This window comes from Pectinophora gossypiella, chromosome 21 (assembly GCF_024362695.1).
Source record: "Pectinophora gossypiella chromosome 21, ilPecGoss1.1, whole genome shotgun sequence".
Lineage (NCBI taxonomy): Eukaryota > Metazoa > Arthropoda > Insecta > Lepidoptera > Gelechiidae > Pectinophora > Pectinophora gossypiella.
This window is the reverse complement of record NC_065424.1, coordinates 10,647,162-10,719,250: the sequence shown is the minus strand read 5'-3', so window position 1 is coordinate 10,719,250 and position 72,089 is coordinate 10,647,162. Positions and strand designations below refer to the sequence as shown.

The 72,089-nt window shown below is 40.0% G+C and overlaps 2 protein-coding genes across 2 annotated transcripts; both read left to right on the top strand.

The window, feature by feature from the left end:
- The first annotated feature begins 13,434 nt into the window (after positions 1-13,434).
- Positions 13,435-19,155, top strand: LOC126376856 (uncharacterized). The gene has a single exon (XM_050024408.1). It carries the CDS (start codon positions 13,435-13,437, stop codon positions 19,153-19,155), a length of 5,721 nt encoding a protein of 1,906 aa, XP_049880365.1.
- A 16,820-nt stretch (positions 19,156-35,975) lies between these two features.
- On the top strand, positions 35,976-71,580 carry LOC126376855 (orexin receptor type 2-like). Its single transcript, XM_050024407.1, has 7 exons — positions 35,976-36,002; positions 36,855-37,002; positions 39,022-39,163; positions 39,901-40,025; positions 41,925-42,081; positions 45,857-45,969; positions 70,689-71,580. The coding sequence occupies exons 1-7, from the start codon at positions 35,976-35,978 to the stop codon at positions 71,024-71,026; spliced, it is 1,050 nt and encodes a 349-aa protein (XP_049880364.1). The 3' UTR covers positions 71,027-71,580.
- Positions 71,581-72,089: the final 509 nt, after the last annotated feature.

The window sequence follows — 72,089 nt, the reverse complement described above, 5'->3', positions numbered from 1 at the left end:
AAATTTTACATCCGTCAACAACCCGACACAGTTAAGTAGACAGCACGTCAAACGGATTGCATACCAGCGACATACCTTTTGATTCGCCCGGGTTATTCATTCATTTACTCATTCTTCCTAAAATTAAGAGCTGTGAATCATCCGTCCCTTTCCTTTTCGACGGATATGAAAATGACGGATATAACTTAAAATTAGGCGGTGTCTGCAGGAATCGGGGCCACTGTTTGAATAGGCTTTCTAAAAATAGGGTTGCCTCATCTAATCCTGGAGCTTTTGTGTAGGAAGAAATTATAGTGAAATTCGTCATCGGATACCACCTTGAGACCTGGCCAATACGATAACGGTCATCAAGAAATGCAAAAAAACTGGGTTGCCTTGTCCTACCCTGGAGCGTTCCACAGTCGACCAAATATAACAGTGGCAAAAAAAAATAACAAGAGAAAAAGCGGCGTTTGAATCTCTTTAGCCTGTGACGCCTTAGAAATGTTGACAATAAATTGTTAAAAAACAGTGTTAGGTGTATGTGTTTCATATATAATTAGTATTATGATTGTGTATGTACTTATATAGAAAATGTGTCTATTGTTTTATTTTACGTATCTGCGCGCTACACTGCAGCTGTACAAATGTACCATATCCTTTGCCGAAGGTTGTCTGGAATAGATCACTCTTAGCGATAAGGCCGCCTTTGCCCACCTTAGAATAAGTTTATCCTGTAAATGTATTGTGAATTTGTGTGCAATAATTTTTATTATTAATATTAATATCCTTCTAACCTTAACTTCCCTTCCCTTATCACCTTCCTTTCTTTTTTTTCTTCTTTTTTTCTTTATTTACCTTCTGTTATCAGAAACCCTCATCATAATTACTAATATTACACCACCTGCCGTCATAAATCAACGTGCACGATCTTTGATAAAAATATTTTTAATTGTACGTTTGTTCGTAAGTAATTATAAGTTACGTTAAGGAAATTTGCTTTTCACTTTTATCGGCTAGTTTTCGGTAAATACGTTATTATTATGAACATATTATTATGACTATAAAAATTCGTTGAAACAAGAAAATATACTATTGAAAAAACACGTGGAGCGGACGAAGGTTATCAGGATTATAAATGCGGTATATAAGCGCAGTAGTATGGTGAAATGCTACACCGACAAGAGCGTGGCTCTTAAATTGATGATGATGATATAAGCGCTTGCAGAGGAAGATCTAGAAGGACGTACATTAACCAAATTGGAGATGTCCTTAGAAAAGTTTCAGTACAGTCTACTCTGAACCGACGTGCGTGTACAGTCATGAGCAATATAATGTACCCACTTTAGGACTTGCACTAACATATTTGACATTTAGTGAGACTTACAGTTCAATTTGTCAAAAAAGTTGATGTGACATGGTACCAAAGTATATATACATATTAATGCTCGTGACTGTATGAAAATTGATGAATGTGGAGCATGAGATACGTCAGGATTGTAGTAAATGGATTTAGTGGTCTTTGCCTACCCTATGGGAAATAGGCTTCATCGTCATCACTAATTTAAGAGCCACGCTCTTGTCGTGTAGTATTCTGCATGTTACTTTTTTAAGGAAAAATAGGGCAGTGGTTACCCTCTTGCCATCCGCCCCGCAGTCCTCTGTCTGACGCGGGTGGGATGGCTCCCAGAGATTTCAGAGTTCACCCGTATTCCTGGACAAAGAGTCTACAGGAACTATACTCCCCGGAAGGAATAATATACCCCGTATGTCTGGGTCGCTATCCAACGCAGCCACCATCTCTCTCCGGCCTACTGAAGTAAGAGGCGCCCACCCCCGCGGTAAGGACTCGTCGAACAGGAATTGTCCCAGTGGAGGGCAGAGAAGATGACTCTGTCCCCCCTGGGGCCGAGTAAATGGTCTTGTATGAAACGAAAACCAAAGGCAATCTTATGAATTTGTTATTCATCATCACTAATTTAAGAGCCACGCTCTTGTCGGTGGCGCCTTCTCCATTCTTGTCTATCAATTCCTTCACTTCCTTATAAGACACACGTTCACCTTCTCTTTGATCTGTTCCATGTAAGCTCTTCTTGGTCTTCCCCTTCTTTTTTGCCTTCCTTCTATAATGTTTTTACTAAATTCATCGTGTCTTATTAAGTGTCCAACCATCTTGCCTCTTATGTCCTCAATAAAGGCTTTTTCAAGGTCTATAAAAGCCAGGATGGTATCCATGCTTAAATCCAATCTTCTGTCAATTATTTGTAAGGCTAATATGGCTTATCTTGTGCCTTTTTTCTCCCTGAACCCATATTGATCATATCTCAGACATTCCTCACTATTTCATAAAACTATCCTGGCGTAATGTTAAAACGCTTTATGCTATAAAAGTCTAACATTAGTGAAAACATGTTTTATTTACATTTTGTGCCCACTATGAATCCTAAATAGCTACGGGTCGCCTGACTTGCATTCATTAGTTAGCACGCAATGAATGTTACTTTCTAACTGACAGACAGTTCTTTTACAGAACCCAATATTTTACGAAGTTTCTAGAAAATTCTAGAAAGAACGAAATGTTTTTCCGCCTGAATAACTAAACTTGGATCTCGTAATCGTACTGACTCAAAGGAAGAAAAAGAAACAAGAAGAAGAAAGAAATAACAAATTCTTCCCGTAAAAGTTGTTGGAAACATCCTTATGTAGATTGCAACGAGTTCATAATTGGACCTGTTCATAACACCCCAGATACTCCCTCCATTCGAAAGTCTAATTCTTATCGTGTCACCTAAACACACCCCGGACACTTCATACAAACAACCTCGTTTTACACAGACACTACACATTGACGTTATCGCACACGCGCATCTGTGTGTGCGACGTCTGACACCATACGATCCAAGTCAAAACTATGTTCGAGAGGGGTGAGGTAAACCTAGCTTAAACACTGGTTAGAGTTACCGTTCTGTAGTATTATTCCTATTCTATGACCTAAGCTGAACCGAGACACAGTCAGTGCGCACTTCTCCTTACTCTTAAAGAACACCCCGGACACTTCATACAAAACACTTCGTTTTACACAGACACTACACATTGACTTTATCGTAAACGCACATCTGTGTGTGTGACGTCTGACGCGCATAGGATTGAAGACTAAAGTATGACTGAGGGGTGAGGTAAACCTAGTTCAGCCTCTGCCTCTTGTGGGGGGCGGAGAACTGCCGTTCTATACGTAGTATTATTCTTGATCGTGTAACGTCTCAATTTCTATCGGAATTGTGGTCACCATTCGCGTTGGAAATGGCGTCCTGAGAAGGATAAACTTAGATTAGACTTTAACAATAATACAAATAACAACCTACGTACTTATTCCAACTTTATAAATTCTTTAAAAAGTAGATTCGAATTTCTATTTTAATGTAGATGAAATTGCTTTTTGCGTAATTTATGTAATTGTATCTTTAGTGCAATAGTGTATGCATTATGTTGGTAAGATAAAACTCCTTACAAAAAATAATAAAAAAGTATTTTGACAATGCTTTCCAATTAAGTTCAACATTTCAACAACAACAACACAAATAACATCAACAGTACCATCATCGTATCAACAGTGGCTGCAAGTTGTCTTTGATTACTTGTGGCTCTGCCCACCCCATTAGGGATTACGGGCGTGAGTTTATGTATGTATGTATGTAAGTTCAACATTTGAATATATTTTTTTTGGTGCACGTCGATTTGTATTTGTACCGGGGCTTTTCTAGAAAAAAACCATGGTCACCCTACTAGTGACGTCACAAACACAGCATAAAACTTTTGTCCGTTTATAATCAACCTTCAAGGCTCAAAGGGCCTCATTAAGTACTTGTCTTGCATAAAATTTGTACACACGCAACATTATTTGAATGACGGACAGTTATTTTTTGTGCATTATTCATTCGCGACGACAAAACCCTAAGGAGAAGGCCAAACAAAGCAAGTACGAGGCGATTTTATCTGCAAAGGTTCCGGCTACTCATATTTTTTTCGGTTCAAACTACCGGCATATGAAAATATCGCCGGTTGAAGGGTTATTTTGGTTTCAATCGATATTTTTACCGCAGATTTTTTTTGAAGTGACTTATAGTTTGTACATTATTTGGGGTTTTACGCGATTATTATCATAATTAAAACACATAATACCGAGTTCTTACCGCGTTTGATGCCAGTTCAGATAGTTTCGAACATTCCGATATCAAATGTAGAAACAAGCGGCAAAGAAAATGTTTGCCACTCCAATTTCATCAGTCGTCCCGTGATCATGGCACTTGCAACAGTGTTGAAATATCGGGAGACTCATATCCCTGATTAACGCGGTAAGAACCCCGTATTATGTGTTTTAATTATGACTTATTGTTAAATAGATACCTACATCTACAAGCTCAAGATGGCGTATTCTACCTTAATTATATGACACCAACCTCACATACACTTTCTCTCTCACACATACACACTCCCTCCCATACATAAATACGCACATACATTCTCTTCACTAACTTAAAATATGGGTACAAGCATTTCTAGATTAAAATGTTTAAAGTTATTAAACCTATTATTAAAATTACACTCCCATCTGAGTCATTATCTAAGAGCTGTCTCCGAGTGGTGGATACCAGGGGGTTAAAAACACTACGTCATAGTAATTCAGCTAATTGAGATCGTAATCATTATTTATATTTAATATGAAATTTAATTTAAGTTGAATGGAATATGAAAGGGTGAATATCAAAATTTCGAGTGTGGTGGCGAACTTTCATATTATTTTTCGTGAACAATTGGGTTCCGACATAAAAACGGATAGTTCTAGCTACGAGGTAACTTGTTCGCCACCAAACTTGGCACATTTTGATATTCACCCATAAACGTGATATTCTCTATAAATGTAATAAGTACACACACATAATTGTAAGAAACGTAATCATGTTAATTTATAAGAAAAATATAGTATCATCATTAATTTAAGAGCCACGCTCTTGTCGGTGTAGCATCCTTCATGCTACTTTTTAGAGAAAAATAGAGCAGTGGTTTCCCTCTAGCATTCTGGGTAGAAGGCAAGAAAATATATAAGAATAAGAATAAAATATTTTTTTTGCCAGTAACAATTTACATTTGCTATAAGAACTAGGTAATTATGAATATTACGAATACGGGCAAAAGGAAATGGCTCAGCTTGTGCTGTGATGGAGCCATACTATGGCGATAAATATATATTTCAAGTTCAAAGCGGATCCCTAAAAAACAACGGGAAAACATAGGGAGGACTTAGAAAGCGCTTTGCATATTTTGTCGCCCGAGTCGACGTGGGCGCGAGAAATTCATACAAAATGAGTTATTTTCAACGCAGTGATCCAACTCTTTGTTTATATTTCTGACCGCTTTAGGTCTTTTTATGTAACTTTTCTAACTTTCATTTAAGTACCTTTCTTTATTTTTTGAAATGAATGTCTTAGTTTGGGTATCACGTGACCTGTGTGCTCCCCGATGACCTCTTTTGCGACGAATGTATAACCCGGGCGAATGAAATAGGTATCTCATTATGCAATCCCCTTGACGTGTGCTGTCAACTTATTGCTGTCAGGTCACTGGCCAATGTAACATTTCGGAAGAGATTTTTAAATTTCTGCCTAATATTAACGTGTGTTTTATCAATTTTATGTCTGTCGATTACCCGTCCCTTTCTTTTTCAGCGGATAAGAAAATGACAGGTATAACTTAAAATACAATTAGATGGTGTCTACAGGAATCAGCACCATTGCTTCCCTATTAGTGCCGCTTAGTGCTATCACCAGACATTTGCTTCCAACGTATTTCAGAAATTAAATAACATTGAATGTTATCCTATATGCGATTAATTTTTATATTATGCCGGTACCAGCGCCATCTATCGGAAAAATTGTGTAGTAATATTTCTTAGACACTAATATTTGGCGATATCTTTTTTACAGGAACACCGTTCTACAGTCATAAGCAATATTATGTCCCCACTTTAGAACCCTGTTGCACTATTATATTTGACATTTAATGAGACTTACGGTTTAATTTGTCAAAAAACGTCTGTAACGAAGCGAAGCGTTTGTAACGTCTTAAACCTAAATAAAGATTGTATCTATCTATCTATCTATCTATCGATCTATCTATCTAAAAGTGAATATGACATAGTTTCAAAGTGTATACATATTAGTACTCGTGCCCGTACGTGTAATAAGTTTTAGGGCAGTAATGGAGAAACAATTTTTGCGTTGAATACGTATTTTTTGCTCACAAACATTTTCGTTACTACTTGTATCTTCAGCTCCAGCACCTTGATTGATTTTCTGACGCTTACCTGAAAATAGTTGGAAAAAACTAGTTATTTCAGTTGAAGTAGCTCTATTCCCGACAAAAGTAGCAATTCTCTTTAATCCGTTAAACCAGTAGCTTTGAAGGCGTTTCGATATAGGTACTTATTTGTAACGTGGTTTCAAACAGAACATTTCTGTTCCAAATTTACGAAGACCATCTAACCTTAATCTCACCTAATCTTAATCTTCTTATTACATACATAAACTCAAAACCGTAATACCTAATAGGGTGGGCAGAGCCACAAATATATCATGTGGGTTATGAGCTGGATTATCAACTTCATCAACCCTGGTCTTCTTTTTCTATCGTGTGGGTTGTGAGGTGGATCACCAACCCTGGTGTCAGGGTTACTATTAAGCTGCCAAAAGCCATTAACATGCCTCATGAAACGACTACGTATTTACATCAGTAAGTAGTAATCGGGACCAACGGCTTAACGTGCCTTCCGTAGCACTGATCGTCTTACTTCCGGACAATCAGGTGATCAGCCTGTAATGTCCTAACCAAAGTAGGGATCACAAAGTGATTTTTGAGATATGTCCCCACCGGGATTCGAACCCAGGACCTCCGGATCGTAAGCCCAACACTCAACCACTGGACTATGGAGGCCGCCATCAACCCTGCCACCACAAGACACAAGTAATCAAGCTCAGCTTTCCGTCACTGTTGATACGGAGTCCCAAGATGGATATGATGAACCTTATTTGGGACAAAGGATCAATTGTTCAAAAAAGTGGTCCATCATGATAAGGACATTATCCCTCTGTCTTATTTTGCGATATACCCTGGAAGACAAGCAGCAGCTTGCTGCACATTCAGCTGAACGTGATTACAGATCTTTTTTTGAGGTTTAAGTGGTTACTATCATAAATAAAACACATAATACCGCGTTAATCAGGGATATGAGACTCCCGACATTTCAACACTTACAAGTGCCATGATCACGGGACGACTGATGGAATTGGAGTGGAGTAGGTAGATCCATAATTTTCTAAAAGCAAACATATCTGTCTACCGACAGCAAAGAAAGAGGTAAGAACCCGGTATTATGTGTTTTAAGAACGTGTTCTATGTTTTTTTATTTGCTCCCAGCATAGAAGTTACTTTTGAGTCTGAATATAGCTTTATATATGTGCCCAGTTGAGCGGTAAATTCAAATATACGACGATTTATGGGAGCGTTCACGCAGAAGCGGTAGTCAAGCGCGTCTCTTGATATCACGCAACGCGGTCTCATTTTTTGTGACTCAGGACCGTAATTTGCTGGAGCGAGGGAAAGCAACCGCACGCGGCAGAATCTACGACGCGATAGCGTGCGTCGTGTGGTAGCCTTTTCTCGCTTAGATAAAATGTGATGAGGTGCTGACAGATCAACCCAAATGCGTCGCGAGTCACTACCTTTCCGATGGCCTCCGTGTTCCAGAGGTTAAGCGTTAGGCAGAATCTACGACGCGATAGCGTGGCTCGTGGGGTCGCCCTTTTTCGCTTAGGTAAACGTGATGAGGTGTTGACGAATCAACCCAAACGCGTCGCGAGTCACCACCTTTCTTATTGCATCCGTGGTCCAGTGGTTGAGCGTTAGGCTCACAATCCGGAGGTCCAGGGTTCGATTTCGGAGATGCGTCGTGACTGACATCGTTATGTTACTGGGTTGAAACTCAGCTCGGCCGCTAAAGCACTGAATGTGACTTTATGAGTTTTAATTCATGTTGTGTTGTATGATCCGATAAGTATTATTATTATACAGTGTAACGGCCTCTGTGGTTGATCGTTGGGCCCACAATCCGGAGGTCCCGGGTTCGAATCCCGGTGGGGACATATCTCAAAATCACATTGTGATACCTAATTTGATTAGGACACAGGCTGATCACCTGATTATCCAAATGTAAGATAATCCGTGCTTCGGAAGGCACGTTAACCCGTTCGTCCCGGTTACTACTTACTGATGTAAGTAAAGTAGTCGTTACATGAGTCATGTCAGAGGCCTTTGGCGAATCAATAATAACCCTGACACAGGGGTTGACGAGGTTGGTATTCCACCTCACAGCTCACACGATAAGAAGAAGACCTTTCTGACATGAAATGCAATTTTATGGTTTTAATGGAATCTATTTTTTATTTTTCCTCAGCAAAATTCTTTATAACTACTATGTGTATATTATCTTAAACTAAGCCGGCGAGAAACCATGTTTAAGACCTATGTAATAGGGATGGAAACCGAATGGTATACTTAAACAAATCTTTGATCCAAACTAGAATTTTACTTAACGAGAACTTATCTTTAATAAAAAGAAATATAAATATGTCAGCGCTATAAATGTCAAAGCACTCACCTAAATCCGATTTACAACGGACATCTGATCCGATTAATTTCCTTCCAAGTCTTAACTCAGCGTCTGAGGGTTCCTTTGAATCTCTTTGTTCAAGAATTGATTTGCATTACAAGAGCATTTTTCATTTTCTCTTGTCTTAGCGAAATCATTCCAATTCTTATTTTGTTAAGAGTCAATTGTGGTCACTGCAGTTCTCTGTCACTGGCTTGCGTCTCAAACTTTGTAAGTAAGTAAGTAAAATCTTTATTTCCTCTACAAATAATAAAACACATGGATACATAAATACATACAAAAATACAATATTTGTAGAGGCTGGAGCCTAAACTAGGATACCCTGTGTTTTAGGACTCCAGGCCTCCACCCCCAAAAAGTCATGGTCAAGAAAAAATAACAAAATATAAAAAATATTTTTTTTTTTTTAATTGTTAGACTAAATCATAAAATATTTCTTAAAAAGAAAATATCAAATCTATAAATGCTTGTATGTGTGTGTGTGCGTGTGTGTGTGTGTGTGCGTGTGTGTGTGTGTGTGTGTGTGTGTGTGTGTGTGTGTGTGTGTGTGTGTGTGTGTGTGTGTGTGTGTGTGTGCTTGTATGCGTGCGTGTGTGCGTGTGTGCGTCTCACTTCTATTTAATTATGTCTAATAGATTCTCTGTTTCGTCATAATTAAAATTCTGTAACCATACAGCTACTGATTTTTTTACATTGGTAAATGTTTAATGGGTAAATATTATTATCTTTGTTACATTTGTTATAAAGGTAAGATCCTAGAAAGTCATAGAATCTTTTTGAAAAAGCTGTTTTAAATAATCTTGTAGGACAGACCAGGTCATGTCTTCTCATATTTTGGTTTTGTAGCGTAACCACAGATGTACAGTCATGAGCAATATAATGTACCCACTATAGGACTCTGTCGCACTAACATATTTGACATTTAGTGAGACTTACAGTTCAATTTGTCAAAAAAGTTAATGTGACATGGTACTAAAGTGTATACATATTAATGCTCGTGACCGTACACAGATGTAGGTACAAACACTACCTGACCTGGTAAACGCTACTTTGTATTGTCTTGTCGCTTACGCAACCAACAATACACCAGGAGGGGTTAAAATACAAAATTGCTATTTCACACTTACGTATATAAAAACAAATGCGCAATAGCAACAAATAAATAAATGTCAAATAGCAATATTGTTTTTTAGATGAATTGCTGCAATGGTGCATGGATTTTTAGCCCCTTGAGTAACTACGTTCATTTTGTTAGAGCCAAGAATATTGTTGGTGTCCTAGTGAGAGGCCCTATATTGTAAAAATATCTGCGTTTTGTACAATTTATTAATATAAGTATTGTCTCTTGTTTCAGATGTGTGAAGCTGTCCCGGGAAAACATTCTCCGTGACATGAAAAACACCAAACTCTCAACACGGACTAACCAAGTGATCTAAATCAAAATTAAAAATTTAAGTAAAATGTTCCAAAATATCTTTTAAAATGGGGTCCGGATATGCTGTTAGAATAACCGCTATGGTCCTAGTCTGCAACTTTTGTCAAAGCGAGATACTGATCAGCGACAAATCTCTCACCATGAATTCAAATATAGATAGATACATAGATAATCTAAAATTTACCATAGACTCTATAGATAAACCAAGACATATATCTAAAAGATCATATTACAACGTAACTAGTGACGCTGAAGATTTAAATAATAATTCTACACTAGTCCTCAACTTACCCAAAGAGTTTAACCTAGATAAAGATAAAAACCAAAGCGAAGTAGAATTTCAAAGACAAACTGATAGAATAAACGCGACAGACTATAAAGTACTAAACTATACAGAAGAACCATGCGTAGGAGAGCCTGAATACTGTAATATGACCAAAGAGGAATACCTTGAAATGTTAAATGAGTACATATTCCCTAAACCTTACGAATGGGTGTTGATTGCAACTCATGCGGTGGTGTTCGTGATAGGTTTAATAGGGAATGCGTTGGTGTGTATAGCGGTGTATAGGAATCATTCCATGCGGACAGTGACAAACTATTTCATAGTGAACCTTGCTGTGGCAGACTTTATGGTGATCTTGATCTGTTTGCCGCCAACTGTGTTGTGGGACGCGACGAAGACCTGGTTCTTTGGAACCGCCATGTGCAGGATTGTACTTTACTTTCAGGTAAGTTATTACAATCTGTACAGGTTGTTAGTATAGAATCTATACAGGCTGTATCACCTGATTGTCCACAAAAGTAAGAAGATTTCGTGCTTCGTGGAATGTTAAGCCATTGGCACCAAGATACTAGCCCAAGCCCGCACTGGAACAGCGTGGTGGAGCATTCTAGAAACCCCCTCCGGTTGGTTGAGGGGAGGCCTGTGCCCAGCAGTGCCCACTTATAAATCAGACAAATGGGGAGAGCGAATAAATTATTACTGATTTCGCTTACGTGCTTGAGTGTCAGTGTTTCAGCTTCCCAGGCCTTGTCTACTACCCAGGCTCAAAGTCAATACCTAATATTAATGATTCTAAATATAATAAAATACCGACTCTACTTTTTTAAAAGCAACAAAGAATTTCAAAATATTTCAGAAAGCTTGAAAACTTTATGAAAATCAAATTACACTTTTTAATTTCAGTGATTAAGTAACTCAGAATGTTAAGAATTTGCTGATGAATAGATGATAGAAAACACAATGGAAAAGAAAACTGCAAACTTATTCAATAGAAGTCCTTGACTGGTAGTCAAAGGTTTTCTCCTGTTTGATAGTCGATTACAAAAAGATTTGATAAATATTCGAAAATATTTGATATGGTTTCGAACCTGCGACCTTACCTGATTCATCAATCAGTCAATATTAAAAAAATAACAAATAATGTAACACTGCTGTGCTTTTTCTTACCATTCTAAGTTATACAGGGTGTTAGGGACATCGTAACAAATACTGATGATGAACAAATGATTCAGACCATGATGCTGAGTTAATATCAAGTGGATTTTCTGTCAAAAAAAAAAAAAATTTCTTTACTCTATACCCCATATATTATTCCACTTGATATTAACTCAGAATAACGAAATCGTAACGAATATTGCGGGAAATGATTCAGACCATGATTCTGATTTGATATCAAGTGGAATTTTCTGTCGGGAAAATTTATCAACATTTTAGTGTTTTTTTATTTTTTTTTCAGTTCCATACTGTTGCGACGGGAAATTCCACATGTTTTCTTTACAAGCAATGTCACTAACACCATGTATAGGTCCCTATCCCTATACTAGGTATATACACAACGAAACACCCTGTTCCAAAGTGTATCTACAGTGCCAATCAACCACAGTATCACTTTACTAACAACTTCACGAGTAAGGGTATGACCACACGATACATTGTAAGTCCGTTGTATTAAACAGAACGACCAGTAGGGCTAGCATGTGACGGATTCTGACGATATAATTATGTCGTTTTGTCGATTGGTGCTAATATTATGTGAACCCAAATAAGTCATGTCGGTCTGTCAAAATACGAACAAAATTATGTGACAAGCATATTAGGGAAAAAACAAACTTATCGATTTCGACAAAATGTATTGAATCGATTAATACGTTGCGCATGTCAGCCCTGCTGGGGGGTTAAAAAAGCCACATCAAAGCAATTCATCCACAAAAGCAATTTTGCAATTTGACATTTGCGCCTATAAAATTAAGTGCGCAATGCAAACAAATGTCAAATATATATATTGCTTTTTTAGATGCATTGCCTTTTTAACCCCCAGTTCATATTTCAGATTATATTTCAATATAGATAACATTTTACAATAGCATCAGTTAGATCTGTCAAAGTACGTCAGCTAGTGCTGCGAGGTTCATTAGCATAGTGATGTACCAGCCCAAGATTAGGTCGATCGATTGGTTAGGTCATTACAGGCTGATCACCAGATTGTCCGAAAGTAAGATGATCCGTGATTCGGAAGGCACGTTACTTACTGATGCAAGTTAGTAGTGATTACATGAGCCTTGTCAGGGGCCTTTGGCGATTCAATAGTAATTCTGACACCAGGGTTGATGGGGTTGGTAATCCGCCTCACAACCCACACGATAGAAGAAGATTATTTTTGTATTGTATTGACATCGTAATTATCGCTGCGACGTAACGAAGCAGCTACGCCCGTGGGGCCTCGCTCTAATAATCTAGTCTAGTATGTCTCGTTATCCGCATATTACCTGATACCAATTAGTATCCCGTATACAGTATCACTTTAGTACAATTGGAAGACAGATTATATAATATGTTCGCCGTAGAAGCAACAAGAAGCAAATTAGGATTGTGTTATGATTGTATTATGATTATATTATGATTGTATAATGATTGCCTAGAAATTGTAAATAGTTTGTAAGTTTTATTTTTAAAATAAAGAGAAAGATAGGGACTGAGCGCGGCTTCACCGCTACACACCCCCGCCGCGCCCTTGCCCCGCCCCGCTTAGTGGGCGTTTTCCTATATATACACGCGCGCGGGGACTAGACTCTCATTCTTATTAGAATCACCACACGGGTAGGAGCTCTGATTCAACTCCAATCGGTGTTTAATTTCAACGACTCCTAATTTCAACGCCTACTAGTTTCAACTTACATCGATAACACTATCATCGATCACATCGATATCTGGTATAGTCTATAAGATTTATGTGGCAAGGATCGAAGGGGCCACATAAATTCTCCTTCGAGCCGGATTGAAGAAACAGCGGATATGAAGACTAGGAGCATGAAGTCCGTAGAAACTCGCCCAACGCCGACCGCCGCCGAGTCGGCACCCGCCGCCGCCGCCGCCGTCGCCCCCGTCGTCACGACTACGTCGACCACCGCCGCGTCAACGTCAGTCACGGCCGCCGTTAGGACTGCGCCGACCACAGCCGCGTCGACGCCAGTCACCGCCCCCCCGCTGACCAGGAAACCCAGCACAAGCCGTACAGCCACGGCTACCAGCACAGAGGACAGCTCGGGCACTACCGCAACGACGACGACGGGAACCGCCACTACTACGACGACTGCAACGACGACGGAGGAATCTACGGGGGAAAGCACGCACGACACGACACTACGGCCCAAGTCGGTGAAGCGTGCACCGACAGCGCCGCGTTCCTCAGCGTCGAAGGGACGTCGCCTGGCGCTGCTGAAGGCTAAAGAAGAATTGTTGAAGAAGGAAGTGGAGCTAGCGGCGGCGAAGATCGCCACATTAGAAGCGGAATCAGACGACGACGATACGGATATAGTCAGCGTGAGCGAAATGCATGAGCGCACCAAGACGTGGGTGGACCAGCTTCCCGCCGCCGAGGAAGACCCGTCCCCCCCGCAGCCGTCCGCCGCCGCCGCCGTCCCCCCCGCTGCCGCCGTTTTCCCCGCTGCCGCCGAAAAGGATCCTGTGAAGCCGAAACACAGAAGTATAGAAGAGAAGCCGACAACTTTCGATTACAGTCAACTAGCGACGGCGATAGCATCGGCCGCACGAGCAGTACCAGCCGCCATCGCCCCGCGCTCCGTGCCTGAGCTGCCCATCTTCAGCGGAGCGTCGAGTGAATGGCTAGTTTTCAAGACCGCCTATGAAGAGACTGCAGTATATTTGACGGAGCAAGAAAACTTATCAAGACTACGTCGGAGCCTTCGGGGAGCAGCAAGAGATGCCGCCCAATGTTTATTCATCGGTGCAACCACGACTGCCGACGTGATGCGATTGCTGTCTACGCGCTTCGGGCGGCCGGACGCCCTCGTCATGGCCGAACTGGAGAAGCTGCGGGCCCTACCACGTCTGACCGAATCACCGAGGGACATTTGCACCTTCGCCACGAGGATATCAAACATTACGGCAACCATCAGGGCATTGAAGAAGACACATTACCTGCATAACCCGGAAGTGGTTCGACACGTAGTGGAGAAGATGCCGTCAGCACTGCGATATAGGTACTACGATTTTGCGGCCGAACAAGATGAAGAGGAACCAGACTTGATGAAGCTAGCAAGTTTCATGGAGAGAACAGCGGAGCGGTGCGGCAGCTTCGCACCCGTGGAAGCCACACCAGTCGTCGACCGGCGGGAGCACACGTCCGCTCCACTGAGGCGGACAATGAGGACTCACCACATAGAAGAAAAGAAGATAAACGTCACGGCCGGTGACAATAGGAAACAATGTCCAGTCTGCGAAAAGGAAACACACCACGTCGCCGAATGTGCAGATTTCAAGAAGACAGAGGTCAACGAGCGCTGGGAAACCGCGAAGAAACATAGGTTGTGTTTCCGCTGCCTGAAACGGAGGAAGTTCGGCCACACATGTCCCACGAGGAGGTGCGACGTCGGCGGGTGCAAGTACTCGCACCACCGCCTACTGCACTCCGAGCCGGAACAACGAGCGTCCATCCACGCGGGAACTCACATAGAAGAAGACCCAGTAATAGCCACTATAGCGTCGACAAGAGAAAGGAAGAATACTACAGCACTATTGAAGATTCTGCCGGTTCGTGTAAGTGGACCTAAGGGGACTCACTGCACGTACGCACTTCTCGACGATGGATCAACGTGCACATTAATAGAGGCGGCGGTGGCGGAACACATCGGCGTATCGGGACCTCCGGAGCCATTTTACATAGAAGGAGTAGCCGGGGCACGAGTGGACGCCGGCGCTTCGAGAAGAGTTACCTTCGACATCAGCGCGCCAGAGGACACGCACAGCTACAGCATCTCAGCGCGCACGATGAAGAACCTGCAGTTATCGCCGCAGAGCGTGCCGGCGTGCGCCGTGACGGGACAGAGCCACCTAGAAGACCTACAAGACCAGCTGACTTATCACCGGGGAACGCCAACCGTATTAATAGGACAAGACAACTGGCAGCTACTCCTGGCACATGAAGTCAGACGCGAGCAAGACAGCCAACTGGTCGCCGCGCGCACGGACCTAGGATGGGTGTTGCACGGAGTGCGGCACACACCGGCGGGAGGGCCCGCTCATCGAGTACATCACGCGAGGATCGTAGAAGATGATCAAGCAATAGAAAAACTGCTTCGAGACCACTTCGCATTGGAAGTCCTAGGAGTGGAACCGAAACATTTCCACACAGAGGAAGAAAGAAGAGCGCTTGAAACACTAGAGAGGACCACTCGCCGCACAAACGAAGGATACGAAACGGGCTTACTCTGGAGGAGCGACGACTACGACCCTCCTAATAGCTACGAAGCCGCCCTGAGAAGACTTCAAGCCATAGAGAGGAAGTTAGATCGCGATGAAGAAATGAAAAGGCGATACGAGAAGCAGATGAACACGCTGATAGAGAACGGCTATGCAGAAGTCGCGCCCACGCCGCCGAAGGGAAAAACGAAGATTTGGTACTTACCACACTTTGCAGTTATGAACCCGCAGAAACCAGAGAAATTGAGGATCGTCCACGATGCGGCCGCAAAGGTGCGAGGAGTCAGCCTGAACGACATGTTACTGTCCGGGCCGGACCTACTTCGATCCCTACCAGGAGTGCTGATGAAGTTCCGGCAAAGAAGAGTGGCGGTGACGGCTGACATAAAGGACATGTTTATGCGGATCTCAATAAGGACGGAAGATCGAGACATGCAGCGCTTCCTCTGGCGCGGAAATAGAAGAGAGGGACCCCCTGTCGAGTATCGCATGAAGAGTGTAATATTCGGCGCTACTTCATCCCCCTGCACGGCAATCTTCGTGAAGAATAGGAACGCCGAACAATATAGAGAAGAATATCCGGCGGCGGCGGCGGCAATCATCAACAATCACTACGTCGACGACTACTTGGCAAGCTTCGATACGGAAGAGGAAGCAATACAAGTCTCCAGTCAAGTGGCCTATATACATAGCCGCGCCAACTACTATCTACAGAAATGGGCATCGAGCTCCAGACTCGTACTATCATCATTGGCGCCCGAGGCGAAAGAAGACATCGTCAAGCTTGCTCCCGAAAAGATACTGGGAATGATATGGTACCCAGAGCGCGACACGCTGTCCTTCAATATGAATGAAGCCCGGATACCCACCGACATACTACACGGCGAGCGCGTGCCAACGAAGAGGGAAGCGTTACGAACGACGATGTCACTCTACGACCCGCTGGGAATCGCCACGCCCGTGACCATACAAGCGAAGCGCATCATTCAGGACACCTGGCGCACCGGAATAGGATGGGACGACGCGCTGCCTACCCCCGAAGCAGAAGCATGGAAGAAATGGACGGAACATGCGCGGCACCTCTCACAACTGGCCGTACCTCGGTGCTATGCCTCGCTCACACGCGCCCGGTCTGTGGAGCTACACACATTCGTGGACGCAAGCAGTTCTGCCTACGCCGCTGCGGTATACTGGCGCGTCGTCGACGAGGACGGGCTGATACACATCTCGCTCGTCGCAGGCAAAGGGAGAGTGGCGCCTATCAGCAAGATGACATCGATACCACGACTGGAGCTCCAAGCGGCCGTAATGGGCTGCCGCCTAGCCCGCACAGCGCAAGAGGAACACGACATCAAGCCTGCACGTCGTTACTTCTGGAGCGACTCTAGGACCGTCCTATCATGGTTGCGAACGGGACCACGAGCCTACAAGCCCTTCGTAGCTCATCGAGTCGCCGAGATAGCAGAGGAGACTAAGACAAACGAATGGCGTTGGGTATCAACGAGAGACAACCCGGCCGACGACGCTACACGAGGAACGCCGAAAGACTTCGCCTCCGAGCATCGTTGGTTCCGCGGCCCGCCTTTCCTGTATCGATCAGAAGACACCTGGCCGGCGGAGGACATCTCAGAGACTATTGAACACACAAACGAGGAGAGAGTGCACGCGACGACCGCCGCAGAAAGAACAGGGAAGGCGCTACCCGACATAACACGTTTTTCATCGTGGGCAAAACTACTACGTGTCACGGCGCGTGTCCTACAATTCATAGAAAAACTAAAGGGAAGAGAAAGGTGTGCCGCCGCTAGAAAACGCACCAAGAAACGTGCGGAGGAAGACCCGACGTGGAAGAAGGTACAGGCGCACAGAGAAACGGGACGAGGCACAGGACACAAACATGCGCCGAGACAGCAGAGAAAGATCGTGCCTCTCGCGGCACGATACTTGCATCGCGCACGGCAACTATGGATACGCGCCGTGCAGGAAGAGGCCTTCAGCGCGGAGCTAGAAGCTATAAGAAGAAAGAAGCCCCTGCCTGCCGACAGTCGACTCAAGCAACTGTCGATTATGATTGACGAAGAGGGACTAATACATCTACGCTCGAGGATCGCCGCCGCCGCCGACATCACAACAGAACAACGGGAGCCCGTCATCCTGGATGGAGACCACCGATGGACGCGGCTGTACATCAAGTGGGTGCACACGCAATTACACCACGGAGGGTTTGAAACGACGGCAAATGAGGTGCGACAGCACTACTGGGTGTTGCGCCTCCGCCACGCCGTGCGCAACGAACTGAAGAAATGCCAGGTCTGCCGCATCCGTCGGGCCACGCCAGCCCAACCATCGACAGGCAATCATCCAAGGAGCCGTCTAGCCCATCACCAGCGGCCCTTCACCTACACGGGGCTTGACTACTTTGGGCCCATGACAGTCACCGTGGGTCGCGCACGTCAGAAGAGGTACGGAGTCCTCTTCACCTGCCTAACCACCAGGGCAGTGCACCTGGAACTCGCCGGGAGCCTCAGCACCGACTCTGCAGTAATGGCACTGCGGCGCTTCATAGGCCGCCGCGGGTGCCCCACCGAGCTCTGGTCAGACCAGGGTACCAACCTGCGCGGTGCGGACGTCGAGATGAAGCACGCCGTCGAGGAGGCCATACAACAAGAAGCCTCCGCTCGCTTCATCACCTGGAAGTTCATCCCTCCTAGCGCGCCATTCATGGGAGGCGCGTGGGAGAGACTGGTCCGCAGCGTCAAATCAGCACTAGCCGTGGTGCTGCACGAGCGCGCGCCAAAGGAAGAAGTCCTGACAACGCTACTGGTGGAGGCCGAGCACACCATCAACAGTCGACCCCTCACACACGTGTCGACATCACCGGAGGACCCAGAGGCCCTCACACCGAACCACTTCATCCTGGGAGGTCCATCACGGGTGCCGATGCCAGGCGCCTTCACGGAGGGCGACGACGCCGGCCGCAAAGACTGGAGGAAGAGCCAACGCCTAGCCGACATGTTCTGGGCGCGATGGGTACGGGAGTACCTACCTGAACTCCAACACCGGCGGGAGCCCCGAGCCAGCAAGGGTTCCATCTCCGTGGGCGATTTAGTATTGATCGCTGACGGCACGCTGCCTCGCAACTCGTGGCCGCGAGGTGTCGTCGTGGCTGCCTACCCCGGACCAGACGGCGAGACGAGGGCGGTCGACGTGAGGACAACGAAGGGGATCCTGCGGCGGCCAACGAAGAAGCTGGTCATCCTGCCAACATCGCCACCCGAGGACGGCGAACCGTAGATGGTCCAGCTGCGCGACGTGGTCATCGAGCTGCGCAGCTGCGGCGGGAGAATATGTTCGCCGTAGAAGCAACAAGAAGCAAATTAGGATTGTGTTATGATTGTATTATGATTATATTATGATTGTATAATGATTGCCTAGAAATTGTAAATAGTTTGTAAGTTTTATTTTTAAAATAAAGAGAAAGATAGGGACTGAGCGCGGCTTCACCGCTACACACCCCCGCCGCGCCCTTGCCCCGCCCCGCTTAGTGGGCGTTTTCCTATATATACACGCGCGCGGGGACTAGACTCTCATTCTTATTAGAATCACCACACGGGTAGGAGCTCTGATTCAACTCCAATCGGTGTTTAATTTCAACGACTCCTAATTTCAACGCCTACTAGTTTCAACTTACATCGATAACACTAACATCGATCACATCGATATCTGGTATAGTCTATAAGATTTATGTGGCAAGGATCGAAGGGGCCACACATATTAGCTTTGATACTAAAACTCACTCGAGGAGCTCGGTGGCGCAGCGGTAAACGCGCTCGGTCTGCGATTGTTGAAGTTAAGCAACTTTCGCAAAGGCCGGTCATGGGATGGATGACCACAAAATAAAAAGTTTTCATCTCGAGCTCCTCCGTGCTTCGGAAGGCACGTTAAGCCGTTGGTCCCGGCTGTATTAGCAGTAGTTAATAACCACCAATCCGCACTAGGCCCGCGTGGTGGTTTAATGCCCGATCTCCCTATACATCCATAGGGAAGGTCCGTGCCCCAGCAGTGAGGACGTTCTGGTGATGATGACTAAAACTCAAAGTAACATCATTGTAACATCAATGCTAGAAATATTAACACAAATGTGGGTAACCGTATTTTGAATAGACAAGGAAAAATTGATTGGATTTGGAAGAAGACTTTGATGACAGTGGAAGAAGTAGTAGTAAAACGACCTCTGTGGTTCAATGGCTAAGCGTTGAGCTCACGATCCGAAGGTCCAGGGTTCGAAGTCTGGTGTATAATATCACAAAGTACACTTTGTTCCCTCTCGTTCCCGCTGCACACCTATTTCGCACTAGCTGCTCACCGTTACGTTAGCTGCTTACTGTTAGACCAACGTGATAGGTAGTGAGCCGTATCGCATGGTCAAGCCAACTGTGTCAGTGAAAACTGATGACTCATTGCAAGTTCAGTGCCGGGGTTCGAATTGGCGACAGACACAAGCCAGTGTACCCAAGTCGCTTAAACCGCAATGACCTCCGAATAGTAGTGGACAGCATTACGGGTCACTGCCCACTCAACAAACTACTATTCAATTTAGGGATAACGGACAGCCCACTTGAGGCTGTCTGGACGCAGAAGAAACTGCCCCCCATGTAATCCTGGAATGCACGGGAGTGTCAGCACAACGGGTAAAAATCCTCAAAGGAATGGGGTCGCGGGGAAGCCTGTGAAAACCCCAGGAGGCTTCTAAGCTTCTGGAAGGAGTTAGGTTGGCTTACGTAGTCAACAACTACACGAATAATGGGCCATCTTACAGTCTAAATGCGGAAAATAAAGCCCACTAACATAACATAACCAAAGGACAGAGTAACTCCATGTGTGTGTAAATGTAATGCCTACTAGAACTGTCAAACAGTTGGATATATCACGCCTTCGTCTTAAATTAGGTAAGACAGTTATTGATTTAGTAGGAATAGGTAGGTGCCATGGAACAGCCTCCGTGGTCTAGTGGTTAGAGCGTTAGGCTCACGATCTGGAGGTCCGGGTTCGATTCCCGATGGGGACATTGTCGAAATCACTTTGTGAGACTGTCCTTTGTTTGGTAAGGACTTTTCAGGCTTGAATCACCTGATTGTCCAAAAAAGTAAGATGATTCCGTGCTTCGGAAGGCACGTTAAGCCGTTGGTCCCGGCTATTAGCCGTAAAAACACCTCCACCAACCCGCAGTGGAGCAGCGTGGTGGAGTATGCTCCATACCCCCTCCGGTTGATTGAGGGGAGGCCTGTGCCCAGCAGTGGGACGTATATAGGCAGTTTATGTTATGTAGGTAGGTGCCATGATAAACGATAAATGGAGCCATTTGGAATTACGTGAGCCTGTTGAAATTAATGGTATTATTCAGTGGTAGAGATGGGACCAGGACATTTTGAATATACAGGGTGTTAGTGATATCGTAACGAAAACTTTAAGGGATGATTCAGGCCTTGATTCTGAGTTGATATCAAGTGGAGTTTTCCGTGGGAAAACTATGAAACGTAAACTAATTTAAAAACTAAAAGTTTCATGTATTTTCCGATAGAAGAGTCGACTTGATATCAACTCAGTATCATGGTCAGAATCATCCCACTCGGTATTCGTTACGGTGTCAGTAACACCCTACTTGTATGGCTACCTATATGTACTTGTATGGGGTGTAAGTGACATCGTAACGAATACTATCGGAAAATTCCACTTGATATTAACTCAGAATCATGGTCTAAATCACCCCCCCCCCCCCCCCCCCCCCGTATTCGTTACGATGTCATTAACACCCTGTATATGAGTATGACTGGTTTATTGCACTCTAACCGGAATAAAAGTTGTAAGGAGTACTCACGACTATATCTTTTTTTTTTGACGTGACTTATTGTACAGTTGCGCAAACGGCATTAACTACTTGGCCGGACAAATGGGGAGCGCTGAAGGCTCTCACCCGGTAAATAACGATCATATCCCAATTGGGCTAGGCACAGATACATCATCCAAAGAAGAGAATGACGTGCTATTTATAATCTGCGTCGTCGGGACTAAGGGAGCTGTTTAAAGAAATAAATATAACATAACATAACATAACAAATAATTTATTGCACAAACAGGAAAAAACAAAATACAAAACAAAAAAAAATAAAATATATATATATATATATATATACTGACGGTCGCAAGTCAATGTATCTATGAAAACATTATCTGTGTGCGTAAAATGTATCTTTCGAGAAACTGTGAAAGCAATACTAATAATAAAATAAAATAAGGAAAAAAATAAAATTTATATTCAAAATTCTACATGAAAAAGATCTTTTTTGGGGTTATATTATACGTTTTTACAATATAATACCAGATAATACTTATTTTGAATTTGTCAGAAGATAAATTAAAGATAATGTATGTGAGATTTCGCCAACTAACATTTCACCGGGTCAGAAATCAACACTAAACGAATAAATTTATTTTATTTATTTATTTATTTATTTATTTGGTCAACCAACGGCAAGTACACTGGTACATGGTTACAGTTTGCAGTTAATACATATAAAAAACTAAGCGCCTCGCCACTTACAGGTGGACACAACGTGCACTAATACTTTAGGTACTTAATTACAAAATTAAATTAGAGCTAGAAAAAGTAACAACTTACAATGATTAAAAAGTATCTAAAATAGAAAAAAAATACGAAAACTGCAGAAGTAACGCCATCTGCTGACGCAGCGTTACCTAGCTTGGCTGAAACGCATCACCTTCATGTAAACTTTATGTAAAAAAGCTTATTATAAGAATAATGACTACTTGACAAAATTCTTGGTATTTATGTGTTCCTCTATTTAATAAATAACTTGTAATGTATAACGTAACAATAAGCCGTTGGTCCCGGCTATTAGCCGTAAAAACACCTCCACTAACCCGCAGTGGAGCAGCGTGGTGGAGTATGCTCCATACCCCCTCCGGTTGATTGAGGGGAGGCCTGTGCCCAGCAGTGGGACGAATATAGGCAGTTTATGTATGTTATATTATGTACGCTAACGTGAGCATTATCTTCTCAACCATGGTCACTATATATTTTATATTGCTAATGTTAATAAAAGCCGTGGTAGCCCTGTTGGTAGAAAGCTTGCCTTTCACTTTGAGGTCGCAAGTTCTAATCCAGCACATGCCTAAACCAATAATTGGCGAATTTTTTTTCGAATTCATGTTTGGATTATCACGTGCTCAGCGGTGAAGGAAAACATCGTGAGGAAACCCACATTCCCGAGAAATGCATTTTCGGAGGTACGTGATCTAAGCTGTATTTTGCTGGCTTTCCCTTCGCGAGCTGGAAGGTAAGAGATATGCAGTCGCTTCTGTAAAAACGGACCTGCCAAATCTTTAGGTTAGGTAAGCGAACCCTGTGAAAAACGGGATACTGCTAGGGAGATTGATGAGACTGCTATATGAAATATATGGTTATTTCCGATAGAAAATTCCACTTGAATAATAATGAGCTCAATCATCCCCCTCAGTATTCGTTACGATGTCACTTACACCCCATACAAGTACACAGGTACATCAGGTGTTAGTGACACCGTAACGAATACTGAGGCGGATGATTCTGACCATGATTATGAGTTGATAACAAGTGAAATTAATGAAAATTTTTGTGTATTTTTAAATTATTTTTCATCACCATCACTAGCCCATTAACGTCCCCACTGCTGGGGCACGGGCCTTCCCTATGGATGGATAGGGACATCGGGCCTTAAATCACCACGCGGGCCCAGTGCGGATTGGTGGTTATTAACGACTGTTAATGCAGCCGGGACCAACGCCTTAACGTGCACGGAGCACGGAGGAGCTCGAGATGAAAACTTTTTTTTTATTTTAGTCACCCATCCTATGACCGGCCTAAATTTTTTTCAGTTTCATATTTTTGGCGACGGCAAATTCCATTTGTATCAAGGTCTGAAACACTCCTCATAGTTTTCATAACGATGTAATTAGCACCCTGTATGTATGTGTTACAGTAAAAATCGGAAGTGCAACTGCCTGTTAATATTATAGCTGCATGTTAATAATATTAGATGAATTGATTCAGTATGTTATTCTTAAATTAAATAAAACTTTATTTCGGACTATTATACATCCATAATGGTTAGTAAGCGACTTTTGTTATGTTAGTAAGCACAAATTAAATTTACATGACAAACCTAGTGTGAGACATGGATGTCAATCCAATGCCTCACAATGGGACAGTCAATTCTGTCCGCCACCACGTTTAAGAGACTGTTGGAGCTGGTCCGGACCCGGTGCAGTAAAGAGGCAGTTTTTTTCCTAATGATGGCAGTACTTGCCTGCGCAAACATGCCGGACGCAATGCAATATCTCGGCAGCCCCAACAGTATCCTAAACGCGTTATTATACTGTACGCGTAGACCCCCTCCCTTGTCTTTATAAGTTTTCCTTAAGCATGCCCGCCCACCTAAATGCTATAAAAATAAAAAACAAACATTTACGCAAAAGCATCGAACCACGCGTTAGTTTGATTTGTGTTTTTGTTTTCCGAACAATAATCCGAAACGAAATAAAGTTTATTTCTGTACATTTGTCTGGTTTAAAGGTCAGTTTCACACCAACCCACGCTCTATGAAGTTTAATAATTCCAAATTACGTAACTCTGCATGTTATCTTTCCACGCCTAAAAAGAAAAAAAAATGATTATTTACAGACAATTACAAATAAGTTAGTACAACGAAAAAAAAATACAATAGAAGATAAGCCGCCCCCAACTCGATTCACTTCCTCACACGTGTTACGGGTAGTAGAACAGGCGAGTCGAACCTCTCCGCTATCATCCTCAGAACTTTGTTGGTACTCCCCCGCAGTCGCCGTATTACAGATGCAGACCTCGTGATCGGGTGCTGCGTATGTGGACAGGCCTGCTTCTGTCAAGGAGCTCATAAAACACTGTTTCTGTGATAAAGTCACATAAACTCTTTATTTTTCACTTTCCTTCCACCGACTGTAATTGGAATACCATTGTATTTAAGTCTATAAATTATGTAATACAAACTGGATTAAAAAAAAAAGAAAGGAAAACATGAAACAGTAGGACTAGGGCCCTGTGCTGGGAGGTTTTCTGGCCACGTCTTTCCCTCAGCGTTACAGATTCCGATGTGGTAGTAGTTTTACAGCTGGTTATATAATAAAGTAATTTAATTTTTTGACGTTCAAAAAGCGCTAACTTTGTAAGCCAATTTTGAAAAATAAATATGTAGTGTTTACATAAGTACATAAACACATCTTATTTTAATACACGTAGGTATAATTAAATATATAAATAAATATGTAATTATTATTATTATTATTAGTAACACTCAGTGTCCCACTGCAGGCATATGTAATATATTATAAAATACTTGAATCGATATAATCGATTCACATATATATTCTGTCGTCTCGGGCAATGCACTACGCGGTGGCCACAATTAAAAAGTAAACTGTACGGGTATGTACGGGGGTGGAGTGAAGACGTAGTGTGTGGCAACGAGCCGATATTTATTTATATAATTATATTGAGACCAATACACTACATATTTTGGCGACGAGGAGGTGAGTATCTGTTTTGTTTAAAAGGAAAGGGAATAACATTAAGAACTGCAACTGTATGTACTTATTAGAAAATTGGTCAGCGGCGGGATGTTTGAACGCGAGCAGGAACGGACAGACTATCATCTTTTTGATAAGTAAAAAAGTCCAGAAGAATCAATTATGATGTAACTAAATAGTTTTCTTATCATTTGTAGTAATGTAAATAAATAATGCTCATAAGGATTATCGCGAAAACCCGCCAAGTTATTATTTTTAATTTATTGGTAACTAGTGTTGTCAATGCGATATTCAAATAATCGAAAAACATATTTTGGCCTGGTTTCAGAGTCGATGGCTAAATATTTAAATTATTCGATGAAGTTATTTTTAAACATTTTTATTTGTTTTTTTTAATTGTTAAACGACTGTGACTTTATTATATGAACGTTTTAAATATAATTTATTATCAAATCCTTTTAAAACTAGATACTTACCTTAAAAAAAAGGATTGTTTTTTTATTAGTTGGCATTTAAATATAATAGATATAGTTTATTATTTCTTTTATATATTTTGTCATTTACAATTAACAAAATATATAAAAGAAATTCTGCAAAACAAATTGTGATCTAGTGGTGGTCTTTGACCATGCCTTAAATGGCGATGTGGTGGTCTTTGACCATGCCTTAAATGGCGATATGGTGGTCTTTGACCATGCCTTAAATGGCGATATGGTGGTCTTTGACCATGCCTTAAATGGCGACTTGGTGGTCTTTGACCATGCCTTAAATGGCGATATGGTGGTCTTTGACCATGCCTTAAATGGCGATATGGTGGTCTTTGACCATGCCTTAAATGGCGACTTGGTGGTCTTTGACCATGCCTTAAATGGCGTTACGGTGGTCTTTGACCATGCCTTAAATGGCGATATGGTGGTCTTTGACCATGCCTTAAATGGCGACTTGGTGGTCTTTGACCATGCCTTAAATGGCGTTACGGTGGTCTTTGACCATGCCTTAAATGGCGATATGGTGGTCTTTGACCATGCCTTAAATGGCGACTTGGTGGTCTTTGACCATGCCTTAAATGGCGATATGGTGGTCTTTGACCATGCCTTAAATGGCGACTTGGTGGTCTTTGACCATGCCTTAAATGGCGACTTGGTGGTCTTTGGCCATGCCTTAAATGGCGACTTGATAGTTTTGGATCATGCCTTAAATGGCAATATGGTGGTGATCGACCATGCCTTAAATAAAGAAATCAGTTGTCGTTGGTCGTGCGAGTTGGGTGGTCCATTTCAATGGTCCATGCATCCAAATGAATAGAACAGAACAAAAAATTGTGTACTACAAGGGGGCGACACGCCTAGGAGCAGGACAGTGACGTCGTTTGGAGTTTTCACAAAATAGTAATAAAAGGGCATAAAAGGATGTTCATTGAAATAAAAGGGTCTAAATCAGCATATGTCGCGGCGTGAACCACGACCCTGGTATTATGTGGACTCTGCTGAGTGAGGCATGAATACTGTGTGCGATTTCAAGAGAAATGATTGCTTACAGCATGGCAATCTAAACGATAGAAAAATTACACTGTGGTCCTGTGGTACGACATGTTGCTTCTCAATCGGGGAGCGAGGGTTTGATTCTCGGTGCCGGACTTGTACTGGTGGGTAATTGGTTTGTCTTGAGTGTGGTTTTCGCTGGGACGGTTGGCTCGACCATTGAGTACGGCGGTATGGCTCACTTATCACGTTGGTCTGACTGAGGACTTGGTGAGGTGTGGATGCTTGGTTCGTCTTGCGATGGATGTGTCTTTGACTGCTCCGGTTGAGATGTAGTCGTGAGCTTATGTTATAAAAATATATATATATTGTAAAGGTGAAGGTGATGGTTGTTTGGTGATTGGTTTGTCGCTGATTAGATAATAGCGATGGAAGAAGGATTTGAATATTTTATTGGAGCAGCTGGCATTGATACAACAGTTAAAAAGAGACCTTTCTTGTTGCATTTTAGAGGACATGAACTACAATACATATTCTACAATATTCCGGGAGCTTATGTCGCTGCTTTTGGGGAAGACGTTTTCAATATTTCTATAAAACGGTGAATGAATATTTTACTCTAAAGCAAAGTCTACGAAGTTCATAATATTTTAAGACTCCTCGCAAACGGGAATCATAGATAGCAAGGGTGTGTGAGTTCACAAACATGGAAAAAAAGGTGCTTCGGATGAGTTACGGAAGAAAACCTTAGGTGAGGAAATAAGTTAACACAAGGTTGTACTTGCAGCGAATGCGAAAAATAAATACATTCAAAATCTGTTGAACGACAGATAATAGATTTCAAAAATACAGACACAGGTTGTCAATAAGATACTTAACTTCAAATACAGCACAGTCAAATCTGACAATAATTGGAACAAGAGTGTGAACATGTGGAAGCAAGAGATACATTGCTCGAGACTAACACGTCCCGCGACAGGAACAATATGTTAAAAATGTGGGATACTTAATTGGACACTTCCGCAACTAATGTAAGACGAGACCAACACGAAAAATAGGAAAATGGACGCAGATGAAGAATCTAAAAAGAGGGAAAATTTGAGAAACAAGTAATAATGAAGGAACATCCAACATGAAGTCTAGTTAAAGCACATAATAACCGCGTAAACTTAAAACAATGTGTGAAGTCTAGTTGCAAACAAATTGATAATAATAAACTTTTTATTTAAGACTAGAAAGATCCATATAATAAATACCTTAACCATGAGACACGAGGCCTCGGATAAAAGCTCTTCAATGAAGCTTGATTTGTTATTTGAACCCTCTCTAACTAAATATAATAAACTATTGTAAAATCGTAAAACTTGGACCTTCCTAACAGCTCTTGAAAGATGGTGGATGAGAGGTTCTGATAGGGTGGATATGGCTTGAGGTGCACCTACCCCATATGGGTTGATGATTAAATATCCTGAGGTCGGTAAACGGACAAACATGAATATGCACTTGTACAGTTAACTGGAACAGAACTCGCATGCCGATAGCTGTGGCATATCAACAAATGATCTAAAACAACGGGAGGTGTTAGGGAAGTGACGGGGAAACACCAAATTCGAAGGGTATGGAAATTTTGAAAGTGTGTTATCAGCGAGGCATCTAGCCAGGACATGAAGTTGGTGCCAGGAGCGATGTTAATCAGAGAGGTTGATATCGTTACAACCTAAGTATACATACTTATGAAATATTAAAAAAAAAATACTTTAAAAAAGAACAGAAAGCTTGTGGTGCTATTGGGAAAGAAAAATATTCTTCTTCTTCTATCGTGTGGGTTGTGAGGTGAATAACCAACTTCATCAACCCTGGTGTCAGGGTTAGAAAAATATTTATCGGCCTGAAAAGTGAAATTTCTTGGTCATGAGCTCTCTGAAGAAAAAAAAAAAAAAAAAATTTAGAAAAATATACATTACAACATAAATCTCTTTATTGCACTTAAAACAAACTTATTAAACAATTATAAATAACAAATGTACCTATGTTTTCTATCAAAGATTCTCTACATCTGAAAGCAGAAAATTGATGAAATTAATTAATGATTGAATTGATTTCATGCCATAATACGTAAGAGAGTGGTCTCTCTCTCTCTCTCTCTCTATCTCTCTCTCTGTATTTAATTTAATTTGTTCATAGTTTTTTAATTTCTTATTGTAAATTAAAGCTTAATTTTGACAATGATTTTTTTGGTATGTCGAAATATGGACCACGTGATGTCTGAATTAAAGAACATAATTATTATGAAAGCGATTGCAGAAAATCAAAGTTTCTTAATGTTGGTAAATTTTATTGGCAAATGTATAGGTACCAACCGAATTTAACAACAATAAGGTTATACCGCGACAAAAATCTGGAAGGAACAAAAATATCATAGAAAGTAGGCACTAATTGGGAGAAACTTAATTGAAAAGCGTCCCTAAATTATTATTTATAACGCACCGAACACCGTTACCGACAAAACACCTGCAGAGATATATGTGACGCGTAATAACTCCAAAGACCTGGTAACAAAAAAAATATTAACAAAGAACATAAAGAGAAAGGGAAAGACTATGCCGACAAAAGACGACATGCGATGATGCGACACAAAACTAAAATAGGTGGATGTTGAAGACAGGAGTTGCTTGAATTAGGTACGAGCCAACTACCCTGCTGTAGAATAAAAAAAAAAGATGGAAACCTTGAACTACTGAACAAAGAAACAGGGCAGCAAATTAAAGGTAACATTCCATTGTCCAGTTGAAGAAAGTTTAAGGGCAGTAGCAAGTAATGGACAAGATGCTAAAAAATGTTATTTCATAATTAAACTTCTAACGATTTGGTTAAAAGATTTATTCAGGAGACTTTTATTATATTATGGCTCGATATTAATACAAACTAGGAATGAATAGTTGATTAAAATAAAGGTTTGTCAAAACAAGGAAGGGATGTAGTGTTTACATAAGTACATAAACACATCTTATTTTAATACACGTAGGTATAATTAAATATATAAATAAATATGTAATTATTATTATTATTATTAGTAACACTCAGTGTCCCACTGCAGGCATATGTAATATATTATAAAATACTTGAATCGATATAATCGATTCACATATATATTCTGTCGTCTCGGGCAATGCACTACGCGGTGGCCACAATTAAAAAGTAAACTGTACGGGTATGTACGGGGGTGGAGTGAAGACGTAGTGTGTGGCAACGAGCCGATATTTATTTATATAATTATATTGAGACCAATACACTACAAAATATTTCTGATTTTTTTTTAGACTTCTTGCGCATAATAGCATAGAAGTCGTCTATGCCCGCATATGCAAACATGCCATAGGCCACGCCTAAACAGCTCAAAAGATTATTAATAACGTATAATAAAGAGTAAAAGATCACAAAAATATAATAATGTAAAAAAACTACACCCTCGTTGCTAAGCGCCATATAATCAACAATAGCTAGGCAACGGGGGTTGCCAGAAATTACGTATAGAACGGAAAATCTCCGCTTTCCACCAGCGGCTGAGCTAGGTTTACCTCACCCCCTCGAACATAGTTTAGACTTGATTCAAGGTCAAACGTCACACACACAGATGCGCGTGTACGATAATGTCAATGTGTAGTGTCTGTGAAAACAAGGTTAGTTTGTATGAAGTGTCCGGGGTGTGGCGTAAGTGTGAGCGAGACAGAGAAGCCGAGCACTCAAGATATGGCCATTGCCATCCACTCGATGAACGCTTGAATTCGAACCAAATTTCGAACTACTTAGTATAAGAATTTAATTAAATCCCATTGGTAACCAGAGGAAATATTATATAATATATATTATTTTGCAAGATCCGTCTTGTTGTTTGTGAAACACCACTGTAAATAGAATCAAGCTCTCAAATTATGTTGACTCTTGGAATATAATGTAAAGGAATATTATTTAGACAGCTAAATTACAAAGACGGAAATTATAAGCGAATCCTTGTTAGCACACCCTCTCTAAAACTTGGTGGATTATATATTATAAAATTTGTTCTTATTATATTATTCTGTTTGAAGCGTTAAATTGTGTGACTTGAATATCAAAATCGCTTGTTATTTCTGTAGATAGACTAGAAATGGTGGTGGTGTTAGAGGAAGATGAGAAGAATAAGTTGGACGGAGAGGGTTACTAATGAAGAATAAAAAATAATAAAAATAAAATAGTAATAAAAAAACAAATAAGAATAAGGGAAAAGAGATAAACTGTTGAGTGTTCTTAAATTTTGATAGTTCCCCATACTATTTGAGTAAACAAACATTTTGTTTTGGTTCATCATCATCATCATCATCAGCCGTATGACGCCCACTGCTGGGCATAGGCCTCCCCCAAAGGTTGTTTTGGTTATGTAACCCTATATTAGTATGTAACACTATAACCTTTTGCGCAGCGTTTAACTGCAAAATTATAGTGTTATATTTATTCCCTAAAGATCGGAAAGAAGAAAAGTGAGAGTTATTGAGGAGAGAAGAGGCAAGATGATTGGACACTTATTAAGATACGACGAATTTATTGAAAACATCATAGAAGGGAAGATAGAAGGAAAGAGAGGAAAGTAAAGACCAAGAAGTGCTTACATGGAACAGATTAAAGAGAAGACGAACGTCGTGTCTTCATTCATGTTTGGACTATAAATCGTTAGGAAACCCACATTACAGAGAAATGCATTTTCGGAGGTATGTAACATAACCTAACCTGTATTGAGCTGGTTTTCCCTTCGCGGGTTGGAAGGTCAGACAGGCAGTCGCTTCTGTAAAAAACCGGACCTGTCAAATCCTCAGGTTAAGAAAGCGAATCCTGTGAAAGACGGAATAATGCTAGGGTGATGATGATGATGATGAACGTCGTGTCTTATAACGACTTGAAAGAATTGGCCTTTGATTGAAAACAATGGAGAATGATACACCGACAAGAGTATAGCTCTTAAAATGATGATGATGATGATGATGGACTGGGAGCGAATAAAATACATAGATCAACCTTGTCTTTAAAAGAAGAGGAGGAGTCCTTGGCGGCTCAATGATAAACCTGACACCAGGGACAAAAAAAATGGTTTGCGGTCAATATTTTGACAAACAGTATTATTATGATGTCTTACAAATAACAATCACAGTATAGTAATGATAAGCTCGATTTTTCTTTGAATCGTAAATGATTGACGAATGACTGGAAGATGTAATATCAGACTTACTTATTATTCGTAGAAGGTCACTGACCGACTTTATCAACCCTGGTACAGAGTTGTTATTGAGCCTCAAAGCAAACGAACCTAATCTAAAAAAACAAAATTGTTAAAAGATAATTTATTTTACAACAAAATTACTTTGATGTCCTGTCAAAGTTTCTACAACAGAGAAGTAGAAAAAAATAATTAAAATGCTCACAAACAACTTTTGCAGACATTTCTTGAAAAGTTTGTCATTCTCATTAGGGATCGTTGTATAAGTTTGCAAGACCAAAAACTGAATACATTAATACATATCCCCCAAGAAGTAGATATGTAATTAATATTAAGAAAAGAAAGGAATAAATAAGGAAAGGAATAAGGAAAAGAAAGGAAAACATGAAACAGTAGGACTAGGGCCCTGTGCTAGGAGGTTTTCTGGCCACGTCTTTCCCTCAGCGTTACATATTCCGATGTGGTAGTAGTTTTACAGCTAGTTACATAATATGTAATTTAATTTTTTGACATTCAAGAAGCGCTAAATTTGTAAGACAATTTTGAAAAATAAATATTTTTGAATTTTGAATTATATTGGCGCTGATTCCAATACACACCATCTAATTTTATTTTAAGTTATACCTGTCATTTTCTTATCCGCCGAAAAGGAAAGGGTAATCGACAGGCATAAAATTTAAAAAGATACGTCATTTTCAGGCAGAAATTTAAAAACCCTTCCAAAATTTTATATTGGCTAATAACCCGACAGAATTAAATTGACAGCACACGTCAAACGGATTGCATATGAGCGAGATGCCTATTTTATTCGCGCGGGTTAGTTCTTTCATTTTAAAATTTCCAATAGTCAATCATCCGTCCCTTTTCTTTTCGGCGAATAAGAAAATGACGGGTATAACTTAAAATAAAATTAGGCGGTGTCTATAGGAAGGAATCGGAGTCACCCACTCCTCGCCAGCTATAACATAACCAGCTATAGTCCCATGTAATAGCGACGAGGTTACTGACATTAACCCTTTCACGGACAGAGACCATGGGTCATTGATGGTTCATAATAGGTAGTATGACACCTTGGAATCGGAACGTCCGTAGACGTTCTGTCCTTGAAAGTGTTAACCGGGCACAATTCCTGGAAACCACGTGAATTCCATTGAAAGTCTTAATCGTCCCTTAAAGCCCCTAAATAAAACAAAAAAGTGATTTCTACAATGTTCCCATCGGGAACTGAACCCAGACCTCAAGATCGTGAGACCAACGCTCTAACCACAAGACCACGGAGGCTGGTAGAAAGTATATTATTAGGTTATTTATACTTATTTAGCTTGGGTACACTTTTTTTGTACGGCCAGGCAGTTAACGCCACCTGCGGCAAATCTACAATAAGTCACGTCAAAAAAAAAGGTACACTTTAAAATAATGCGTTACAGTGTCAATGCAATTACTCATATATGCCAAAGTAAACTTCATACAAAAAAACCTCGTTTTACACTGTGTGTGACGTCTGTCGCCCATACTTTCTTGAGGTACTTAAACCAAGCTCAGGTGCTGGTGAAGAGCGGAGAGTTGCTGTTATTCCATATTCTAAGGCCAAAGTACAAAAGCTAAATTTCTTCAGCTGGCTCTTTCAGTTCAAATGCAGTCACTAACCGAGTTAATAGTTCACAACCAGGTCCGGACTAAGACTTGAATCCGGCTCGGGTGTTTGAGACCCGATGGAAATGTATGCCGTCGTCTGTTATTCCAACTCGTTATAATCTGGGAGTCTTAAAGGATAGAGTGAACAGGCATTTGCTAGGTAAGCGTGATCCATCCTAAACCGAATCGTCACTTACCATCAGGTGAGATTGTAGTCAATCGCGAGCCTATTTTATTTTTAAAAAAAGAATAGGAAAATGCAAGCAATTATTTTTATCTTCTTCTTCTTCTATCGTTTGGGTTGTGAGGCGGAGTACCAACCTCATCAACCATGGTGTCAGGGTTATTATTGAGCTGCCAAAAACCCCTCGTCTTCTTTTAAAGACAAAGTTGATCTACCTATTAATGGCTCAACAGAGCCGCCAAAGGCCCCTGACATGGCTCATGTAACGACTACTCAGTTACATCAGTAAGTAATAACCGGGACCAACGGCTTAACGTGCCTTCCGCAGCACGGATCATCTTACTTTCGGACAATCTGGTGATCAGCCAGTAATGTCTTAACCAAACTAGGGACCACAAAGTATTTTTTGGTTGGTGATATGTCCCCACCGGGAATCGAACCCGGGACCTCCGGATCGGATTATTTTTATTATTAGGACCATTTGAATGAATGCCATCATTACTAACGTGACGTAAGGAGCCCAACGCTTTGCTTACGCATTTCTTCGCTCGGTTTGTTTCATACATAACTATCGCTGGGTAAGTAATAAAATCGCAGAGCATCTGCGGTGAATGAACCCAAAATAGCAGGACACTTGATGGTGGAAGGAGCCAGCAGACAGACCAGCCGACCGGCGGCCTCAGTCCTACGGCCAGTCCGGACCTGCTCACAACTATAAGTCACTTTGAACTATGCAGCGGTCAACATAGTTAGTAAAGTTGGGAAACTCACCCTGGCAATTTACACCGAATTTATTATCAAAGACATCGCTCATATCCCTCGTCCACGATCTGAAGATTCAGTTCCTGATGGAGATAATGTCAAAATCAGGATGTTAGGGAGCTCCGTAACCATAACCTAAACTATCGAATATCCGATATAAAAAATCATCCGTAACAATCGAATCTGAAATAAAAGTTTCGGATAGTATCGGATAGGGGCGGAGCCTAATTGAGACATGTTATGGCAAGTTGTTTTTATCGGCTGGCCGCTGCCACTGCTGACTAGTGCTGACACACAAGCCGCGCGCATTATTTGTTTATTTTCTTCTTCATAACATTATAACTTGTCGTTAAAACTTTTGACGTTATGAATAAAACCACTTTATTACGTATTTGTATTTTACTTTAGAAAAATAATTTTCGTTACCGAAATTATCCGAAACTAACGGAAATCCGCAATAATTTATTATCCGTATCCGTAACCTTATCCGGTATAATAATCATTCTTAAATCCGTATACAATTCGTATCCAAAATTTCATATCTATAACATCCCTGGTCAAAATTACTTTGTGAAATTGGCCCAAGTTTGGTCAGATGCAGGCAGAGTCTCCCGATTGTCCAAAAAGTAAGATGATTCCGTGCTTAAGAAGACACGTTCTTTAAGCCGTTGATCCCAGCGTCCGTAGTCGTTATTACCCTAATCTGCAATTAGGATGGTTTTATGTTAATCTTCACGTTAGGTAAGTGTACACCGGAATAGAAATAGAATAAACGCTAGGCAGATGTTTATGTGTAGGAAATTCCAATATTCACTCTTTATCTTTAATCTTCTAGAAATCATAACAGTAATAACCTGCGATAAATAACTTCCTTCTATTTTGGAGTCGGTTAACATACGCAAATCCATTCAAAAGTTAACCTCATTGGTTGACATTCTCTAACCAAATTAACGTACGTTCTGGCTGAAAACATGTTGGAATTCATTCCTAATTCAAATTTTAATTCAAATTCTAAATTTTCTTTGGCTTCTCTTATCAGCTTATTTATTCCATCCTGTCCAAGCATGCACACTATTTGAGAAGTTATTTTACTTACGATATGTTTCTTTATAATCGAAACAATAAAATACTATAAATATGATAGTTTCTACAGCCTTCATCATGAATCATCTTGAAAAGAGAGATGCAGAACTTCTCAAGCTGCTGCAAGGTTATCGAAATATTAGCACAAACATATTTTGCTTCCTTTTATATTTATATTATCATCAGCAATCTGCAGTGAAACAGCGTAATGGAGTATACTCCATACCCGCTCCGGTTGATTGAAGGGAGGCCTGGGCCCAGCAGTGGAAACTTACCATCATCATCAGCCGGGAATCGTCCACTGCTGGACATAGGCCTCTCGCAAGGCTCACGACCTTCAGAAAGTCATCGATCCACCTTGTGTAGGGCCTACCCACTGCGTTAGTGGGAAGTGGAGAAATATTAGCCAATACAAGAAGTTTGTGTAATAGTATTTCTCCGTTTCTCCGCTCTGCTGCCTCGTCTAGCACGACGAAGGTTAAGTGCATCATTACGACCTAGTGGTAGCGGATATGAATAGAATACATAAATAGCCTATAGGTATACGTCCCACTGCTGGGCCTCCTCTCAATCAACCGGAGGGAGTATGGAGCATACTCCACCACGCTGCTCCACTGCGGTTTGGTGGAGGATGAATAGAATAGAAATAGTTTATTATAAAAGGGCGCCACACACAAAAAAAGACAACAACATTATATTAAATTTCCACTAAAATAATTACAAAAAAGCAAGACAGATATTTGTCGAAATGATCATAAGGTGGTGGTGGATGTCCTGAGATAAAAGGGCCTCACTCAGCACAAGTCACGGCGTGAACCACGACGCTCATATTATGTGGACCCTGTTGGGTGACGCACGAACATCGTGTTCCATAAATATTGTGTTAATGGTGTACATACATATGGCGTGTGGCATAGACTGTTTATGTTATGTCATTATACTATGTATTGGTATTAACCAATTTCTCTTTTCTTTGCAGTCAGTCTCGGTGACAGTGTCAGTTCTGACGCTGACCTTCATCTCCGTAGACCGCTGGTATGCCATCTGCTTCCCGCTCAAGTTCAAGTCCACCACGGGACGGGCCAAAACTGCGATCCTCATCATTTGGCTTCTATCTTTGGTCTTCAGTAAGTATCAACGACCACCGTGGTCCAGTGGTTGAGAGTTTTGGTCACTATTCGGAGGTCTCGGGTTCGATTCCCAGTAGGAACGTAAAAAATCACTCACTGGTTTGATTAGGACACATGATCCGTGCTTCGGAACGCACGTTGAGCTGTCGGTCCTGGTTTAATCACACCTCATGTCAATCCCATATATTTTTATCACTCTCACTATGGATTTCTCCGGCCAAGTAGTTAATGTCATTTGCGGCAAATCTAGAATAAGTCCCGTCAAAAAAACCTGTCGATTGTGCCAAATATAAGTTGGTTAGAAGTGTTGCTGGGAACATTAGTTTAAAAATAATATATTATCTTAATAATATTATAAATGTTTGAAAGAAGAAGGAAAGAAAGAAGAAAGAGTGTATTTGTGTGAGTGTAGAGTGTGTGTATTGTTTTTGTGTGTATTTGTGTAGAGTGTTTGTGTGTGTGTGTGTGTGTGTTGTGCGTATTGAGTGTGTGTGTGTGTGTATTGGAAATTCCTACACATAAACATCTGCCTAGCGTTTATCCTGTTTCTATTCCGGTGTTTGGATGTTCGTTACTCTTTCACGCAAAAACTACTGAATGGATTTTAATGAAACCAATAATGTATAATGTAGCTTATACATCTGAATAACACATAAGTTTTAACAATTAAAAAAATCGGAAATTCTTACCGCGGAAACCGAAATCCACGCGGACGAAGTCGCGGGCGGTCGCTAGTTTAGAATTATTTTCGTTTGAATTCATATTTGGATCATTGTCGTGGTTTCAAATATTTGTGCCCCGTTAATGGCAATAGGATAGCCAAAACTTATCAGGAGTGGCTGTATATATAGTATACACCTCTACCTACCTCTTCGGGGATACAGGCGTGATGTTATGTATGTTATGCTATGTTGCTTATATAGGTATTATATCTATATTAAAAAACTTGTAATGTACACTCATTGATTTGAAAGATGTGTTGCTGTTGCAGTTTCTTGTCATTTCTTCTCCTCAGCCATAACACCTTGCGAAATGACGTAAATTAAAAAATGTTACATTGACCTTCAACAAGTTTAATGATAATTACGTTGAATAAATGATTCTGATTCTGATTCAATATACTTGTATGAAAGTCATTAGCGAATGATTTATTTATTTATTTCCTACATTTGCAACGTAACAGAAATCCATAGCGTCACAAACACTTTTCCACATAATATAAAGTATACAAAAAAAAACGAATTATATAACAGAAGTAATAGGCATATTAATAAGTGCTTCAAATACTGTCCTACTCTCACACACTCATCACGCATCATACACCAAAATGAACTCTCAACTCTCAAACAAGTCGCAATGACGCTGCTTCCGAAGACAAACAGCTAGTCACTGCGAAGTACCATCGAATGGCACTGGTGATGCTAATTTGATTGAATTCCTTCAATATACTCACGAGAATCTTGACTAAGTAAATGTTGGCATATTGGTCTATGTAACAAGTAGCCTTCAAGGTAGCCATTTGTCCAACCACTAGCCGATTCACCTCAATGTCGACAAGATCGATCATCATTATCAGCCGTACGACGCCCACTGCTGGGCATAGTCCTCCCCCAAGGATCTCCACGACAATCGGTCCTGCGCTGCCCGCACCCAGCGGCTTCCCGCGACCTTCACCAGATCGTCAGTCCACCTTGTAGCGGGCCTCCCACTGAGCGTCGTCCGACACGTGGTCGCCATTCGAGAACCTTTCCGTCCCAGCGGCCATAGGCCATAGGTTCTCCTTGTTATGTGTCCTGCCCACTGCCACTTCAGCTTGGCAATTCTCCGAGTTATGTCGGTGACTTTAGTTCTCCTGCGGATCTCCTCATTTCTGACTCGATCTAGCAGGGAAATACCGATTCATTCACTCCATTCATTCTCTCTCCATTGCCCGCTGAGCAACACCGAGCCTCCTCACGAGACCCATAGTAAGCGACAAGATCGATCAAGTTATCCAAAACTATCTTTCTCCCTCAGACATACCAGAGTTCGTGGTGCTTCAAGTGCAACAGAAGATGGAACTGAGGTTCAACGTGCAGTACTTCATGCAGTGCGAGTCCACGTGGTCGGACGACAGCGACCTCAAGTGGCACGTCATTAAAGCTCTGTTCCTGTACACGTGAGTATTCGAAAATCAAATCATCATCATCAGCCCATTAACGTCCCCACTGCTGGGGTACAGGCCTTCCCTATGGATAGGGAGATTTGAGAGAAAATCAAATAAGATCGTTTATTTCGTAACTAAGGCAACAACCTCGACACTCCAATACTCTATACTAACATCTCATTCTCACCGTAACGGCTTCCGTGGTCCAGTGGTTGAGCGTTAGGCTCGCGATCTGGAGGTCCCGGGTTCGAATTCCGGTGGGGAACATACATAAACATAACTTGCTAAGGCTGATCACCTGATTGTCCGAAAGTAAGATGATCCGTGCTTGGGAAGGCACGTTAAGCCGATGGTCCCGGTTACTATTTGCTGATGTAAGTTAGTAGTCGTTACGTGAGTCGTCAGAGGCCTTTGGCGGCTTAATAGTAACCCTGACAATCAGAGTTGACGAGGTTGGTAATCCACCTCTCAACCCACACGAGAGAAGAATTCTCACCGTTTGCCCCTTTAATGCGAGATATATATACCTCACCCCTCTGGGTTACCATAGTCTTATAAAGATAGATAAAGCCAGAAGCCGTTAAGGAGTAAGAGAGAGAGAGTGCGCGAACTGTCTCGTTCATACTTACGCACTTGGCAGCACACGGTCAGAATGTGATTTTTCTACAGAGTGTCCGAGGTGTGCTAGTAGACTCTTTGAAAAACGAAACAATGCTTTTAATCCCCTTTGTTCTTTTGTTCTCCACCAGGTTCCCTCTCCTCCTGATGACGATCGCGTACTGCCAGATAGTGCGAGTGCTGTGGAGATCAGACAACATCCCAGGCCACGTGGAGTCCCACAAGCTGTGTGCCGCGCCAACTGGACAAAACAATTGTGAGTTTTCTGCTCCGCATCACCCAAAACCGCTGGTAGTTGCAGCTTCCGAATACATAATTAAACACCATGATACCAGGTTCTTACCGCGTTAATCAGGGATATGAGACTCCCGATGTTTCAACACTGTTGCAAGTGCCATGATCACGGGACGACTGATGAAATTGGAGTGGATTAGATAGATCCTTTTTGCTTGAAGCTTGTTTCTACATTTGATGGTTGAATGTTCGGAACTATCTGAACCATCGGAATCTTTATATCTCTGATTGATGTGGTAAAAACCCGGTATTATGTGTTTCAATTATGATAATAACCGCGTAAACTTCCGAATACATGTGGGATATAGAAATAACACGAGATATTTGAAATATCTTTACTCCTTATATTTTAACAAAATCCTCTAAGCCGACCGACATCTATATTACTAAAAAATATAGGCTGGCGACACGATTACATCTAGTCATAGAGGCAACTAATCAGCTCGCGACAACAGACTTCAGGTCCCGGATACGAACCTTACCGGCGTGGTCGACGATTTTTCTCATTTATCGCTTTTGGCCTACAAGAGTCTATAATTTATTTCAATTTAATTCTCTCCAATGAAGCTCTAAGCTATTATATTCTTCCATGCCTCATAAAGTTTGTCTCCAGTTTTACAGTTGGAATGGAGGAAGAGATCAGAAAAAGACTTTTTGTAATTATTTCTATTTATTTTGGTGCAATAAAGTGTATTTGTATTGTATTGTAAAAAGAAATTCCTTTTAACTCAATCAGCTAGTCAGTCGAGCTAAGAGTTGCTTCAGGGCTTAATGGTCCAATCAAATGCCAACGACATAAGTTGAAAACTTTTAATAATCGTTTGGCAAATGTCCAACAACCAGATCTATATAATATATCGCGTCCATGATGGTATACTTACCTTTACGTCCAGGGAGTGAAGACTTAGTGTATCGCAGCGACCTGATATTTAAATTATATATTATATTGAGGCGAGTAGAACAACCTCCGTGGTCTAGTGGTTAAAGCGCTAGGCTCACGATCTAGAGATCCGGATACGATTCCCTATGGGGACAATGTCCAAATCGTTTTGTAAGACTGTCCTTTGTTTGGTTAGGACTTTGTAGACTTGAATCTCATGATTGTCTGACAAATAAGATGATTCCGTGCCTCGGAAAGCCCGTTAAGCCGTTGGCCCCGGTTACTACTTACTGATGTAAGTATGTAATCGTTACATGAGTCATGTCAGGGGCTTTTGGCAGCTCAATAATAATCCTGACACCAGGGCTGTTGAGGTTAGTATTCCACCTTACACCCCACACGATAAGAAGATGAGCTATGTCAGCAGCCATATTGAGGGCAGATGAGGTCGGTCATTCATCTCACAATCACAACCCGTACGTGAAATGAGTAGGAGTTATTTTAAAAATCTTATCTTCTCATAAATAATATGTTCAAGGTGTTTTACCCCAAAGAATATGTAAGTAAACATTAAATTATCAAGCAAGAAATTCTCAACCAAACCTCTCCGTGTTTACGCAGAATTTGGTTAATCCTCTTTGCGAAAGGGAAATGTGTATTTCAAAAGCTTTGCTCAAGAAATATTACGTTTGACATAGAATTCCAAGAGTAAATAAAGACCTAAATTGTAATAAACTTTCATTCTACAAAGAGGCAGTATAAATATAGCTTTTCTGCTGGAGTGAGATTGAATAGAAGACATAGAAAACACACTCCGTCCGTGTCTTCGTTTTACTCTAATGGTTATAGCGGTGAGCTCACGATCTGGAGGTCGGGGTTCGATTCCCGATGGAGACACTGTCAAAATCTCTTTTTGTGACTGTCCTTTTTTCTTCAACTATTTTATACAACAGACTTGTTCTAACCTAACTTTTTCCTTAGGGTTAGCGGCGAATCGCCGAACAGCGCCATCTATTCACGCGAACGCATCAACTGAGGGGCAGCTGCGCTCGCGTCGAAAGGCGGCTAAGATGCTCGTCGCTGTCGTCGCCATGTTTGCTGTCTGCTACTTCCCCGTGCATCTCCTTTCAGTGCTCAGGTAAAACATTCATATTATTATCTATTCTCTGGCGCATCAGGTGACTGGTTATGTATTTTCCTCAGATTTACTGCGGCAATGCAGGAGTGAAGGGCTAAGTCACAGGGCCACTCTTTAAACGAGTACCGTATCCCCCACTTTAGGAGTCTGTCGCACTAATATATTTAACATTTAGTGAGACTTACAGTTCAATTTGTCAAAAAAGTTAATGTGACATAGTACCAAAGTGTATACATATTAATGCTCGTGACCGTAAAACATGCTGCCGGTCGGCATACGTCAGGAGTGCAATATAAATAAATGCAGTCTTTATTTAAATATCTTATGCTAAAAATCTCTTAGTTATAAATTAACTGTACGTATATATATTTTAAAACATAATAATAACTTGCAGCGAACTCCACTCCCACAGACAAACCGAGGAATTGGTTTTGTGGGGTTTTTATTGTACCATTATTGTTTTGTCATCATCATCATCAATTTAAGAGTAACGCTCTTGTCGGTGCAGCATTTTCCATGCTACATTTTAGGGAAAAATAGGGCAGTGGTTTCCCTCTTGCCTTCCGCCCCGCAGTACTCTGTCTGACGCAAGTGGGACGGCGCCCAGAGTAGTCTATTACAAAGCCATACTAGGACTCCTGTCCTCCGCCTCTGAATAGTACTGACAGTTACTGCTGCCCTTTGTTTATATTTTTTGTATCCTATGAAAAATAAATACTTTACTTACTTACTTACAAGTTATCAAAACACAGCTACTGATGATACGAAGTCATAGATGAATATGATGAACCATAAATATGATGGAGAAGGGAACGGCCAATCCATAACAAAAAAAAACAGAATCAAAAGAAATGTGTCAATTTCAATAAAATGTGACCACCCAAATCCCCTGGTAGTTGCGGCTTCCGAATACATCCCGGTTAGGGACGTTACTGAAAAGTATCGGCGTCCGAAGGACGTAATATACGATACCGACGATCCGATTACTATAGCTATAGAGGCAGCCAATCAGCTCGCGACAGCAAACACTTCACGACCGATTTCCCTCAATCAGCGCATATCGTATCAAATATTTTTCCTCTCAAACGACGCCCTGAGCCGATGCTCGCGCCCAACTGGGCACCTTCAGGCCTGTTGTCTTAAATGTTGTACCGGGTGAGAGCCTTCAGCGCTCCCCATTTGTCCGGCCAAGTAGTTAATACCATATGCGGCAAATCACGTAGAAAAATATTATAAATATTATTTAAGTGTTATGAATTATTTCTTTTTATTTTGGTGCAATAAAGTGAATTTGTATTGTATTGTAAAAAATAAAATAAAAAACAATAAAATGTAATCTCAAGGGTCTCAAGACGGCCAATGCACTCGTACAAATGAATTCAACCAGTATGCACCATTACACAGACTTTAAAAAGTAATCTAGAAAAAAGGAAAATCTTGTTTACGTTAAGCGAAGTTTCGTCTAGTCAAAACATTCAGGGTAATTCACATAAAAAAGTGGAATCGAAGTAAATGAAATTTGAATAGAATTACTTTAATTACATTAAATATGGCTGCTGTTTGGATGGCAAAATACTGGGCTGAAAATATTTGAATGCCATCGACACTTTAAGAAAAAGAAGTAAATTCAAGCATAGACATAAGCTCACGACTGTATCCCAATAGGTGTAGTCAGAGGTACATCCATCGCAAGATGAACTAATCATCCACGCCTCACCGAGATTTCTGTTAGACCAATGTGATAAGTAGTGAACGGTATAAATGAATTGAATTCGATTCCCTTCTTTTTCTTCAATCGTATAGGTTGTGAGGTGGATTACCGACCCCCTCAATCCTGGTGTCAGGGTTACTATTGAGCCGCTTGACATGGCTCACGTAACGACTATTAACTTACATCAGTAAGTAACCGGGACCAACGGCTTAACGTGCCGAAGCACGGATCATCTTTCTTTGGGACAATCAGGTGATCAGCCTGTAGTGTCCTATAACCAAACAAGCAATTCCCTTGACAGCTCAGTATCGTAAAGTTATAAAACTAAACTACCTTCCGAGTACATTCCGCTTAGGGACGGTACTGAAAAGTATTGGCGTCCGAAGGACGTAATATACGATTCCGACGACCCGATCACTCTAGCCATAGAGGCAGCCAATCAGCTCGCGACACCAAACACTTCAGGTCCCCGATACCGACCCCGCCGGCGTGGTCGACGATTTCCCTCATTCAGCGCTTATCGCTATCGACCCACTAGGGTCGATTAATTCTTTCAAATATTTTTCCTCTCAGACGACGCCCTGAGCCGAGGTTCGCGCCCAACTGGGCACCCTCAGGCCTGTTGTCTTAAACGTTGTACCGGGTGAGAGCCTTCAGCGCTCCCCATTTGTCCGGCCAAGTAGTTAATGCCATCTGCGGCAAATCTACAATAAGTCACAAAAAAAAAAAAACTAAACTATATGCCTTGAGTTAATACTAATAAACATATCACTCAAGGGTAGATCCTTGAAATAGATCACCATTGATTCATATGTCAATTCGTCTGAAGGATACTTAAGATGGTCATCATCTTCCTCTTAGCGTTATCCAAAAATTCAAATTCAAATATATGTATTTTTATTTAGTAGGTAACATAGTTACACTTTGAATTGTCAATTTTTACATAACGAACGCCTCATCCGCCTAAAATGCCTCATCCGCCTTGCTGCCCATCAAAGGTAAAAAAAAAAACAGAAATCTATATCGCAATGAAATTGTATTCGAATACGACGGAAAAGCAGTTGTATCGAAGAGTTATAGACACAGCCAGAACCCATAGCTTTGATTTATGGCGTCAGGAACGTGGTCTATAAATTGTATGCCACTAGCAGCGGTTTACTGGCCATGCGTCAACGCTCGTGGATGCAAAATATTGAAGAACAAATGCGATTTATAGCCACTGACATCCAACTTGTAAACAAATAGACTCACACTCGCTAAGGAGTTTTCCTAAAAAACGTTCGAACCGAGGTGTTTCTTTACTTATGTCATTAACTACTTGGTTGAAAACGAATTGTAAATTTTAATTTTGAAACTCTTTAATTGAAACAATAAAATTTTAAAGCAATACCTACCAAGTTCTATTATAATGCGATCACAATAATAATTCATCATTATTTTAAGCCCCAAATTTACAACACCACACTGATTTATGTTTTAAATAAGTAATCGTATATTTTGTAGACTTTGTTATTTATTGGATTATGCTTTGAAACAATTAAACAAAATGTATTCTGTTTGTCATAATTGTGTAGGTTCTTTGTTCAGGTTCGTATTCTAGGAACTAAATTAGAATCCGTGGTATAAGATGACCAGGTATGCTCAATCTTATGACAAGCCGCCATTGCAAGCCCTTTGATGAAGTAAGTGTTACCACTGCGTTACAATTAAATTGGTATCTCCAACATTCCAAGAACGTAAATTATATTATTGAAAATAAACTGAATTACTGATTAATGTATTTATTTACTATTACTTGTCACACTATATAGAAATCATTAAAACTGCAAGTAAATCTTTTGCTCAAAATTCAAAATTTCGGCAATCATTGGTTTAGGCTTGTGCTGGATTCGATCCTGTGACCTTAGAGTGAGAGACAAACTTTGTACCAACTGGGCTACCACGGATCTTTCTTTTGAGTACTATAAACTTTTATCTTTATTGTTGGTTATTTCGATTCTTGATCCTTTACAACCAACACGGTTGAACAATATGACCAGCAGTTTACCATTCTCAATTTCCCAGGTTTGCTCTGGACGTTCAACAGAGCAACGTGATGACCTGCATCGCTCTCATCTCACACGTGCTCTGCTACGCCAACTCTGCCGTCAACCCTCTCATCTACAACTTCATGAGCGGTAAGTTCTATATCTTTGTCTTTCTTACTTTCTGTTCCATTTTCTAACTTGTTTTCTTTACCTTTTGCTTCTTTCTTTTCCTTTGCTTTTGTTGTCGTGGTCACTTTTTGAAAATACTTAAGTTTATTTTCTTACTTATTAACATTGTAAGTAGGTAGTTCGTTTTCATTTCTTGAGTCATATCAGGATTCTTTTGCGGTTCCTTTACAACCCTCACCACAGTTTTGATGAGGTCGCTCATTGACATCATATTGTTATAGAGTGTAGTTTTCTTAATCATTTTTAGTAATTAGAATTAGTATTTTGACTTATTTTCTAAAATATCATGCCGTATTAGCAACAGTAAGTTCTTTTTTCATTCATTCAGATTTCATGTTTGGATCACTGGACCGTAATTAATATCTCATGAATTCCACGTGCCCGGTTAATGAAAATAAGCTTGTCCCCTATTACATGGTAATTAAACATAGCTGGCGAGGAGTGGATGTGTTTGCTATACACCTTTGCCTACTAAATAAATAAATAACTGACAAATAACTGTCTATTCCCGATAGGCAACTGTCTTTATATATATTTTTTTTATTTTTAAATTTTATAGAAACATCAATCATAAATAACAATTAAGTCTATATATTTGTTATTATTTTTTTCTTATAATTAGATGCTCAACGTTGTTCCTTAATACATACATACATACATACATAAACTCACGCCCGTAATCCCTAATGGGGTGGGCAGAGCCACAAGTAATCAAAGACAACTTGCAGCCACTGTTGATACGAAGTCCAAAGATGGATATGATGAACCTTATGGTGATAAGGGATCAGCCTATCGCCCCTTAATAAAGAAGACTAAACAATAGAATGCTTGATTTTCTAGAAACTTGTTCCTTTTAATTGTTCTTACAATAGTAGCTCGAAACTCGAGGCCAAACAAATAAGGAGTAACAATGTTAAAGCAAATGGAAAAATTCTCGGAACATTTTACTAGTGTTGTACCAGGGTCGGGCGCCGCTCGAGTTACAAATGGCACAGTAACATCAGAATTAAACAAACTGTCTGATTTTGTCTCTAACATGATGGACTAATGTTATGGGCGATAGGCTGATCCCTTATCACCATAAGGTTCATCATATCCATCTTTGGACTTCGTATCAACAGTGGCTGCAAGTTGTCTTTGATTACTTGTGGCTCTGCCCACCCCATTAGGGATTACGGGCGTGAGTTTATGTATGTTTATGTATGTCTGATTTAAGCGCTAGCGTATTATGCTTACAAAATAAACAAATAAAATGGGTAGTTACGTGGTGTTACTGACACTTTACCGAATACTGAAGGGATGATTTAGCTCATCATAAACGTCAAAACACTTAATGACTAAGGAAATTGTATGAAAAAGCACACTGTGACGTCATAGAAAAACGTGATAAAATGTCGGACTTAATATTACGTTTTTCTTGATTAAAAATCTTAAATAAGTTAAATAGAATAAAGAAAATGTTTTTCGTTAGTTTTAGATGTCTTTATTTAGTAATCAGAATTTCATAATTTATCTTGAACCTAGTACACGACCCAATTCCCGACGAGAATATTTTACTCCAACTATTCAAATCAGTTACTTACTTTTAACTAAACGTCAAAATACGAAATGACTAAGGAAATTGTATGAAAAAGCACACTGTGACTAAAATAAACACACATTCAGAATTTGCACCATATAATTGTATTCTTCCAGTTTAATAATATTTTCAATTTTACAACATAGAATCAGATTACTTATACACACGTAGCCACAATACGTCCGTTTCGTAGAGAAGTCAGCATAGAAGTGAGCTAGCTGTTCACGGAGTTCGAAAAGGTAGCCTCGTGGAGCGGGGGAAACTATTTGTACGAATGACAGCATTTCAAGATGTTGCCATTTGAGTGCCTATTAAAATAACTAAAAATGCAGATCGACAACATGATGTAATAAAATGTCGGACTTATAAGTTAAATAGAAAAAAAGAAAATGTTTTTCGTTAGTTTAAGATCTGTCTTTATTTAGTAATCAGAATTTCATAATTTATCTTGAACCCGGCCCAATTCCCGGCGAGCATATATTTTGCTCCGTTGCAGTGGGTATGTAGCGTCGGGCACGTGCCAGTCGGACGGTCGGCGTGCCTGACACGCTCCTAGTATGATACGGTGTAGTAGGCAAAAGCTTCGTTAATTAATACTCATGGTCTAGTGGTTAAAAGCTTCGGGCTGACAATATGAGAACCGAGATCTTACTTATCGGACAATCAGGTGTTTTTTACCTGCAGTATCCTTACCAAACTAGGAACAGTTTCATAAAGCGATTTTTTTTTCGTATACCCACCAATCTGATCGATTCGGAGGTCCCGGGTTCGATTCCCGGTGAGGACATATCACAAAAATCACTTTGTGGTCCCTAGTTTAGTCAGGACATTACTGGCTGATCACCAAATTGTCCGAAAGTAAGACGATCCGTGCTTCGAAAGACACGCTAAGCCATTGGTCCTGGTTACATGAGTAAAGTCAGGGGCCTTTGGCGGCTCAATAATAACACTGACACCAGGATTGATGAGGTTGGTCATCTACCTCACAACCCACACGATAGAATAAGAAGGGAATCGAGACTTCAGGATAATGAGACCAACCATAGAAGCCGTTAAAGTATTAGGTAAGATGTGAATCATGTCCCCCCCCCCCGGATGTGTCATCCCCCTTAGAAAGAAAGAAAGGAGAAAGAAAATCATTTATTTTGGAAATAAGTAACAAATAAAAGAGTGCAGGTGCAGGTCGTGTCGTATAAGGAGGTGAAGGATTTGGCGGAAAGAAGAGAGGAATGGCGAGTACTCTACCAACAAGAGCGCAGCTCTTAAATAAAGAGAGAGAGAGAAATAAGTAGGTAGGTACACAGAGGCAAAGAAGACTGAACAAAATAGTACTTATAATTGTAATCTCTAAAAAGGGCCATCAGCCCAGCAAAATGTAGTGGCACTCCGACGTTGAGGGCGTGCCACAACGCTGATTTTCAGCTGTGCCCTAACACAGATCCTGATCTAATTAACTGGATGTTTATTTTGATCTAATTAATTCCGTCTTTACCTATCTTATTATGTAGCTTATTATTTTCCTTGTTGGATTAATTTTAATTAAAGAACAAAATAATTAAAATTATTACTTTTATTAACAATTAATTTATAATATTTCGTGCTTTTATCAATTTATTTTTAAATGCCATTTTTTTTAAACAACAAAAAAAAACGAAAATACGAAAAAACAATAATAATAATAATTAAAATAATAATAATAATATAATTTAATGATATAATTTTTTCGAAAATTCGAAGCTTCAAAAACGACGCAACGATATCACAAGAACTCGTTTTTGTTATGACGGCATAAATAATTTCTAAGAAATATTTTTCCTCTAGGCGTATGGGAAAAACATTTATTTGGTAGTTTAAAAAAGGTAACGCCAATGATGAAGAAGAGTCCTTTAAAAAATATACGAGTTCTTTTTTCCAAAGTAACATAATATTCAGCTGGAAGATTGGATATTAGATATATGTCTTTGATGATGAACTTTCCTGTACTGTCATTTATTAATCACCATCTCCCTAGCGATATCCCGTTTTCCCAGAGTCCGCTTATCTAACCTGAAGATTTGACAGGTCCGCTTTTATACAGAAGCGACTGTCTGTCTGATTTTCCAACCTGCGAAGGGAAAACCAGCCCAATTTAGGTTAGGTTACACACCTCCAAAACGCAATATTTGACTTCACTGCTAACCACGCGCAAAAACAGTTTCGGAAATCTTGGTCTAAGGCCGCGCTGAGTACAAACCTGCAACCTCACATTGACAGTCAAGCGTTTCGACAACTAGGCTACCGCGATTCATCTGTGTTATTTCGCCCAAATAAGACGCAAATACGCAGCAAAAGCAATAAAATAATTCACTTTAATGTGATGTAGGAAACCACGACGGTAACCGAATCTCATTTTGCCGACATCATATTAATTTACTCAAAGGTAACTGCGTATTTACTCACCAACAAATAACGTATTTTAACACGGTTGGATCGGATTAAGGGGTACACAATTTAATATAATTATTTAGGACACTGCTAATTACTGAAGGACAGCCATCTAAATACTAGATAAATCCTCGTGTTGTCTAGAGATGGCGATAAAAGCTAAATTGCGTTCAGCTGCTTAACTTTCCAGGCATGTAGAGACACGAATCCATCAGATAGGTCATTAGACAGACCTCATCAGTGGTTTAAAACTGAATTCGACGTTATGAGTTTGAATTCATATTTGGATCACAGGTAAGCTTCAGAGCAACACGTCCGCCTATTTTTGCTAATGTTTTATAAATATTTTTTTGTTTGTTTGTGTACAGTATATTTGATTGTACAATAAAGTATGTTATGTGAGACTGCCGTTGCCGGTTCCACCCCACGGTCGTACTCCTGCAAATAACTACGACAGCTCTACTGCTTCTCAAATTCCATAGCCACTATACCGACAACGTATATTTTATGTGATAGGCTGCAATTTTTTTTTCGTATAATACTGCATCTAATCTAATCTAGCCTACAAGATCCCACTGCTGGGCAAAGGCCTCCCCTTCCTCTTTCCATGTTTCGCGGTCCTGTGCGTACTCCGGCCAGTCCCTCCGGCACACGGCACCACGACGCCTGTACCCGTCATGAGGCACCCAATGCGTGACGATCCGTGCCCACCGCTCAGGGTGCATGCGACAAACATGTCCTAAATATAAAATACTGCATACAAAAGTATTTTTTTTTTTTTTGATAAATAGCCGATAATACTAAGAATTTTAGCTTTCTTGTAATAAGAAGGGATCTCCTTACATCATAGTCGATATTTGATTTTTTGCCCTGCAGGTTATAATACACAAGAAGACCCTTTAATATACTATCGCGGAGCTCCATGCGTCGTAAAGTTGGCGGACGAGTGGAGTGCAAAATTAAAGTATGAATTATTTGCTCATACTTGTATGGCGCAGGTTTCGCGCTCACTTGACCCTTCCGATCTATTTCTTCTATTCCGTGGGCGACTGTGAGCCTGTGATCGGCAGCGTTTGCGGTGGGCCTAAGGCTGCTAGAGCTCCGAAGCGAAGCGAGGCAGCGGAGTGCAGAAACGTAAAAATATTAACCATTACAGAGAGTAAACCACCTGCATGGCTGGACTCACTATCCGGAGGTCCCAGGTTTGAATCCCGGTGGGTACAAATCATAAAAAAACACTTTGTGGTCCGTAGTTTGGTCAGGACATTACAGGCTGATCACCAGATTGTCCGAAAGTAAGACGATCCGTGCTTCGGAAGGCACGTTAAGCCGTTGGTCCCGGTTACTACTTACTGATGTAAGTGAGTAGTCTTTACATGAGCCATGTCAGGGGCCTTTGGCGGCTCAATAGTAACCCTGATATCAGGATTGATAAGGTTGGTACTCCACCTCACAACCCACACGATAGAACATCAGTAAGCAATAACCGGGACCAAAAGCTTAACGTGCCTTCCAAAGCACGGATCATTTTATATTCGGATAATCAGGTGATCAGCCTGTAATATTCTAACCAAAATAGGGATCACAAAATGATTTTTTGTGATTTGTCCCCACCGGGATTCGGACCCGGGACCTCCAGATCGTGAGCACAACACTCAACCACTGGACCCCGGAGGCCATCTCTAGCAATAATGGGTTATCTCTATAATGCATGGGCTATAGGCTGATAATCTATTCATTGTATTGTTCGTCATTATGTATTCTGTATCTATTTACCAAATTGCAAAGCTAATTACTGTTTAATCTAGATCCCTAATCTGAAGTGTTGTTCCGGAAAACTATAACACACAACATAAACAGCCCCACAACACCAGATATGCTCAAAACTGACAGGTAGCATTTTCAAGGTTAGCCCAGCTGACGTCATCCGATCCTGCGTTGCCATTTTATAAAAAATAAATTACCCGCGTCCAATGTTTTTAATTTACTTTGCAAGGAAATTTTGTACTTTTAATAAAAGATTTACGTACAGTTTTAATGATTTTTGTATACGTGACAAATATTAGTTATTAAATACATTAATAATTCAATTAATTTTCAATAATAAATTTCGCGTCATTGGAATGTTGGTGATACCAATTGGATGGTAACTAGAAATCAGAAATCAGAATCATTTATTCAACGTAATTATCATGGATAAACTTGTTGAAGGTCAATGTAACATTTTTGAATTTACGTCATTTCGCAAGGTGTTATGGCTGAGGAGAAGAAATGACAAGAAACTGCAACAGCAACATATCTTTTAAAAACCAATGAGGATATACATTACAAGTTATTTAATAACTAGAGGAACACATTCAATACCAGACATTTTTATCATTTAGGTAGTCATTAATCTTATAATAAGCTTTTTTACAGAAAGTAAGCTTCACGTGAGCTTTAAATTTATTTTCTGACAAATTTAAAATATTATCTGGTATTTTATTGTAAAAACGTATACATAACCCCAAAAAAGATGAATTTAATTTACTTAATCTAGAATTTTGAATAGCAATTTTATGTTTATTTCTTGTATTGTAAGTATGCCTTTCACAGTTTCTCGGAAGGAGAGATAAGTTTTTACGTACATACATAATGTTTTCATATATATATTGACTTGCGACCGTCAGTATATTTATTTCTTTAAACAGCTCCCTCAAAGAGTCCCGACAACGCAGCTTATAATATAACACTTACTTCATCAATGGGATAGCAATGGCGGCTTGTCATATGAGCATACCTGCAGGCTTAGCACCGTAAGCCTGCGACTCTTTCTCGCCTCGACATGCATCACCCGTCACTCTCTCACAGTACTGCACAGAAAGAGACAGATGATCTCTGTCGCGGCGAGAAAGAGTCGCGTGCTTACGGCGCTAAGCCCGCTGGTGTTCTTATAAGTACTATGTAACAGCCTATATACGTCTCACGGTTGGTCACAGGCCTCCGTTTAATCAAATAAATAGGGAAAAACTCTGTAATTCACACAAAATAAACATTAAGAGCATAACGTATAAACAATTACAAGTAAAATTACTTACTTGTACAAAAAGTTATTGCTACGGTAGCAATTTATATATACCAGGCAAGCTTTATGTATAGGATACAATTTTAGTAAAACCGTAGCGGCGACAATTTATATCTCGTAAATTATATTTGTATTCAAATCTCACGCAATCACATTAGTTTGGGTATTAACGTTTATAGACTGCTGGGGTCTATATGGCCGGGCATAAAACTTAATTGTTATTACTATTTGCTTTTTGATGATAGAAATCATGCCATAGCTTTTCTGCCAAACTTGAAATGGAAGAGAAAAGCATAAAGGCAATAAACAATTAAAATAGACAATATTTTATGAAGTTTGGCGCAATTATTAAATCTATACTTATAATAAATCTGTAGAGAGGTCAATTCTGTACATTAAATATTTTTTCAAAATAACTATCAGGGGGTGATAAGTGGTCGATACTGATGCCAAAAATGCAATCAGTAAAATTTTTGTCTGTCTGTCTGTCTGTCTGTCTGTCTGTCTGTCTGTCTGTATGTTCCTTATAGAAACAAAAACTACTGGACGGATTTTAATGAAACTTGGTACAATTATTCTTCACACTCCTGGACAGGTTATAGTATACTTTTCATCACGCTACAATCAATAGGAGCAGAGTAGTGAAGGGAAATCCTTTTGTATGAAAAATCTAAACCACTCAAGTTAGACGTTTGAAATTTGGCATGCAGGTACCTTAGATACCGTAGAGGTGCACTAAGAAAGGAATTCCCGAAATTCTTACGGGAACGGGAATTACGGGAAAATCCTTTTGTATGAAAAATCTAAACCACTCAAGTTAGACGTTTGAAATTTGGCATGCAGATACCTTAGGTACCGTAGAGGTGCATTAAGAAAGGAATTCCCGAAATTCCCACGAGAATGGGAATTAGCGGGAAAATCCTTTTGTATGAAAAATCTAAACCATTCAAGTTAGATGTTTGAAATTTGTCATGCAGATACCTTAGATACCGTAGAGGTGTACTAAGAAAGGAATTTCCGAAATTCCCACGGGTACGGGAATTAGCGGGAAAATCCTTTTGTATGAAAAATCTAAACCACTCAAGTTAGAAGTTTGAAATTTGGCATGCAGGTACCATAGGTACCGTAGAGGTGCACTAAGAAAGGATTCCCAAAATTCTCACGGGAACGGGAATTAGCGGGAAAATCCTTTTGTATGAAAAATCTAAACCACTCAAGTTATACGTTTGAAATTTGTCATGCAGGTACCTTAGGTACCGTGGAGGTGCATTAAGAAAGGAATTCCTGAAATTCCCACGGGAACGGGAATTAACGGGAAAATCCTTTTGTATGAAAAATCTAAACCATTCAAGTTAGATGTTTGAAATTTGGCTCGCAGGTACCTTAGATACCGTAGAGGTGCAATAAGAAAGGAATTCCCGAAATTCCCACGGGAACGGGAATTAGCGGGAAAATCCTTTTGTATGAAAAATCTAAACCACTCAAGTTTGACGTTTGAAATTTGGCATGCAGGTACTTTAGTAAACTTAAAGCTTAGTTGCAACAGGATATTACAAAATTCCCACGGGAACGGTAGTTAGCGGGAAAAAACATTTGTATGAAAAAATCAAATCTAAATAAAAGGAGAAACTGACTGACTCAGTGACTGATATATCAACGCATAGCCTGAACGGCTAAACGTAGGCATTTGAAATTTGGAAGGGACATAGCTTAGGTACCGTAGAGGTGCACTAAGAAAGGAATTCCCGGAATTCCCACGGGAACGGAAATTAGCGGGAAAATCCTTTTGTATGAAAAATCTAAACCGCTTAAGTTAGACGCTTGAAATTTGGCATGCAGGTACCTTAGTTAACTTAAAGCTTAGTTGCAACAGGATATAGCAAAATTCCCATGGAAACGGGAGTTAGCGGGAAAAAAACATTTGTATGAAAAAATCAAAACCGCGTAAGATAGATGTTTTCAATTCAATTCAATTAAATTATTTATTGCATTCCATGTTACTACATGGAATGCAATAAATAATTTAATTGAAAATCAATGGGGTGTTACATAGGCATAGGAACTAAAACATGGACCCTGTAGGGCACAGCAACGTTGAAGGGAAGAGAGGAAGTGTGTATTAAAATTAAAACTCAATGAACAATCAATTAAAAAAAAAATCAATTCAATCAATTGATTCAATCTAGCATGCATGCATACCTTAGTAAATATAAAGTTTATTTTTGGCTGTATTTTGAAAAATGGGAGTTATTGGGAAAAAAATTGTATGAAAAAATCTAAACTGCATAAGTATGCACTCCCACACACACAAAGATCTCTCTCTTATATAACACGCCACGCGGACGAAGTCGCGGGCAAAAGCTAGTATTAAATAAAGACAGATCTAAAGGTGTCAAAAAACCGTTTTCTTTTTCTATTTGTTAAGTAAACAAAGAAAAATGTAATAATTAGTGCGAAATTTTTTCACGTTTTTCTATGACGTCACAGGTTGCTTTTTCATACAAATTCTATAGTAATTTCGTGTTTTGACGTTTAGTAAAAAGTAACTGGTTTGACTAGTTGGAAACTACCCTATTTAAATTTGGAACGCGGTCCACCACATGATATTTAGGTGCCTAGTTATTTATTCGTAGGCCTAGTTTCATAAAATAACTTTAGGTGCCTAGTTTCATAAAATAACTTAAAGTTATTGTTTGTTTTATCTGGCACAAGATCCTTTTATTTTGACGTGACTTATCGTAGATAGCCTCTATATATACCTTCTTGGCCGGAGAGGATTTTTAAGTCTAGGTATTTGAAAGAACACCAGGTACCCCGCCGTCGTAGTCGCCGATTTCCCTCAATCAGCGCTTATCGCTATCGACCCACTAAGGTCGATTAATTCTTTCAAATATTTTTCCTTTCAGACGACGCCCTGAGCCGAGGTTCGCGCCCAACTGGGCACCCTCAGGCCTGTTGTCTTAAACGTTGTACCGGGTGAGAGCCTTCAGCGCTCCCCATTTGTGCGGCCAAGTAGTTAATGCCATCTGCGGCATCTACAATAAGTCACGTCAAATAAAACACTAATTCTAAGATAAACCTTCCGCGACTCCGTCCTCAGTTAAAGCGTCCTTACGGAAGATTTTGAACTCAGCTCAAAATCGATATTTATAGACGCCTCAACCTTATCTCGAGCTTTCTCCAGTGAGGTTGAGTAGAGGCTTGACGTCATTTTTTTCGTATTATTATGTTGGCAGTATAAATTACCACACTTGACTCCAGTGAGTAAAAAAAAATTGACTCAAAACATACATTCAAACTTTTAGCAAAAAACAAAAAATACAGAAAGACATGTTGGTTCGTATAACAATAAAATACTGTGCCTCTTATTTATTTATTTTTGTTCGGTGTAATACACCAAACACGCGTCTAACGCAAACACGTTATGCGTCGTCAGCACATTGCCGACGCATCGCGGTAATTTATATTTTATAATTAGTGCATTTTCCGGTATCGGCGCGACCGGGTGCATTCGAAACATATTAACATTCAACATTTATTCTACTTTAGTAAACATTAATTATCTCCAGAACTGTCTTTTAATAATCAACACTCACTGACAATCCTCACTACTGAGCTAACCGAACATTGGTCCTTCGAGCCGTTACAAGGACCCCGCGAATCGTACACGTGTCTGTGAGTGTGCCGCGTGTAACTTGTGGGGTGAACTGAACTAGTGAACACTAACATTTAACATTACTGGAGTGAAAGAGTGCTGCGTGTGACTTGTGCACATGAACGTTAACATTGCTGGAGTGAAACATAGAGGATTGCGGTAACTTAAGGAGAGGTTTGGTGAAACATTGGCTGAGAGAAGATATTCAAGTAAGATCTTTCCTTATTAAACTAACATTTCAAGATGGAGCAAGGCGGAAACCTGTACGAGAGGCAACTGGAGATTAAACAGAAGATTGAATCGCTTTATACTAACTTTAAAAAAGATGGGGCAGAGCGGAAGTCTAAAGTAGATTATTTTAAAAAGCGTTCTGAAACATTAGTCCAACTATGGACGGAATTTGAGTCGAATCATGAACAATTATGTAAGTCAGAAAGCAGGACACATCCTTATTTCGTGACTATATGTCATGAAAAAGCGCGTGATACATTTTTGGAACTAACAACATTACTGAACGAGGGTTATAAGAAGTTAGCGAAGCAGTGCGACGCGTCTGTTGACTCTGCCGGCACGTCTGGGGGTCGGAACATCCCCCACACGGAGGACGAGCTGCCGCCGCCGTCCATAGAGCAACCGCCGCCGTCCGACGAACACAGCGAGGAAAACACAACCTTTTTCTCGCCCAAGAAACAAGATGCAGGCTCGCGGAGTAAACTTGATGAGATGTACCGCAAACAACAAGCAAATATGAGAGCTTTTACACGCACTGTATCTAACATTAATGTGGATTTACTAACAGAAAAGTGGGAATTAAATGATGCTCTGAAAACACTTGAATCTCGTTGGTCAGTTATAGATTCTTTACATTGGGAGATTGAAAGTGAGGCATATCAATCGGATATTATGTATGAAACAATATTTAACAGAGATGAAAAGATATTTAACAGTTTGAAGAAAGAAATTAACAAGAAGATATGGTCGGTCGCTCACAGAGACAAATCAACTCCAACATTAGAGATACCAGTATTTCATGGAAATTACAATTCATGGGTATCTTTCAAGGATTTATTTAATGAAGCTATTCACTACAACACTGCTTTATCTAACGCCCAGAAGATGCAGTTTTTAAAAGGCAAGGTGAAGGGAGAAGCTGAACGCCTCATTCAACATCTGCAGATAAGCTCTGATAACTATTTAGTATGTTGGGAGATATTGAACAATCGTTACAACAACAAAAAGATGATATTTACCTCTCACATGAATATTTTATTCGGTTTACCTAACATGCAACAACAATCAGCGGGACTAATCAAAAAGATGTATGACACAACTACGGAGTGCCTACATGCAATTAAGAATCTGGGCGTAGACATAAATACTTGGGACCCTATGCTGATTCATGTTTTGTCCCAAAAACTCGACTCTGAAACTCACAAACATTATATTGAGTCGCTTAAAAACTCAAAAGAATTACCGATTTTACAAGAATTTTTAGATTTCATGGAAACTAAATTCACCACTCTAGAGTCATCTAGACGCAAACAAGATTCAGCACCCCAGAAACCCCATCCTCAACAACAACAACAGCAACAACATATGCCCGCGTTCAAAAAAATCATTTCCTCAATTCAATAACCGAAACAATTTTCATCAACAAAACAATGGAACAAACCGAGGTTATGCACATCCAACAGTAGCGAAGTTACAACATATTTCCGGTATCAAATGTCCTCTTTGCAAGAATCCACATGGAATATATAATTGCAAATTTTTTTTACAAATGCCGAGTGAAAAAAGATATCATACAATTAATAGACTTGCATTATGTATCAATTGCCTTTTTACGCATAACGGAAATGCATGCAATTCCACAAAAACATGCCATAAGTGTGGTGGTCAGCACAACACACTTATCCACGAGGCTTCTGTAAAATCCACATCAGCAAACGTGCCTTCGACTCCTATGTCAATGGCTAACATGGCAACAACTTCTAAGAGCGACGTAAATGGAGTAAACAAGTCAGAGTTATCACGGAATAATGATACGGAAATTTTATTAGCCACGGCCTTGATTAACGTGAAGAAAGCAGATGGAACATTACACACACTGAGAGCTCTAATTGACCAGGGTTCCCAAATTTCTATCATAACAGAGCAAGCGGCCCAAATACTTAACATTAAAAGAGAAAACTGCAAGGGAGTAATATATGGAGTTGGACAGAGAGAGAACAATTGTAAAGGAAAACTTAACATTACTTGCAGCTCCATTTACCACAACTTTACCTTCAAGGCTGAGGTAATCATTATGAACAATTTGATAAAAAGCCTACCACACAAATCTTTCGCTAAACCAGACTGGTCTATCATACAAAATCTTAATTTAGCTGACCCTCAATTCTACATTAGTCGCCCGGTAGATATACTACTCGGGGCAGACATATACTCTAACATCATTTTGACTGGTATAATTAAGACTGAAGACGCGTCACAGCCGATGGCGCAACAGACTCAACTTGGCTGGCTTTTATGCGGAAATGCGAGAACTTACCATTGTAACGTAGTGATCAACAATTTGGACGATATAAAACATTTTTGGGAAGTGGAAGATATTGAAGAACAAGGAGAATTATCACAGGAAGAACTAAGTTGCATTAAACATTACCAAGAAAACGTGAAACGAAACATAGACGGAAGATACGAGGTGCGACTTCCCATGAAGCCTAATTTTGAGGAAGAATTAGGAGAATCGAAAACAAAGGCTATAGCTCAATTTAGAAACATAGAAAGGAAATTTCAACGGCAAGAAAACTTAGTTAAAGCCTATAAAACATTTATGAGAGAGTACAGTGACCTGCAACATATGACACCAGTAAACAGTAATTCGAAGAACGAGTGTTATTTGCCACACCACGGAGTGGAGCGGGTCGAATCAACCACAACAAAATACAGGGTTGTATTTAATGCGTCCGCCAAAACGTCCACAGGATGCTCATTAAATGACCTGATGTACACTGGACCGAACTTACAACAGGATTTGCAGTCGCTTTTGATAAAGTGGAGACAATACAAGTATGCCTTTACTGCCGACATCGAAAAAATGTACCGACAGATACTGGTAAACGAAGAGGACCAGCCACTGCAACGAATAATATGGAGAGAGAGTCCAGAACAACCCTTACAAATATTTCAACTTAAAACAGTAACATATGGCACAAAAGCCGCACCGTTTTTGGCCATGATGACTTTACGTAAACTAGCGACAGATGAAAGGCACAACTTCCCTAACGCAGCGAAAGTAGTAGAGGAGTCATTTTACATGGATGACTTAGTACATGGGTGTTATACTATTGAACAAGCGACTGAACTAATTGACGAATTAATCAAACTTATGAAGTCGGGAGGATTTAACTTGCGGAAGTGGTCGTCAAATAATGAACAGGTATTAGAAAATATAAACATTGAAGAAAACAGAAAAGAAACAGTTTTTAAATTCAAAACAGAGAGCGTGTCAAAAACACTTGGTTTGTGCTGGAACCCAACCAACGATATATTCTTATTCAAATGTAACATATCCAAATTATCGCCTAAACCAACAAAAAGAAACCTTTTATCTGAAATATCTAAACTTTTCGACCCCTTAGGTTGGTTGTCACCCATCAGCACAAAACTAAAAATTATATTCCAGAAAGTCTGGAAAGAAAACACTCATTGGGACGAGCGGGTGTCAGATGACATCTATGACGCGTGGTCTAAAGTACAAGCAGACATTGACAGAATAAACGACTGCAAAGTGCCTAGATGGATATCATCGAATGAGAATGACGTCATCGAACTACATGGGTTCTGTGACGCTTCTATCGAGGCATATGCTTGTGTGGTATACGCGAGAGTGAAAAACACTAACAACGTAATATTGATCGCCGGAAAATCAAAACTTGTACCACACAAGAAAACACTAACATTACCGAGATTGGAGCTGAGCGGTGCTTATTTATTATCGAAGCTCATGAATAAAGTAAAACAATCACTAAACAAACATTTAATCGAAACATTTGGATGGACGGATTCTAAGATCGTTCTCGGTTGGTTGCAAGGTGAACCTAATCGCTGGAAGCCTTTCGTTGCCAACCGAGTAAAACAAATACAAGAAGTGATGCCTGAGAACGAGTGGAGGTATGTAAAATCATCAGAGAATCCGGCGGATGCTGCAAGCCGAGGCCTGACAGCATCTCAATTAGTCGAACATTCACTATGGTGGCAAGGTCCGGAGTGGTTGCCCACATTTACACCTGAAAATGAAAATCAAACATTTAACACTACAGAAGAGGAGAAAAAGTCATACTCGATAAATGCAGTTCAAGAAAAAGCAGATGATAACATAATCGACCGTTTACTAGAAAAACATAACACGTTCAGGAAAGTGCAACGTATCATTTGCTGGATTTTGCGTGCACTGACCCGTAAACAAAACAAATTACCTACGACATATATTACATTACAAGAATTGCAGAAAGCTAAGTCAGTGATTATAAAACATGTGCAGTTGAATGAATTTAGAACGGAAATAAACTACTTACGTAAACATGAAAAGGTTGAATCGAAGAGCAGTCTTTTACATTTAAATCCATTTATTGACGGAGAAGACATCTTGCGAGTTGGAGGTCGCTTGAGAGAAGCAAACATTTCGGCGGAAATGAGGCACCCAAAAATCATACCGAAGGAGTCTCGTTTGACCACACTACTAATTGACTGGGCACATAAAGATACTTTTCATGGAGGAGCTACGGTGACGATGGCCAAGCTGAGGCAAGAGTATTGGATTCCAGGAGGGAACAACGTGGTGAAGAAACAATTGAGGCAGTGTGTGACGTGCCGTAGAAATGAAGGAAAGAGGCAGCAACAACTGATGGGAGATTTGCCTGCAGCTAGAGTCAACGAAGCGACGCCATTCTACCACACTGGAGTGGACTATACCGGGTTTGTTGACATCAAGGCCAACAAGGGACGCGGAATGAAAACACTAAAGGGCTACATTGCTATTTTCATATGTATGGTGACCAAAGCCGTGCATTTGGAATTAGTGACGGAGCTTACAAGTTCAGCGTTTCTTGCTGCGCTACGACGTATGTCTGCAAGAAGAGGAGCCCCGCGTCACTTATACAGTGACAACGGAACAAACTTCGTTGGCGCTAACAGGATACTGCAAGAAGAGTGGCAGCAACTTCGTAACATCTTCAAAGACAGTTTTCTTAACGAAGTAACAGAGATGCAAATAGAGTGGCATTTTAACGCCCCATCCTGGCCTAGTGCTGGAGGTCTGTGGGAGCGTGCGGTACGGAGCCTGAAACACCACTTGAAGAGAGTTATAGGAGAACAGAAGCTTACATTCGAGGAGTACGCCACCATGTTATGCCAGCTCGAAGCTTGTCTCAACTCACGACCATTGTGTTCGCTAACCGAGAATATAGACGACATAGAGTTCCTCACACCAGCTAGTTTTCTGACAGGAAGGTCAGGTGTCACCGTCATTGAAACAGAAGAAGACGGAAGATCGCGGTGGGCCCTAACTCAGAAAATATTCAGCGATACCTGGAAGAAATGGAAAATAGAATACTTGAGCCAGTTAACAGCAAGGCGAAAATGGCAAACGCCACAACATAACATTACAATCGGAGATGTAGTCGTGATTCATGAAGAAAACTTACCACCAGGGAAATGGGCGTTGGGCAGAGTTGTGGAAACTCATCCGGGGTGCGACGGATACACTAGAGTGGTGACATTAAAAACAAAAAACGGAGTGATGAAGAGGCCAGTAGTGAAACTGGCTGTATTACCATTAGAAAAATCTAAACAAGAAAAAGAAACGACATGTGAGGAAGATAACAGTGATGATAAGGAAAGTAAGAAAGCTGGAACAAAAGGAGGAAGTTACCTAACAACATTCTGGATGACTTTATTGTTTTTGATGATGATTGTGGCTACTGGAAACTGCATTGACGTGATTTCATTAAACAAAACACAAGGATTTTATTTTGATAAATTGGGAAAAATGCAGATAATTAGAGATGAGTGGAGATTAGTTGCATACTATAATATGAATCCGTACTGGGAAGGCACATCCGCATACGTAAAATATAACGAACAACTCGAAAGTATATGCCTACAAATTAAAAACTTAGGGCATTGTAATATTATAATGTTACAATTACGTCATTCGTACAATGAACTTCAACATTATAATAAAATCCTATTAAAACATCAACTGAAACAGGAGACACGTAAACGACGCGGCCTAATAAACGGAATCGGAAACATCGCGAACACATTATTTGGCGTATTGGATGACAGATTCGCAGAGCAATACCAAAGGGACATTGAACTAGTTAAACATAATGAAAAACATCTGGTAAACTTGTGGAAAAACCAAACATCAATTGTTGAGGCCGAGTATAACTTACTGAAAAGAACCGAGGAGGCTATCCAGAAACAGCATAAACTTATTAATCAACAATTAATATCCCTAGAAAAAACTACAAACACTATGGCAAAAGTAATATCAACTGCTGAGAGCATGTCCCAATTCACGGTGGTCGCCATGGCAGCTAATAATCTATTAACACATTTGAGAAACATTCAAGAAGCCTTACTAGATACTATCACCAACGTTTATGACGGCAAAATGAACATTCACATTATCGATCCCCAACAACTGCAACTAGAACTGAACACTATATCCAGACAGCTAGTAGGAGACCTGACACTCCCAATAGAAAACATTCAGAGAGGATTAGAAAGTATATACCACCTACTGAAAATTAAGGCACGAATAACTGACGACTACATGATATTCGAGATTCTGATCCCACTTATAACAAGAGATAATTATGACATATTCAACATCATACCTGTACCGCGCCGCGCAGGTGAAAATATGATATCTATAAAGCCGATAGAAAACCACTTAGCTATCAACTTACAAAAAGATGCGTTTATACCAATACCAGAGAAAGACTTACAACAATGCATTTCGCGTGACGTAACTACCTACATGTGTTACCTAAAGGTACCTATATTTAAAATGACAACCGATAACGATTTGTGTATCAAAGATGAGATAAATCAATGCAAAACAAACATAGAGACTTGTCAGAGCAAATGGATAAGTTTATCAAAAACAAATCAATATTTTTATTTCTGTTGTAATCGGTGTCAGTTACGTACTATGTGCAAGGATCAGATTACAGCACATACTTTGAATGAATCTAACATAATTAGTGCGGAAGAAAACTGTATACTAAAATCAGATAACTTTACGGTACATTCTCATCAAGTCATGGAGAGTAAAACGGATGTAACATTCGATATACAAGTTCCAAAGATTGACCCCATAAACCACGTGATGAATATATCATTCAGAATTCAAGAAGAAAACTTTACATTATACAATGAAGACGAGTTGAAGAACATTGGCGAGAGAGTAAAGATGATGAAAGAAAGTCAGCCTATATCTGAAGAAGTTTCTGTGCACGACGTTCATCAATATGCTTCCATATACTCTCTGTGGGGATTTGGAATACTTGGAGTAATAATATTAGCATATCGAAGAGCGAAATGTTACTACAACGTGAGGAGAATATCAAGAAATTCATCTTCGTTGAGGGAGGTTGAGAGAGGTGCCGACGACGCAGCCGCGGGCGGCAGGCGCAGCGCACGCGCCGCGGCGCCGCCGCCGCAACCCGCCGTGCGTGTAGTGAATGAAGTAGTAGAAGTGCGCGAGTGTAAACAAAAACAAGAAGAAAGTGTCGAGTGTAGTGTATCTGATAAGGGGAACTCTCCAATTTTTAAAAAATTGTCTTTTAAATAATGTCTCATATTTTATTGTTTATTGTATATTTTGTCAAACTTAACTGTTAACTTTAACTTGTAGTTCAAGTTATCGTTTGCCCCCGGCAATATGTTCGGTGTAATACACCAAACACGCGTCTAACGCAAACACGTTATGCGTCGTCAGCACATTGCCGACGCATCGCGGTAATTTATATTTTATAATTAGTGCATTTTCCGGTATCGGCGCGACCGGGTGCATTCGAAACATATTAACATTCAACATTTATTCTACTTTAGTAAACATTAATTATCTCCAGAACTGTCTTTTAATAATCAACACTCACTGACAATCCTCACTACTGAGCTAACCGAACAATTTTATTTTATTTTGTTTGGGGAGCTTACAGCTTAATTCACACAACATTACACTTAGTAATAAGTAAAGGCCAATTACAAGCTGCCACAAATAAATTAAAAAGAGTTATACAACAAGACAAGAGAGCGGAGATGTAGAAAATATATAAGAAAAAATTTAGATTGAATGCGCAATTTAGCAAGAATACAAATTAAAACACTAACAAGAATTAACAAATATTACCTATTACCTCTTATAAGCTGATGTTAATACTACTGCAAAACAAATCACATTGAGAGGCATTAATCTCATTAAATTATACTAGGTAAGAACCTGTATCGTAAGTCCCCAAATCGAGGGCGTAAATGTAATCTTAACGTACCAGAATCCTTATCTAAAGTGTCGAAAAAATACACATGGCTTATTCTTTTTATGTTTGCAATTTGCATGACAATTTTTTGTGTATTTTTTTTCTCATCTAATTATATTTTGTGCAATTTGTTTTATATTAAGCTCACAATAGGAATAACAGGAGTGGAGGTCGAAATTTTAGTATTTTTAGTACCTCATGCTTCTAAGTGGTCAGCCAAGTTGCAATAACGTTTTGATCGTGTATAACTGATCCGAAAAAAATAGGTACAGTCATGTGGAATATAATGTACCTACTTAAGGACTCTGTCGCACTAACATATTTGATATTTAGTGAGACTTACAGTTCAATTTGTCAAAAAAGTTAATGTGACATGGTACCAAAGTGTATACATATTAATGCTCGTGACCGTACCTACTTATAAACTGCCTATATACGTCCCACTGCTGGGCACAGGCCTCCCCTCAATCAACCGGTATGGAGCATACTCCACCACGCTGCTCCACTGCGGGTTGGTGGAGGTGTTTTTTACGGCTAATAGCCGGGACCAAAGGCTTAACGTGCCCTCCGAAGCACGGAATCATCTTACTTTTTCGGACAATCAGGTGATTCAAGCCTGAAAAGTCCTTACCAAACAAAGGACAGTCTCACAAAGTGTTTTCGACAATGTCCCCATCGGGAATCGAACCCGGACCTCCACATCGTGAGCCTAACGCTCTAACCACTAGACCACGGAGGCTGTTAGTGGTTAGAGCGTTAGGCCGTACCTACTTATGACGTTAAAACTGTACAGCGCCATCTATATTGTTATTGAGGAACGTAGCGTGGAAAATCCCTCATGAAATGAGCACTTACGGTTGTGTTTGTTTAAGTAAAATAGACATTGGGATATGGACACTGAGATCTCGACTTTTTGGAACATGAATATTTTGGCATTTGGACTTTTTGGAACATGAACAGTTTGAGATTGTCGACATTCTGGAATGTAAACTTTTTGTACCTTCTGGACATTTAGGGATTTGGACATAATGAATCTGGTCAAGATCGATGCGTATCCACAAGATGTCATACGTGCAAGTTACAATGTCAAGGAATCGCGATAAAAACGCCTTGCAACTTAGCTAATCCCTGTGTCACACAGAAATCTTGCTTTTCACTCTTTTCATTTCTAGTACCGCTTCAGGGTATTGGAACTTAGGGGCCATATTCCACTAGGACACCATGGTTACGCCGCCAACAATATGTATGCAGTTGACATAAAGTGTCTTGATGGCAAGAAGTCACCTGCGGCTTTAACCAAGTTGCAAATAATTTGTATGAGATTGACACTGTTGAATGTCATAATTGTTTGCAACTTGGCTAAGGCACCTGTGCCGTGTTTATAACTTACAAGCCCTTTTTCTTGTAAAAAAGTTCATTATTACAAGAATGTAATTATCAAAACTAAACATGTAAATTACCATGTTACAAGTGTCAATATTTATTTTACAAGTATATTTTATAGTCTCTTTACTTTTTTGATAAACGTAATTTACAAGTACTTGTGAGTAACTTGTAGCTTGTGAACGTGTACACTTGTAAGTTTTAATAAACACGGCACTGGTGTGGTAGTATAAACTCTACGCAACCGCATAAATTTTGTTGGTGGCGCGATCATTTTGTCCTAGTAAGATCTGGCCCTTAACGATTTATTACAAGTTACTCATGTTGATATCATTTTCGCCTTCTCATATTATGTTATTATTATTTAAATCTAAAATATAAATATTATTCATAGATACTAGGTGCTTTTTATTTAATTATTTGAAGAAATACGTCACAAAATTATTTTGCTTACAGGGTTCCCAGGCTTTTCAGGTTAGTAACGAATAAGAACCAGACTTCAAACATTGGCAAACTGAGTCCGATTTTATATAGTTACATCACTAGCTTACTTAATAAATGTAATGAAAAAATATACTTGATTATCACAAGGAAATTAACAATTCTGCAAAATATTATAGTAATTAATTTCCAATAAGTACATGCTAAATTGGACCCTTTTTGTGAAGTATAAAGCCCTTTTCACATTAACTTCACGAGAACGAAGCGATGGTTAAATAGATATCTGAAAAAGAAAACTGCTTATCATGAACCCCTTCAACAAGATGGATTAATGTGATCCGGGGGGTTAAAAAGGCAGAGGGTTGAGAAGTATTTATTAATATAAAAATTTAGCACATCGCGTCGATTTTGTGGAATCAATGAAACTTAGGCCTAAACGCACTGTATACACTAAAGAGGTGTTCTACGACACTATTACCCACTTATAGAATACAGTTATAAAGTTGATAACAGTTACAAATGTTTTATTGTTTTAGTTCATATAGCAAATGTAAATTGTTACGTGCAATAAATTTATTTTATTCTTATTCTTATTCTATATATCTTATTTTTATTTTTATTTTCATATACAGGGTGTTAGTGACATCGTAACGAATACTGAGGGGGATGATTCAGACCATGATTCTGAGTTAATATCAAGTGGAATTTTCCGTCGCAAAATTCATGATTTTTGTTTAGTTTTTTTAAATTAGTTTCAATTCTATACCTTTGTGATGGAAAATTCCAATTGATATAAACTCAAAATAATGAGCTGAATCATACCTCTCAGTATTCGTTACGATGTCACTTACACCCCGTAAAAGTACATACAGGTAGCCATACAAGTAGGTATGGGTGTTAGTGACATCGTAACGAATACTGAGGGGGATGATTCAGATCATGATTCTGAGTTGATATCAAGTGGAATTTCCTGTCGGGTAATTCATGAATATTTTAGTGTTTTTTAAATTATTTTCAGTTGAATACTTTTGCGACGGAAAAGTCCACTTGATATCAATTCCACTTGCAATAAAAGTACGTACCAACATCACGACAAACCTTTACGGGTCTTTTTTATGTTGGCATTTTTCAACGATTGCTAACATAAGGTACGAAGGGTTTGAACCCGGGATTTCTTACATCACAACACAATACAAATATACCCACTTTATTTCTCACAAAGGACGCCATACTCTTTTTGCTTTTAACTCACGGAATTTGACTCCCTTTTCAATCATCAAAACCATATAAAAGCACTGGCTTTATGTAATGGCTTCATAACATTCTCACACTTTGTTATTATATATTAGACTCCACTACCCATATATTTTTCATTCTACTAACCGTCTTATATATTTCACCTTCATTAATTTAAGAGCCACGCTCTTGTCGGTGTAGCATTCTCCATCCTTGTCTATCAAAGGCCAATTCTTTCACTTCCTTATAAGTCACGACGTTAACCTTCTCTTTAATCTGTTCCATGTAAGCTCTTCTTGGTCTTCCTCTTTCTCTCTTTTCTTGTAGCTTCCCTCTAATGTAATATGTTTATAATATGTGCCCCATGAAAAGAAAAGAAGAGAAAAAATATTTATTCGGCATACTTAACACTAATTATCAAAACATACTTAAGTAATTAAATTACGTAATAATTATTATACATACTTAATATATTATATTATAGTGGAGCTCGGTGGCGCAGCGGTAAACGCGCTCGGTCTGCGATTGTTGAAGTTAAGCAACTTTCCACAAAAAAAAAGTTTTCATCTCGAGCTCCTCCGTGCTTCGGAAAGCACGTTAAGCCATTGGTCCCGGCTGCATTAGCAGTCGTTAATAACCACCAATCCGCACTGGGACAGCGTGGAGGTTTAAGGCCCGATCTCCCTATCCATCCATAGGGTAGGCCTGTGCCCCAGCAGTGGGGACGTTAACACGTTAACAGTCCCCATACAAGCGTTTCAAAACATGCCATATGTCCAAATGAGATATTATATTTTTTGGCTTTCGTTTGTTATTCAATGTGACATGTTTTTGACTTTTTCTATTTATAAGGTCTTTGGCTACAAGTCCTTTATGAAAATATCAACAAATTTTACGAGTCCGTGATTTGACAGCCCATAAAGCTGCACTGGTCTCGTGTACCTCATAGGGTACACGAACTCGGCGGAACCGCTCCCCGTGTGCCACATACGGTACACCGGACTGTTAACGTGTTAATGGGCTGGTGATGATGATTATACATAATGCCGAAACGGCTTCAGCTTAGCAAATGATAAGGTGTAACTTAAGAATTATGTTTGTCTCCCTGCTTCTAGAACCCAAAAAAGTATTTTATCTAGTAGATACATGTCTCGTGAGGCCCGTAATAGATTCGCATTGAAGAAACGTGGTAGAGTCACACAATGGACACTTCATACAAAAATCTCATTCTTATCGTGTGCCGCCTTATCGCTTAAGTGCGAGAGAGACATACAGCTCATGCGCGCTCCCCCTCACTCCTTAGCTGCTTAGGGTCATGTAGACTAAAGTAATACTCAGAGGGGGTGAGGTAAATCTAGCTCGGCGACCGATACGAGTTGGTGCGGGGCGGAGAATTACCGTTCTATACGTAATATTATTCTTTATTAATGTCTATACTTAATCCTTCACACAAGAACGCTACTTTCCAGAATTGTATGAGATGGCGCCCAAACCACCACCCATAGCACGTCCATCATAATGGAAAAGATATAATAACTTAGTGGACTTTTACATTATATTTAGTAGCGGAACACATTATGTTTGTTTTTTTTTTAATAAATAATATAACAAATAACAACTTGCAGCCACTGTTGGTATTGACGTTTTGGTATAACTGTGGTTTGAGATGGTGCCCAAACCATCACCAATAGCATGTCCATCATAATAGAAAAGACATTATAACTTAGTGGAAAGTGGGTGGATAGTTACCGATCTATCATCAACATCATCGGTGGTGTAGAGTTTATTTATTTACTTTTTTATCCGTTTTAATTAAGTATATTGTAACTGTTTTCAATAGATCTATTAGATTCACCTGAATGACCTTCGTTTATACTGACTTGCTTGTGTCACCCAAGTCACTCGATTTAATTTGTTGCACTATTATATTAATCAATAACTCTAACAACTCTAATAACTCTATATTTTTCATATTTTTCCTCTAAGTCACCTTATTCACACAAAGTTACATCAATATGTTCCGCTACCCTCATTTTCATTTTGCATTCAAAATGTCAATTTTGAGTAATTATAACGTGAATGCTTTTTTGCATCAAAAATGCCATATTGAAGCAGTTCAAAAAACAATGTTGCCATTTGACACATGCGCATATAAAACTTAGTGCGCAATGTCACCAAATGTCAAATAAGAATACTGCTTTTTATTGCTCCAATATGGCCTTTTAAACCCACAATTTTTACACACGCAAAGTTTTTACTGCCCAATGTAACCCAGAATCATCCACTCCCGTTTATGTGTAGAAGTTGCCATTTAAGAGCTTGAGTCTACTTTCTCGATTGTTCCAGGAAAATTCCGGAGAGAGTTCCACAGGTCCTACTTCAAATGCTTCTGCTGCTGTCATTCGTCGCCGTCACCTGACCAGAACGGGACCTCATTCGCTCCTATCGGGTCTTCGCGTGCCGGCACAACAAGAACCGTGGTCAGGCGCAACGACTCCTGCGTTAGCTACCGTCTCACTCACCTTTCTCCCTCTAACCATAACAGCCTCCACAGGGACTGCATCAGGAACACAAACACCTCCTTCATCGAACAGATGAATGGCAACCGAAGACCGAAGATCAGAGACGACTCAATCAGTGAGGGAACAAGGTTCACTCTCACCACAGACGTCGGCAGAGATTGACAGTTAGGTAAGGACAATTTCTACGTCACATATAACGCTGATCTGAAGCACAGGTCTGATGAAGTCGAGAGTTACATAGCAAGAAGTACAAATAGCATAGATTGTAAGCCTTACTACGACTGTTTCAAGGGCGCCGGCCCTAGTGGCGCCATCTGTGAGTTTAACAAGAAACCAAATATAATCGATGAAAGGCATAGCGATACGTATGCAGACTACAGAGACAGTGAAGATAAGGAGCTGTTTTCTGTAAACGATGAAACCAAAAACGGGTTTAAATTTAAGTTTAATCGTAGTTTGAATAGCTGTCAGATCAAGAATAAGAGGAAAGTTAATACTGTATATTAAGTGAATCTGTATATCGGTAAGGTGTAAATATTGTTGTATGATTTTTTTTATAAAGATAAACCTCTTCACAACATACGACATTATAAATGATTTCCAGCAGACGAATGTGTCATTTAGATGAGTATTGTAATATTTCGTATGTATTTATTATTGCGTATGGCAGACAAAAATAAAATATCCTGGGTGGATCATATATCCAGCTTAAGCTCCCCTAACCAATATATATATTTATATGTATATTGTATTGTTTGTATATTTATTTATATGTATTTATTATGATAACATAACATTATATTCACTTAATATAAGTTCAAGTATAATTTCTCATATCGTACATAAAAATTAAATAAATTCAGAGCAAAATTACACAATCTTTAAAATAACAATTTTCGTTCTCATTGTCGTTACCTTCATTAGTAGCAATGTGCATTTTCACCTGCTAAAATATTCCTCACATTCCTTCTCTTATATGTTTTTTATTATTTATTACTTACTTAGTTTACTTTCAAAAGAACATCCCTAATCTAAAAGGTAATCTTTTACACAAATCTTATCTTTTATCAGCTAATTGTCCCTTCCTGAAGTCTATTCACTGTCATTTATCCTGTCCTCTGTTTCCTTGTCTCTTTCTTGTGCTTGCTTTCCTTCTAAAAGTTCGTTGTGATTCACTTTTGCTCCCTTTTAAACTTTGTTTGTTGATGATTTTCCTCAGATAGCA

What these genes read in the sequence shown, in the direction of transcription:
- LOC126376856 (XM_050024408.1), top strand. Translation starts at nt 13,435, where the DNA reads ATGAAGACTAGGAGCATGAAGTCCGTAGAAACTCGCCCAACGCCGACC.
- LOC126376855 (XM_050024407.1), top strand. Translation starts at nt 35,976, where the DNA reads ATGCAGAACTTCTCAAGCTGCTGCAAG. An exon ending in ACTTCTCAAGCTGCTGCAAG is followed by an intron (nt 36,003 to 36,854) that starts GTTATCGAAATA and finishes TTTTCTTTGCAG; the next exon opens with TCAGTCTCGGTGACAGTGTC. An exon ending in CATCTACAACTTCATGAGCG is followed by an intron (nt 45,970 to 70,688) that starts GTAAGTTCTATA and finishes CGATTGTTCCAG; the next exon opens with GAAAATTCCGGAGAGAGTTC.